Below are 72,089 nucleotides of genomic sequence, written 5' to 3'. Positions count from 1 at the left end.
AAGGATCACTGCACCTTATGGTTAAATGTAAGTCAAACATCTGGCTAGAGATGAAGAATGATTGTGTTCTCTGGAATTCTGCAATTTAAATTAATTATAAATGCTCGGATGAAGTCAAGTGTTTGCATTGAGATGGGAAGCCTTGGTTGTGTGGCACTAGAGGAGAATTGTATGAACATAATAATTAGGAGTCTGCTGCACCATCCATCACGACCATGGCTAATCTCACTCTGAGCTATTTTCCTGTACTGTCTCCATTGTCTGAAGTTTAACTTCTGGGGCGGCACAGTGGTGCAGTGGTAGAGTTGCTGCCTCGCTGCGCCAGAGACCTGTGTTCGATCCTGACTATGGGTGCTGTCTATGCAGAGTTTTTACGTTCTCCCTGTGACCATGTGGGTTTCCTCCAGGTGCTCTGGTTTCCCCCTACAATTGAAAGGCATGCAGGTTTGTAGGTTAATTATCTTCTGTAAATTGTTCCAAGAGTGTAAAATAGAATTAGTGTACGGGTGATCGATGGTTGGCGTGGACTATTTCCTGTTACCACGCTATATCTCTAAACTACATACAAATTCTGTCCATTGTCTGTTTGTCCGACTTGAAATATCACCTATCTGTTCCCTTCTGGCCCGCCGAGTTATTCCATCACTGTGTTTTACTCAAGGCTCCAGCACCTTCTGTTCTTTGCATCTCTGCATATCCTTTGATTCTCTTAATCTATGTATTTGTTTTGAATGAACTAGAAAACTGATGCTACACTGCACTGGGGGGGGCAGAGAGTTCCAAAGATTCACATATAAATTTCTCCTCAGTTGTAAATGTTCTAGCCCTGGTCCAAACTGCTCAGCCAGGGGAAACAGCGTCACCATCTCCACACCGTTGAGCCTTGGAAGAAGTCTGCAAATTGCAATGAGAGCTTCTCTCGTGCGTTTAAACTCTGGAGAGTCCTCCACTCAATCACTTCTCAATCTCTCCCCTTGCCATCACTGGAACCACTGCTTCACTAAACACCCTCCAAGGCAAGTAGATTCTTTATTAGATAACAAGACCAAAATGCTACACAATACTCCTGGTGCGGTCTCACCATGTCTGCAGGTCATTGGATTTTTATGCTTGCAACTCAAGTCTTCTTTAGAAGATTTGCCTTTCTAATCACTCGCTTTCAGTGGCTTGTGCATGGGAACACATAGGTCCCTCTGTACATCAGCTTCAACTAATCTGTCACATTTGAAAAGTACTCCTGAGATTTTTGAGAAAGTGCGCTCCTGTAGAATCAAACTGTCTGTTTCCCGTGCCATAAAATCTATGTAATAATGTCTCTTGCTCCACATCCCAACTTTTCCCAACCCAGGAACACCAATCAACACAAAGTGCTGGAGCAACGCAGTGCGTCAAGCAGCATCTTTGGATACAAATGATGGGTGCCGTTTCGTGTTGGAACCCTTCTTCAGTCTTCAGTCTACTGTCTTTGGAAACGTCACCCACACATTTTCTCCAGAGGTGCTGCCTGACCCACTGAGTTACACCAGAACTTTGTGTCTATCTGGTATATACCAGTATCTGTAGTTCTTTATATTATCAATTATCATTTGGTTAATTGAATGCAGAATGTAAACCTAAATATATGATAGATGCACATAGTTATATAGCCCTTCAGCCGAACTGACCCGGAAGCTAATCTTATTGGCCTAAATTCGGCCCATATCCCCTTAAATCTTTCCTTTCAGAGGTGCAGAGAATAGAGTTACAGCACCAGAGGCCCAGGTTCGATCCTGACTACAGGTGCTGTCTGTACGGAGTTTGTACGTTTTCCCTGTGTCCGTGTGGGTTTTCTCCAAGATCTTCAGTTTCCTCCCACACTCCAAAGATGTACAGGTTTGTATGTTAATTGGCTTGGTATAAATGTAAATTTACCCTAGTGTGTGTAAGATACGGTTATGTGCTGGGATCTCTGGTCAGTGAAGACGAGGTGGGCCGCAGGGCCTGTTTCCGTGCTGTATCTCTAAACTAAACTGAACTATCTATGTATCTCCTCAAATGTCCTTCAAAGATAGTCATTGTATCCATCTCTACTACTTCCTCTAGCTGCTCCTTTCATAAATACACCACACTGTATGGGAAAAAGACCCTGGTTCGATCCTGACTACGGGTGCTGTGTGCACAGAGTGTTTATGTTCTCCCCGTGGCTGCATGGCTTTCTTTCAGATGCTCCAGTTTCTTTCCACACTCTGAGGATATGCAGGTTAAATGGCTTCCATAAATTGTCCCTAGTCTGTAGGATGGAATTAGTGTAAGGGGATCACTGGTCAACCCGGATCCGATGGGCCGAAGGGCCTGTTTCCACGCTATGTCTCTAAAACTAGACTAAACTAAACTAAAGTTGGTCTTGTCATCATGTTTGACACTGTTGTTGTGGGCCGAAGGGCCTTTTCTTGTGCAGTGCTATTTTATGAATCTTGAGACTCTTGATGAATGATTTGCCATACTCTAATTCCAGCTCCTCCCTTATTTTCTTCATTGACAGCGGTGACAGCGGTGACTTCAGTCTGAAATATTTTGCCTATATCCCTTCGACTCACTCTTTAAGATGTGGCATTAAAACGTACCCTTTTGCCTAGATTTTGTAGTTTAGTTTAGAGATACAGTGTGGAAACAGGCCTTTCGACCCACTAAGTCCATACCGACCAGCGATCCCCGTACATTAACACTGTCCTACACAATAGTGACAGTTTACAATTTTTAACCAAAGCCAATTAACTTACTTTGGAGTGTGGGAGGAAACCCGGGAAAATCCCCACGCTTGTTACAGGGAGAACGTACAAACTCCATACAGGCAGCACCCATAGGCAGGATCGAACCTGGGTCTCTGGTGCTGTAAGGTAGCAACTCTACCACTGCACCACCGTGCCGCCCCATATTGGCCGCAAGCCACCTTATCTCAACCTGTGGCTTGCTGTCAAATCTTATTTGAGTCTGATGAAGGGTCTCGACCCATCCATGTTCTCTAGAGATGGTCTGACCCGTACTTTGTGTCCATTTTGTGTATTAACCAGCATCTGCTGTTCTTTGTTTCTACTGTCAAATCATATTTGATGCTTCTGCAAACTGCTTGGGAATGTGTTAGTCAATTTAAAGCAGCCTATAAACGTTTGGCTCTGCATAAAGCTGCCCAATTCTCTGTAATTACTGTCACTCTTGGAAGGAGCTGGCTTCAAGTAGGATAAATAGGATTCAACCAATTCTTCTCTCTAATACCCAGAGCAATCCAGGCAAGTGAGTGATCGGCATTTTGAGATCTTTCAGGGTAGCCGGCACTCCACTCCTCAAGCCCATCAACTGTTGGAAAGCTGTGCGGCTTCTTAACCCCTGCACTTTTAGATAACAGTCTCGGCGTGCAGTTATTCAGCACAACATATGCTGTTACAGGAGCTCTGAAGGACAGAATAATTGATTAGATTAAGTGCGATGTGTTGGATTTGATTTTTCTAATGCCTTGCCAGTGGAATATGTTGACTGAGTGTGATGTTGCTCAAACCGTAATTTTTTGCATTGATTAAAATGAACACCATCAAAAGCTTACGCTTATAAAGGACGTTTAACACTAAAACTTCCCAAGACACTTCACAGGCTTGTTATCAAGTGAAGATCGATACTGAGACACATGGAGAAATTAGATCTAAAAGCGTGGTCAGAGAGGGGTTATCTGAAGAGTGGCTCGCATGGGAGACAGGGGAGGACACAAAGTGCTGGAGTACTCAGCGGGTCAGTCAGCATCTCTGGCGATCATGGATAGATGGCATTTCGGGTTGAGACCCTTCTTCAACAGATTGTAGGGTGGGGGGGGTGTGTGTGAAGAAAACTGGAAGAGGGAGAGAGGCAGGGCAAAGTATGGCAGGTAATACGTGGACAAGGGGGGGGGGGGTCACAGGCAGATGGCTGGAACAGAGATAAAAGTAGAAGGTTTTTTAAGTATGATATGTGAAAACAGGCCCTTCGGCCCACCAAGTCTGTGCCAACCAGCGTTTACCCCATACACTAGCAGAGAGAGAGAGAGAGATAGAGGGAGAGAGACAGATAGAGAGGGAGAGAGGGATAGAGAAGCGTGCAGAACAGGAACAGGCCCACAATGTCTGTGCCGAACATAATGCCACGTTAAACCAATCTCCTATGCTTGCACATTATCCATATCCCCGCCATTTCCCTACATATCTATGTTCCCAAAAGAGGCTGTTTCCCATAGGGGCTGTTTCCATTCAGTATCTCTATAACTAAATCTAAACCCACCCCTGGCAGCACATTCCAGGCACACACTGCTCGCTTGGCAATATGCTTGCCCTCCCCATCTCCTTTACAACTTTGCCTATCTCACCTTAATGCTATGTCCCCTAGTCTTTTCAGATTATTTCACCATAAGGGGCGGCACAGTGGTGCAGCGATAGAGTTGTTGTCTTATAGCTCCAGGGACCCGGGTTTGATCCTGAAGACAGGTGCTGCCAGTACAGAGCAGTCCCAGTGACGGCGTGGATTTTCTCTGGGTGCTCCGGTTTCCCCCCACACTCCAATGACGTACAGGTTTGTAGGTTAATTGGTTTCAGTAAAAATTGTAAATTGTTCCTAGTATGCTAGTGTACAACGATTGTTGGTCGGTGTGGACTCGGTGGGCTGTAGGGCCTGTTTCCACATTGTATGTCTAAACTAATACTAAACTGTTAATACAAATATCTCAAGAATTGCTCAATTTAGGGGAGAAGGCGGTTCAAATTTAGTTAGTTCAAATTTATGAATTAGTTATTGCTAAGCCAGCAAATGACAGTATCTGAAAGGGGGAAGATTGTCTCTTCGATAGATGGTGCCCATGGTCAGATATTAATGACTGAATCAGGGTTGTTTAGATGAAAAATGTCTTGCGGTCAGTCGATCAGTAAATGTTCGTTAGTTATTCATGGGAGTAGGAGTAATTAAGGAAAGATCCAGTAGCAAAAATTGGGAAGGATGGTTATCCAATGCATATGGTCAGATCTGAGATCAATAACCGACCATCTATTAATAGACTGTAGACTTCCTCCAGACATCTTTGGAACAGTTAAGTGCATCAACAGAGAAGTAAGGAGAGACAGATAATGATTTGCATCGTTTAAAAATGGCTTTCACATACTCTTTTTCTTGAAACCTGTTTTAGCAAATTAAAAACGATGTTGCTTTCCAACAAGGTCAAAATCAGCATAAGAGTTACAAGGGGTTTCATCTCAATATGAACTCTAGAAGGAATATAGCATTGCTTTCTGGGGAAGTGCAGAGTTAAATCGTTTTTTAAACTGATTTCACCCAGATTCCATTCATTCATGGTCAGAGAGTTATAGTCATAGAGTTAAATAGCATGGAAACAGGCCCTTCGGCCCAACACGTCCTGCAGTTGTCTGACATAGTCATAGTGTCATACAGCACAGAAACAGGCCCTTCGGCCCACCGTATCCATGCTGACCCATACCTCATATATCTAATGCTATTTATCCACATTTGGCCCATATCCGTCTAACCTTTTTTATCCATGTCCAAATGGCTTTCAAAATGCTGTTATAGTACCTGGCTCAACTACCTCCTCTGGCAACTCATTCTATATACCCTGCACCTTCTGTGTGAATATGTTTCATAGAAACATAGAAAATAGAAAATAGTTGCAGGAGTAGGGCATTCAGCCCTTCAAGCCAGCAATTTGATTATGGCTGATCATCCAAAATCAGGATCCCATTCTTGCTTTCTCCCCATATCCCTTGATTCCATTAGCCCTAAGAGCTATATCTAACTCTCTCTTGAAAACATCCAGTGAATTGGCCTCCACTGACTTCTGTACCTGCCTCAACTACTTCCCCTGGCAGCTTGTTACATGAATGCACCGCTCTCTGAGTGAAAAGTTGCTCCTCAGGTTTGTCTTAAATCTTCCCCCCTCACCTTAAACCTATGTCCTCTATTTTCCCTACCCTGGGGAAAAAAATGTCCATTCACCCTATATATTCCCCCATATGATTTTATACATCTCTATAAGTTCACCCCTCAGCATCCTGTGCTCCAAGCAATAAAGTCCTCAATTGCCCAACCCCATAGCTTAGGCCCTCAAGTCCTGACAATATCCTAGCCAATCTTCTCTGCACACTTTCCAGCTTAATACATTACCATTTTACACCTAATACATAATACTATCCACCTTTCCACCTCTGCCCAAACCTCAAACAAATCTAAATCAGTGGGTTAACAAGACTCTTGAGCAAGAGAGGCAATCAATTCATTCACCTACAATGAGCCAAACCAAGACCTCAATGGTGGAACAGGCCGAGAATGATGGCTGACCTCACAACACAATGATGGGGCATCACAACGGCTGGGAAGGTGGATGAAGGCTGCAGCAGAAAACGGTCTCTGGTCGTCTTGGACTTCCATGCCACAGGATCCTTACCAGTGGCAAGGACCGTGTGGTGGATGTCTGTGCACCAGTCTCCCCACGTTAAACAAAGTCACGCACAGGAGTCCTCCAACCCTGGAGACACCCATGGTCAGCCATGACCTAGGGGGGCCTAAGAAATTAGCCTAAACCTCTCTCCGTTTAGGATGTAATGGGGTTTAGATAGTGGTTGTGAGGTGGGTGGCACAGTGTCGCAGTGGTAGAGCTGCTGCCTTATAGAGCCAGAGAGCCGGGTTCGAACCTGACTATGGATGCTGTCTATACAGAGTTTGTACATTCTCCCTGTGACCGCGCGGGTTTTCTCCAAGTGTTCCTGTTTGCTCACACATTCCTAAGATGTGTGGGTTTGTAGGTTAATTGGCTTATGTAATTTGTAAATTGTCCCTAGTGTGTAGGATGTGAAATGGCAGATAATTAGCATACAGGTGATCGTTGGGGGTGTGGACTCGTTGGGCCAAAGGGTCTGTTTCTGCACTGTATCTCTAAAACTCATATTAAAAATGACTGCATTTTCTAACCGCACTTCATGGGTTAACATTGCTTGTTAATATAATGTGTTGGCATCCTTGCTTTCCTACTTCAAAATAAATCAGTGTAACAGCTGCATTAAAATACCACAAAACATTTCTGTCTTAATGACTGTAGTACCAGAGGAAATTAAACCTCTTAATTTGCAAAAATAAAATACTTACCATTAATGGCAGATAAAGGGTGTGCCAACCCTAATAAAATGCTATTTAGCATTTCAAATTCATTTAATTTAAAAGTATATCTCCATTAACTTTCAGCTGTTGAAAGACTGCAAAGAACATGAATGTAGTAGAATTATAGAGTGTGGCAATTCCATGCAATGGAGAGTAAAAGTCATGGCATTTTTCCTTGTGCTAAATTTGACTTTTCCAGCTCGTACCAGTCACCAAATGGTGATTTCAGGAGGCGAGAATGTCAATGGTTCAATGGTACTTTATTGTCAGATGTATCAAGGTACGTGGAAATTCTTTTTTTGTATATAGTTCAACAAAGATCTTCATCAAATACAAGAGTGTGAGAATAGTAGATTACACTGAGGCAGAACACTGGAGCCGTACAGGCATACAGCATAAAAACAGGCCATTCGGCTCAACTTGCCCTTGCTGACCAAGATGCCCCATTGCCACGTTTACGGCACCATCTTGTTTAGTTTAGAGATACAACATGGAAATAAGTCCTTCGGTACACCGAGTCCTTGCTGACCATCCATCACCCGCTCACAATAGTTCAATGTTTTCCCACTTTCTCATCCACTTTCTACACACTGGGGGCCAATTAACCTACAAATCCACGCATCTTTGGGATGTGGGAGGAAAGCAGAGCACCTGGAGGAAATCCACGTGGACACAGGGAGAATGTGCGAACTCTGCACAGACAGTTCCTGAGGTCAGGATCGAACTGGGGTCTCTGGTGCTGTGAGGCAGCAACACTACCAGCTGCGACAAACCTGGCCCTTTCTCTGTAGCCTTGCAATTCACTTCCTGTCCACTGAATGAGCAAGGTTGGCAGGTAACGATTTGAAACTATATTACTTTTTATAAATTCTGAGACTCCATGCCTAACAGTACTCTCATCACATAGGGCGGCACAGTGGCGGAGACTAGGGTGTAGAAACAAAGAACAGCAGATGCTGGTTTACACCAAAGTTAACCACAAAGTGCTGGAGTAATCCAGCGGGTCAGGTAGCATCTCCGTACAAGAAGGATAAGTGATGTTTATCCATGCATTATTGAACCAAGGGTTGAATTCTGACCTCAGGTGTTGTTTGTGTGGAGTTTGCACGTTCTCCCTGTGACCGTGTGGGAGCTCCAGTTTCCTCCCACATCAAAAGGATGTGCAGGGTTGTAAGTTAATTGGCCCTCTGTAAATTGCCCTTAGTGTGTACGGAATGGATGAGGAAGAGTGATAACATCGAACCAGTGTGAACGGGTGGTCGATAGTCAGCATGGATTCGGTGGGCCGGTGGGCCTGTTTCCAAGCTGTACTTTCGGTCAAAAGGAGACATGGGAAACAGCACAATGCTCCTCATGTCCAGAGCAGGATTTAGGGATAAGACACAGAAACAGGCCCTTCGACCAACCGAGTCCATGCTGACCAGTGATCACCACGAGGACATTTTAGAATTTTTACTGGCCAATTTACAAACAAACCTGTCTGCCTTTGGAGTGTGGGAGGAAACCAGAGCACCCAAAGTAAAACCACGCAGTCATAAGGAGAACGTACAAACTCCGTAATGACAGCACCCATCGTCAGGATAGAACCCGGGTCTCTGGGGTTGTAAGGCAGCAACTCTACCGCTGCACCACTGTGCTGTTAGCTATTAGAACTGTAATCCCAGCTGCCCTTCACCTATATATAGCAACACCCAGAGTATTAGCTAATTGGGCCCGGGTTGCTGGGTCAATTGAAGTGCTTTCCTATGGCATAGTCCAGGCCACTTCACTGTTCATTGGACCTTTGTTTGACAAGGTCATTGCATGTTCTGCACACACTTCAATTCATGGCTTTACATGCCAATGCCGACAGACCTATCGTCACCTTGAGTGTAGATGTTATAGAAAATGGTTCAAGTTAAACAGGTTAGCTATTTGTTACAGATCAATCTGTATTTCTCTTCCCTCCAACACTGCATCTGGCACTTCACCTTCTCAACCCTGTTGAACTGAGTGTCAAATTTATTTTTCTTTCATTTTACTCCATGCTATAATTGCCTTGCAGGTATGCTTGATCTCCAGTGCTGGGGAATTGGTTCATCCTAAGTGTCAGCTCCAACTGATTGGTTTCCAGGGCCAACAGAGTTAATGATTGCCATGACTGAAGATTTAAATGTGAACTGACATGGTGAGAAAATGAGCTCTGCTCCACTCAGCAGCCCTCACTCCATCTGCTACCTTTCATTCATTGATTGATTGATCGAAAAATACAGCATGGAAACAGATCCTTTGGACCACCGAGTCCGTGCCGATCATCGATCACCCAGTCATTCTATTTCGGCCCATTTTTGTATCCACTCCATACACACTCAGGGCGATTTTACAGAGGGCCAATTAACCTACAAACCCACATGTCTTTGGGATGTGTGAGGAAACTGGAGCACCCGGAGGAAACCCACGCGGTCACGGGGAGAATGTGCAAACACTGCACAAACAGCACCCGAGGTCAGGATCGAACCAGAGTCTCTGGAGCTGTGAGGCAACAATTCTACCAGCTGTACCACCCTCATCTCAACTTTTTTCCCAGGGTGGAAATATCAAAGACCAGAAGCCAGAGCCTTAAGATGAGAGGGGTAAAGTTTAAAGGAGATGTGCAGGGCAAGTTTTTCTATCAAGGTGGTGGGTGCCTATCACATGCTACCTGGGGTAGTGATGGGGGCAGATAAGATAGTGGCATTGAAGAAGGTTTTAGAAGGGCACGTGGATTTGCAGGGAACGGAAGTAAATGGATGCACTTGGGTTCAAACTAATTATATTTATGTATGGTATATCTGGTCTGTTTAGAAAACAAGCCTTTCACTGTACCTCAGTACATGTGACAAGATTAAACCTATAGAGTCATAGTTATAGAGCATGTAAACAGGCCCTTCAGCCCAACTTGCTCATGCCGACCCACCAAAATGACCCACCTACACTCGTCTCACCTGCTTGCGTTTGCCCCATATCAATCTAAACCTATCCTATCCATGTACCTATTTAAATGTTATTTTAAAACATTGTGATAGTACCTACCTCAACTACCCTTTCCGGCAGTTCTTCCATACCTAAACCAAATCCTAAACCTAATCCTAATCCTAATCTTAAATGTGCAGTCAGATGAGATAAATTGAACTTTGCATCATGTTCAGCACAGACATTGTGGGCTGAAGGGCCTGTTTCTGGGTTGTACTGTTCTATGTTCTACGGTGTCATGTACTCTTGAAAAATTAGCAGGGTAAAGTAGGGGAGAATATCTTCAAATCTTTTCAAAAGACGAACTTGTCATCTTTACTACTTTTCTTTAGTGCGCTCTGAATTACAGTACCACAGGGTAGGTAGTATATCAGGGTTGTCCATAAATAAAGCATTATTGATTGCGTTATTCACATCGCTCAATGCCTTCGTGTTGGCACTTGATATATTTACATTTGTCTACATGACTTGGAGCTGATAGCATGCAAATCTAATCCTATTTCATTGGATTTGTTGCATACTTCACTTCCAGATGTATTTGACTCTAGCCTCTCTTACCACTTGTTTCAACTGAATAGATCAACTGGTTTAAATGCTTTGTGGCTCAGGTATCTTAAGTGGAAATACTTGGTGAATTTGTTTAAGCTGGCAATGGCTGCATTGATGCATGTGTGTCCGTGAATGATTGCAGGAGGAATCAACTTGGCTTGTTCCTTCACGAGTGTTCCTGGCAGTTATACCGAGTGAACAGTTTGGAATTGGCTAGCTGCATGAAAACTTATTATTTTCCTATTATTCCTTGTCGGTGCTCATGCATTCAAAGGGATGCTGTTTAAATGTTAATGGATCCTGAACTCACAACAACAACGAGAAATGCTTGGCTCTTCATTTGTGAGCAAGAATAAAATATATAATAGCGACATTCCCACAGACTTGTAAGAATGGCACATCATAATTTCAGTGGGCTAATGTCAGAATGAGCCCAGGTGTTGTACATTCATTGCAAGGAGGTCTTGCAGGGGATAAATCAAGAAATCCTCAGGGTGGAAATTATATTTTATGGATGCAGTAAATCTGGGGACCACATGTACAATATTAACAGGATGTATCGACTTATAAAGAATTGGACAAAGTAGCAAAAACATCTGCCTTGTATAGAGTGGTTTCAACTTCATGCAGTATAACTTAAGATGGATTTTCTGTTGGTACATTATGTGCTAAAGGTTCATAGCCCAGTGTCCATTATGTGATTTAGCCTTTCTTCTGAATTGCACAAAAGTGTTTCCATATGGGACCATGAGGTAAGTTAAAGAAATCATGATCAAGTTTCCACAGAAAGCCGGTTTCAAATGTGATTGGACTTTAGCATAACGCTAATCCATTGCAAGAAGTGGGGTCTTGCAGTAATTACTACAATATGGAGACAAAAGAAAACATCAACTAACCTGAATCCCTTGCTCCATGCCAAGGTATTTTTTTTAATATATATGGACCCATTAAAGCTGAAAGATTTCTGTCTGAGAGTCTGGGAGGATAATACTTCAAAGCTGTCAAGTGTTCAACTGCACACATGACTCTTGTTGACATACATCAACCTTGTCAGAACATACCATGTATTTGTTTAATAATGAGAAAAAGAAAATGAAAGAGTTTTTTTTATTGAAGGGAGAACATTTCTCAGGGTAAAAGAAAATGTTGGCCACTTGTCATGCTGGTGAATTATTATGTTAAGTGCTACAATATGCTGCTCTTTAGACATTGCAAACGTTGCCTGAAATGTTTAACGACAACTATTCTGGGGGAGATTCCATACATTACTTGGTCATTGAATTAACTCATGGAAAGCCAATAAAGGAAGTGTACAGAAGCTCTACAGACAGTTTTTTTTTCCCTTTAAGGGCACTGTGGCTGCAATGGGTAGATACAACAAAAAGCCATGGCATCAGGTGCAGAGGTGAAGTTGATTTTCTTTATCCAGGGATGAAGGTAGCTTGGAACAATGTTTTTATATAGGGCCCAGAGGAGGTTTATAGGGTTTATGAGAAAGATCCCAGAAATGATTGGGTTAACATACGATGAGCCTTGGGCCTGTACACATTGGAGTTTAGAAGGAAGAGGGGAGACCTCATTGAAACTTAACGAACAATGAAAGGCTTGGACAGAGTGAATGTGGAGAGGATGTTTCCCCTAATGTTTCCCCAAGGTCCAGAGGCCATAGCCTTGGAATAAAGGGATGTAACTTTAGAAAGGAAATGAGGAGGAATTTCTTTAGTCAGAGGGTGGTGAATGTGAAATTTGTTGCCAAAGACAGCTGTGGAAGCTGTCAGTGGATATTTGTAAGGTGGAGATTGATAGATTCTTGATTAGTAAGGGTGTCGGAGGTTATGGGAAGAAGGCAGGAGAATGGAGTAGAGAGGGAAAGGTACATCAGCCATGATTGAAAGGCGGAGTAGACTTGATGGGCGGAATGGCATAATTCTGATCCTAGAACATGAATTTATGAGCTGTTAGCTGTTAGTCTGAGAGGCTGTGATGAGGCTGATAGGGAGTAATTATTTCCATGGGCAGTTAAGAAACCAGTATCAAAAGACACAGATATGTTAATTGAGACAAGGATTGAAAGTGGGCTGAGGAGAATTATTTTAATGCAATAAGTTGTGATCTGGAATGCATTGGTTGAAAAGGCGCGGAATGTAGGTTCAATAGTAACCAATTGAAGTGGAACTACATAGAAAGATAAGCACCAATTCAATGGGCTGAATATTGTCTGGTGTGTTTAGTTTAGTTTATTATTGCGCCGTGTACCGAGGTACAGTGAAAAGCTTTAAGGGCCTGCCCCACTTAGGCGATTTTTAAGCGGCCTGCTGGCGACTGTCAATTCACCGGCAGTCGCCTGAAAAACCAGGAACTGGAATGGCGACTGTCAGAGTGGAACACACACACCGCAAAGGCGGGGGCCAGGGCAAGTGGGGGGAGCGCTGTCTGATATTCACACAGTGCAAAGCCAAGATGATACAGACACACACCGCGATGAACAGGAAGGTTAAGACGGTGGAGGGGAGGAGAAGGGGGGAAAAGGGGGAGAAGGGGTGAAGACACTTATAAGAAGCCAGACAACTTTTAGTAAGCCAGAGATACACAGCTGTGAAGTACGGCAGGCATTTAACACCGGTCAGTTATCCTTGGTTCTGAAAACTCGTGCTTACGTTTTTTTCCCCAATGAGCCAATGAAAATGACAGGTCAGCATAGGCAATTAACTAAAACTACCTACGACTACCTCGACTACCTACAACTACATGGCGACCCCATTACAACTGCACCTACGACTACAGGATTATCGATTTTCTCCATGACGAACAATTTTTGGTCTCAGAAAAATTTTCAACATGTTGAAAAATTTGCGGTGATCATATTGAAACCATGACTTTGTTCCAAGAATGCGGGAACTCCTCGCGACCATGAAGGAGACTCACCTATTTAATCAAAAATAAAAGACTATACATGAATACAATCAAGCCGTCCACAGCGCAAAGATAAAGGATAAAGGGTACAACATTTTGTGCAAAGATATAACTTTAAAGTCCGATAAAGTCAATTTAAAGAAATAATGTAATTTAAATGAACTGCAGATGCTGGTTTATACCAAAGATAGACACAAAATGCTGGAGTAACTCAGCAAGTCAGGCAACATCTCAGGAGAAGATGGATAGGTGATGCTTTGGGTTGGAACCTTTCTTCAGACTGATTGTAGGGGGAGGAACTGGAAGCAAGAAAAGACCTATTCTGTTTGATTAAAAAAGGTTCAAAGGTCTCCAATGAGGTAGATGATGGGTCAGGACCGCACTCTAGCTGATGAGAGGACGGTTCGGAGGACTGATAACAGCTGGGAAGAAAATGCTCAGTTGCAATGACTCCATTATTTTATGATTCTGTCATGCCTTGAGATATAGTTTTCTGCTATTTAACTCAAATGTGCTTTTCACAATCAATAACTGTACACAGTGTTATTGTGACATGCTTTAGTATGCAAACTCGCACGAGGAAAGCCAATGTCTGTTTGTGACTCACAGACTGTGACATTGCTTCCACAGCAGTGTTGTTAAAAAGAGCACCACAACGCTACTGGAGTTCATGAATTGCATCCCTTCATCCAGGGCCTCTTTTCATCTTTTCACGTATCACGTGAGGCTGAGGAATTAACCCAGCTTTATGTTCTGATGAGGTTTCACACATATCTCAGCCAGACATGGTCTGGACTAGTTTTGCATTTGGTCTTTGAAAAGGACAACAGGTTTTTGTTCATACAGTGGCTTTCATGATCTGATGACAGCCACAGACATAAATATGTCATTCTCATTCTCACCACTTTATTGCCATTGTCCAGTGTAGACTGACAATCACAATCTGAAAGCAGCAACAAAGATGGTGTGTGTGCGCGTGCATGCGTCCATGCATGTATGTTGATACAAAGAACTGCAAATGCTGGTTTACAAAAAAAAAATGGCACAAAGTGCTGGAGTAATTCAACGGCTCAGGCAGCATTTTGGGAGAAGATGGATCGGTGAAGTTTCGAGTCTGGACCCTACCTCAGTTGACCTGTGTCTTCAGTCTAGGGCCCTGAACTTCACCTATTCATGTTCTCCAGAAATGCTGCCTGACCCATTGAGTTACTCCAGCACTTTGTGTCTTTTTTTAATGCATGTATGCGTATGTTTGTATGCATCTGTGTATGTGAATATGACAGCATGTGCATGTCTGTGTGTGCGCTGGCAGGTGTGTGCAAGTATGTGTGTTTGTATGTGCCTATGGATGTGTGTGTGTGTGCCCGTGTTTTTGCCTATATGAGCAAAGGTGTGTTTGTGTATTTTTCCTCTTAATAATTTACAGATCAAAATATTTTTGCTTTTTAATTTGATGTTTTCAATCATATTTTAAGTGTCATTAAACAATCCTAGAGCAAATCAATCTGAAGTTCAGATGATTGGTTATCTGTCTGTCATGTTAAGTTTGCTTTTCTCTCCACAAATGCTGTCTGATTCACTGAGTATTTCCAAAATGTTCCATTTTAGCAGTTATATCACTGTGTATTTGTTTGGGCAGTTTGATCTAGCTCAGATTGGTGGATGTCCAATTGGCTAAGCAAATAGTTAATAGACAACTGGATTTTTAAGTCTGTGAGCAAAACCTATAATCTTTTTTTTAAATGTAGCCACGTGTGTATGTGTGTGTGTGTTTGTGTGTGTGTGTGTACGCGCGTGTAAGTGTGCATATGTGTGTGTGTAAGGGTGTGCTTGTATGCATGTTTGTATCGGTCTGTAAGGGTGCGTTTATATGCATATTTGTCTGTGTATGTAAATGTATGTTTATGTGAATATTTGACTGTATGTAAGGGTACGTTTGTAGGCATATTTGTTTGTGTGTGTGTGTGTACTTGTACACATGTGTACATAAGGGTATGTGTGTATGCGTGTGTGCGTGTGTAGGGGTGTGTTTACATGCATGTTTGTGTGTATGCGCATACATGTGCACATTTACGTGCATGTCTGTGTTTGTTTGTGTGTGTGTTTTTATATGTATGATTGTTAGTGTGCATATGTATATGCGGTTCTGTATATATATATGTGAATTAAATGGAGCTGGAGGGAACTATAATAAGGACAGATGTCTTTCAAAATTGACCCTGGTATTTCCTTTGAGAAACAAAATCATGTATCATATTTTTATTTAAATTAGCTGCCTGCAGGCAAGGAGCAGTGCATCTCTCATAGCAAGTGGAGCCGGCAAGAAACCCATTACAGCAGATAATGGTCACATTTCCATTCGAACTTGCCTGAGACTGAAGCTGAGTTCCAAGTGACAGTAATCTCAGGGAGGGAGTTCGACAGTTACAAGGAGGGGTGGGTGAATCTTCAGCACTGACAATCTATGGAGAATTTATTATTGAAATGCAGTTAGATATTTCGTGTGTTGCTTAAGGGTGCGGATCGGATGTATCATTTCCACTCGTTCCCACTCTTTTTTCTTTCATTTTACTGCTTCTCCATTTATTCTTTGTCCTTCCTTTCATCATCTCTCTCTCCCATAGCGTCAGAAACAGACTCATCGGCCGAACCTGTCCATGCCGACCAAGGTGCCTTTCTGAACACGTCACGTCAGCTTGTGTTGGCCCCACATCCCTCTAAATTTAGTTTAGTTTAGTTTAGAGATGCAGCGCCGAAACTGGCCCTTCAGTCCACCGAGTCAAATGATTCTCGTACACTAGCACTATCCTACACACTAAGGACAATTTACAATCTTTACTGAAGGCAATGAACCTCAATGGACCTGCAAACCTGAACGTTTTTGGAGTGTAGGAGGAAGACGGAGCACCCGGGGAAAACCCATGCAGTCACAGGGATAACATACAAACTCTACACAGACGAACAGGATTAAACCTGGGTCGCTGGTGCTGTAAGGCAGCAACTCTACCACCGGTAATTTTGTTCTCATCCATTATGTTATTTTGTAATCGCTGGTCGGCACAGACTCGGTGTGCAGAAGGTCCTGTTTTCACTCTGTATCTAAACCCTGGTCACGTTCTCATTTCACTCCTGCCATTGGGGAAGAAGCTATAGCATCTGAAAATGATCACCTCCAGGTTCAGGAGCAGCTTCTTCTTAACAACTGTTCGGCTCCTGAACACGACAAACACCAATTAAATTACTCTCCAGAAAATGTCTCAGTTGATCTAGTGACCGGGGTTTGGCATTGCACTAATGTTGTTTTATATTAATTTATTTAACTTATATTTGTTTAATGTGTTATCCATGTATACTGTGGTTAAACAGACCTGTTATGTTGCTGTCTTATTACAGACCTGTTATAAGAATTTCATTGTTCCGTTTTCAGCAAATATGACAATTAAACACTCTTGACTCTAAATAAAATACCCTCATGCTCTTACTTTTCCCTCTGTCACCATTCCCTCTGTTCCCTCATATTAGTCCTGTATTTTTCTGGAGACTACTGGAAGTTTATGGAGCTGAACTTTCTGGGATTGCTAAGCACAGTTTGACGCATCAATCTTGCTTTGTGGACCACCTTAGCATTGTAACATAAGCTAACACTTAAGACTGTCACAGGATTGTTCGGTGCGGTTTGTTTACTAACCCATCTATATTAATCTACCTGCACATTCATTACACCAAGCTGAATATTTTCCAGGCCACTTCTTGCATGACATATTATTATTACATATAAAATTGAACAGTGCAGCTGAAGAAAGTAAACAACTCATTTATATAAATAGAAAGGAGTATTTATTATTCAATAGGAAAATTTAGCTTGGTTACATCATCTTGTCAGCTAATTTAACTGCTCTCTCATATTACAAAACCACATAATGGATGGGAACAAAATTACCTTTCATTTTAAAATGAAACAGATGATGTTCTGTTTTTTGACCTTTAAGTTTTGATACTGACTTGAAGACTGCAACAAGAATCTGTTGAACATCCATGGTGATCGTGACGTGTGTGACAACTATACATTTTAATCAATCACTTTTAAAATAAAATTAAAGCGAAAGTCAGGAAAATCCACAAAGCTCATAACAGTCCTAGGATTTCTGCTTAAATACTTAACGTGATGGGCTGAGGCATCAGTTTCCAGCTGCAATATTGTTATCAGTGGAGTCACAAGGAACTGCAGATGCATGTTTCAAACAAAAAGACACAAATTGCTGGAGTAAGGCAGCATCTCTGGAGAACATTGATAGGTGATGTTTCAGGTCAGGACCTTTCTTCAGACTGATTATTGTGGGGACGGGGAGAAAATTCTGGAAGATATAGTCTTACTCAGAGAGTCATACAGTGTGGAAACAGGCCCTTCGGCCTAACATGCCCACACAGACAAACATGTCCCATGTACATTTGTCCCACCTGCCTGCGTTTGGCCCATATCCTCTAAACCTAGTCCTATCCATGTACCTGTCTAAATGTTTAATTAATGTTGCCATAATACCTGCCTCAACTACCTCCTCTGGCAGCTCGTTCCACACACCCACCACCCTTTGAAAAAGTTACCCCTCAGGTTCCTATTAAATCTTTTCCCCTTTAACCTAGAACCTCTGGTTCAGGATTCCCATACTCTAGCAATGTTACAAAATTTTGAGATTTGAAAAATCATGTCTGTAATTTATCACATCAGATAAAGCATAAAAATAAGTTTAATTTGACACCTAATTCACTTTCATATCTTCAGTATTAAAAAAGGTTATGGCCATTTTCATACTCGGAAATTAACATCTTGTTCCCTATTGCTTTTCCATTGACTTAACACAAAAGCTGTGATCGAGGACAGCCAAAAGCCCATAACTTTCTTAAAAATTAAGAGAATTGAAAGAAATGTTCAGTTATTATAGATTGAAGCATTCTGAAACAAATATGAAACAATCTTACTTAGATGACTTGAAATTAAAGCATATAATTAGTTAGTTACCTAATTGTAGCTAATTGCAAAATTCAATTACTAGATCTAAACATCTATCAATTTCTTATGAATAGATTAACATTTTTAAATAGCCTAAGTGTCCAAATATCATTCATACAAGAATTCACAATATAACATAATTTTTAAATCTCATTGTCATGAATTTATAGGCCAAAATGAAATTTACCTGTAAATTAATGGCCATTTAAATCATCTTGCGAGTGGGTATTTCTGGAACGCGATCATTTGGAACGTTGCGGCTGTGGTGAATTTAAACCCCATATAGGCAGGAAAAATACTGCCGGTTCGTATGGGAAAAAAAATCACCGTTTCGCAACGTGAAATATGAATTAAAGGAATCTTAAGGAGCACTTTTATAATAAAATAAATGGCTTTCCTTTACCTGTCCCGTACGTTAAATCCGACCCCGTTGTCGGTGTTGACGGCTTTAGAAGCTGATTTTAAAATTACTCCAGCGCTGAACTTGTCGGGCGATTAAAAAAAAAAATACACAGAACAGTCGTCGGAACATTTCTTCAGCAAAAGCTTGCACTCCGAGGTAGGGAAAAAACGCGTTTTAACCCCACCCACCCCCCTCCAAGGCGCCAAAATCGCGCACACGGCCAGTGGCAGAACTACAGCAATGCTGAAGGTAAGTATTGTAACATACCTACCTACTCTGGGCAAGAGACCATGTGTCTACCCAATCCATTCCTCTCATGAATTTGTACACTTCTATAAGATCACCCTTCATCCTCCTGCTCTCCAGGGAATGGCATCCTATCCTAGCCTGTTCAACCTCTCTGTATAGCTCAGGCCTTCATGTCCTGGCAATATCCTCATAAATCTTCACTGCACCCTTTCCATCTTGACATCATTTTTCCTATAACACAGTGCCCACAATTGAACACAATAATTTAAATGAGGCCTCACCAATGTATTTTATAACTGCACCATGGCCTCCCAAGGGAAGAGAGGTGGGGACAGGACAAAGTCTGAAGAGTGATAGGTGGATACCTGTCAAAATTCCCACAGAGGTGGGATGAGCGCACAGATTGGAAGCGTCCGACATGAAGTGCGGCATCAAGGATGGAGGATTCTGACAGCATTGCCAGGTCAGGCCGACCCCATCATCATCTACCCAGCGCCACCCAGGTCTTTAGGGCCCAGATAAGACTCGGCATTTTTAAGATCTTGATACTTGAAGGGTACAAGATGGCGGCAAAAACATGGCGACTCTTTGTCTACTGCCTCAGTGTACTACCGCATGCTGACTGGTTGCATCGTGGCTTGGTTCAGCAACTTGAGCATCCAGGAGTGGAAAAGAATGCAGAAAGTTGTGACCACTGCCCAGGCCATCATCGGCTCTGACCTCCCCACCATCGAAGGGATCCATTACAGTCGCTGCCTCAAAAAGACTGTCAACACCATCCTGGCCACACTCTCATCTCTCCGTTGCCATCAGGTAGAAGGTACAGGAGCCTGAACTCTGGTACATCCAGGTTCAGGAACAGCTTCTTCCCCACAGCCATCAGGCTATTGAAATCGACATCAAACAAACTCTATAACTATAACAGCCTATTGCACTTTATCTGTTTATTTATGTGTGTGTATATATATATATATATATATATATATATATATATATATATATATATATATATATAGTCAATGCTATATAGACACACTGAACTGTTCTGTATTTATTCTTACAATATTCTGTTGAACTGCAGCAAGCAAGAATTTCATTGTCTTTTTTGGGACACATGACTCTCTTGAACTTCTTGAACTCAGTGTGATCTACCATTGTTACACTACAACCATTGCACACTTGTACTTATGTATTACTGATCTTATACTTAGTATGATTCAACTGGACTGTATATGCCAAACAAAGAATTTAACTGTATCTAGTGATGTGTGATGATAAAGTGCTATGTACTGTGTAGACCTAGGAACTGCGGTATTGGTTTAAAAAAACCCCGCAAAGAGCTGGAATAGTTCAACAGGTCAGGCAGCGTCTTGGGAGAACATGGATAGGAACATTTTGGGTGGGGAAGCAAGGTCCCTACATAAAACCTCAACTGAGACGTGCAAAAACATATATTTATCTATCTCTATACTTATAAAACTCTGATCTTGGATGTGTGTGTATTTGTGTTTGTGTGTGATGTTCCTGTGCGTTTCACATCTCTTCGAAAACATGACGCGCTAATAGTGAACATTTTCCCAATTCCCATAGAGATTTACGCCATGATGTCAAAAATCACCTTATCTGAAAATTTCATGCATTATTTCTCGAATTATTTATGAAAATGTTCACAAATCTCAAATAACTTAGTAAATAAACGAGATGGTCTTGCTGATGACATCACAATGGATCTGCCTGCCTCTGCTCACGCTGTGAGTGATGTCACCCCTGTTCTGTCTTCTGTACTTCTTGGCTTCTTAACCTACTTCTTTAAATTCATCACTTAGCATTTTTAAACTGCTGCTCAGGTTGTGTTGCGCGCTCCGCTGGGCTCCTTGAAGTTCTAAAACATGGTGGCGGCGTTATTGCCGTGGGGGTGAGGGTGCAGGGCAGCGTGAAGGGAAGGTGGCTGTGGCAGCCATTACTCCCTCTTGGAGAGGCCATCTATGGAGACCTGTGATTCCTCCGTCGATCGCAGGGTCTCAGAGAATCGTGACGCCTTTTCCTCGCTGCTGATCCCAATGCCACCTGGTGATCTCTGGCCGTCACGGGGGACGACCTCCTCTCCACCTCCCCCGCACGACCATCTGTCACACGGGTGGGTGGGCTTCCCCTCGCGGAAGCCATGATCGACCAGCCCTCTGCTGCTTTTAACCATCCTCAGATCACGCCCGCCCACGGCCTCCCTCGAGTCTCTGCCACCCGCACGTCATAGGCCCTGCAGCCCGCTCGCTTGCAGCCTGCTCACCTGCCCGGCTCCCCTCCTCCTCTCCCCCCCTCCTCCGATCACACCCCCTTCTCTCCCCCTCCTCCTCATCTCCCACCTCCTCCTATACCCGCCCTCTCCCCCTCCCCTCTCCTACCCCTCTCCCCCTCTCCTCCCTCCCCCTCTCTTCCCCCTCCTCTCTACCCGCCTCCTCTCTGATCCCTCCTCTCCTCCTCCTCCTCCTCTCCCCCCTCCTCTCCCCCTCCTCTCCTCCCCCCTCATCTCTCCCCCTCTTCTCCCCCTCATCTCTCCCCTCTACTCTCTCTTCCCCCCTCTCCCCCTGCTCTCTCTCCCCCTCTTTGCCCCTCTCTCCCCTTCCCCCCACTCTCTCCTCCCTCCTCCTCTCTCTCCCCCTCTCCCTCCTCCCCCCCCCCCTCCCCCGCTCCCCCCTCTCCCCCTCCACCCGCCTCCGCTTCACTCCCCCTCCCTTTACCCCCCTCTCCCCCCCCACTAACCCCCCACTAACTCCCCTCCCTCCCCCCCACTCCCCCCTCTCCCCCACCCCTCCCTCTCTCACCATCCCTCCCCCTCTCACCACCCCTCCCCCCCCTGTGTATGTGGTGGTGGGGGGGGGGGGGGGGTGGTTAGTGTGTGTGTAACGCCACAGGCCACTCCCCCCCCCCCCCCCCCCCCCCCCGCAACTGTGCTTAGAGGGGATGGGCCCACTTGGTCTAGCATAAAACTAATCTTGGATGTGATCTTCGATGTGAATGTATTTGTGTGTGATGTTCGCGTGTGTTTCACATCTTCTCGAAAAAACGACACGCTAACGGTGACATTTTTACAAATTCCAATAGAGACTTACGCTGTGGTCAAAAATCACCTTATCTGATAATTTCATGCATTATTTCTTGAGTTATTTATGAAAATGTTCACAAATTTGCAGAAACTTGGAAAAAATAACTGCTTTTGCCCCTGTGCTTACAGCTGTGACGTCACAATGGGATTGTAGCCCTGCTCGCAACATTGTTACTATCCAAGTATACTGAGTTCTGCTCGCCCTAGCAAGTGCAAATTAATTTTTTTTATGTCACAGTACACTGAGTTCTGCTAGCTAGCAAGTGAAAATGCATTTTTTTTTTAAGTTTAAAAATGAGGGAGGGTGCATAAGGGAAAATGAGCAGCCCCTGCGCAGTGGTCGTCTATTGGTGAGTGGTGGAATATTGCGTTGGGGAACGGATGGCATTGGGGGACCAGGCCTCCCGTGTGACAGGGACCCAACAGGTCCCACTTGGTCTAGTAATAAAATTACATGTAAAAATTATGCGAGCCAGTTAAAAGAACGACTGCAAATTTAAAACAAAACACACCAGACAGTGCAAAATGCAATCAAATAAAAAATAAGTGAAAGGTAGTGGAAAAAGTAGTTCATAGTGTTGTGTTATTGAGATAGAATTTAGGTCCCAAACTGAAATGTTGCCTATCCATGTCTTCTTTAGTTTAGTTTAGTTTATTGTCACATGTACCGAGGTACAGTGAAAAGCTGTTTTGTTGCAAGCTAACCAGTCAGCGGGAATGATTACAATCAAGTCGTCCACGGTGTACAAATACAGGATACAGGGAATAATGTGGAGTGAGAAATGCTACAGTTGTGGTAGGAGATTAAAAGTGTATAACGATTGTAAATAATGATTGCAGATCCACTTCTGGGACCAGCATGCAGAGAGTCATTTGGCTTAGGGGCCAACTTCCAAAGATGCTGCCTGACTTGCCGAGTTACTCCAGCACTGTGAATTTTTTGCTATTGCAATGCAATTAGTTGTAGGAGTGACAGCATGGTGGCGCAGCAGTAGAGTTGCTGCCTTACAGCGAATGCAGCGCCGGAGATCCGGGTTCCATCCTGACTACAGGTGCTGTCTATACGAAGTTTGTACGTTCGCCCCATGACCTGCGTGGGCTTTCTCTGAGATCTTCGGTTTCCTCTCACACTCCAAAGACGTACAGGTATATAGGTTAATTGGCTTGATAAATGTAAAAATTGTCCCTAGTGGATATAGGATAGTGTTAATGATCGGTGATCGCTGGTTGGCGCGGACCCGGTGGGCCGAAAGGGCCTGTTTCCACGCTGTTTCTCTAAACCAAACTAAACTAAACAGCACACTCCAAATAATTGTAAAACCAATAACTCTTTCTTTAGCTTCAAACATAGAATGAGGCTCCTCACACAGAGGAGTTGCTTTATGTTAATTGGGAAACACTGTAAACATTGGGATAGGCCACTGGTACATGAATCTTTAGCTTAGTTTATTTTGGTTTAGTTTAATTTATAGATACAGCACGGGAACAGGTGCTTCGGCCCACCGAGTCCAGGCGAACTGGTGAACCCCGAGCACCATCCCACACACTAGGGACAATTTACAATCTTTTCTGAAGCCAGTCAACCTACAAACCTGTACGACTTTGGAGTGTGGGAGGAAACTGGAGCATCCGGCGAAAACCCACGCAGTCACGGGGAGAACATACAAACATAAATCCTGGACCCGTAGTCAGGCTCCAACCCGGGCCTCTGGCGCTGTAAGGCAACAAATCTACCGCCGCGCCACTGTGCCACCTTGGTTTATGATTTTTTAACTGCTCTGTCCATTGAATTCAAAATGTAGCAATCCTGCCTTGGCGAATGAGTTGACCTTTAATGATGCAGCTATTACAAGTCAGTTAACAGGATATTTGAGAGGCTGCTGGTTTAAAAGCTTCAGGTGAACACAGTGCCTCAAATACCTAATGAAATTGAAATTGTATACCGGAATTGCAACTCCTCTATTCTTTCAGAGGGCTCTCAGTAATGATTTATGCAGGGGCCTGATGTAAATGGGGCTGGTTCTTCTACACTCACTGCTGATGCAGAATCTTGTACGTGAACATTGCCACACAAAGACATGTTCATATGTGGCATTTGTGTTTTCATCCCATATGTTCACAGGCAAACCATTCTGCATACCAATATGGCTGTGCTTCAGTCTGAAGAAGGGTCACAACCTGAAACGTCACCAATCCATGTCATCCAGAGATGCGGCCTGCACTCAAGTGCTGTCTATGTGGAGTTTGCATGTTCTCCTTGTGACCACGTGGGTTTTCTCCGAGTGCTCCGATTTCCTCCCACATCCTAAAAACATACGGATTTGTAGGTTAATTGCCTCTGTAAATTGCCTGAGTGTGTAGGGAGTGTTTAAAACTAGTGTGTGAACGGATTTGTGATCGACGGTTGGTGTGGACACGGTGGGTCGAAGTGCCTGTTTTTCCATGCTATATCCTTAAAATCTAAAGGGTCCCAGCTCATAACATCATCACGTGTCCATTCTCTCCACAGATGCTGCCTGACCTGCGGATATTCTCCAGCATTGTGAGTTATGCATCGGAAATGTTGTTTATTTTACTTGAGTGCTTCGGTAGAGTAACTTACGAAACTGCGTTGTACAGATTGGCATCAGCTGATGGGATGGAGTTGCAGGGTAGGTTTGACTAGTTCCCCTCCTGTTCTTCTCATGCAAGCAAGTCTTCCATCACACCATGACCACTGACGTTAATTCCTGGCAGCGGGTAAACTGGTTCCATATGTCGTGGGAAGATTAGCATATCCCTCATTTTGGCAGCTAGGTGGAACGTAAGATGGAAGAGCAACATTAGACATGGCTCAGTGGTGGCACTTTTGCAAGTCAGGGAATGGTGGGCTGAAGACCCACTTCAGAGATTAGATACACAACAATTTGGCTGCCTCTCCTGTATTGTTAATTAGCCCCATGTGATTTTAGTGCATGCTGCTCACATTCTCTGAATCAGTTGACTGTGGGCCCATGCAGTGGGGAAACAGCCCCTTCGGCCCAACTTCCTCACACTGACAAACATCTCCAATCTACACTAGTCCTACCGGCCTGTGTATAGCCCATATCGACTTGCCCACGCCGACCACCATGTCCCATCTACACTAGTTCCACTTGCCTGCGTTTGGCCAATATCCCTCTGAACCTGTCCTATCCATATACCTGTCCAAATGTTTCTTAAATGTTATGATAATACCTGCCTCAACTACTTCCTCTGGCAGCTCATTCCTTGCACCCACAGAGTAAAAGAGTTACTCCCCAGGTTCCTATTTAATCGTTCCCCCCCCTCATTTTAAAACTACATCCTCTGGTTCTCGATTCCCAGACTCTGGGCAAGTGACCATGTGTGTCTAACCAATCTATTCCTCTCATGTTTTTGTGCACCTCCATAAGATCACTAAGGATTAGCGATTTGTGATTAGCTCACCATAACTTGGTCCACGCCACCCTCCCAGTTTATAATTGCTTCCAGGAACATCAATAGGACTAGCGGAGAGGGATTGGCACAGGAGTTCATTTAACACCAGTTACCAAAAACAAAGGGTGGCATGGTGGAGCAAAGTTGCTGCCTAAATAATTTACAGTGCCAGAGATCTGGGTTTGACCCTGACCAAAGGTGCTGTCTGTGTGGAGTTTGTATATTCTCCAAGTGCATTTGCTCCTGTGTCAGACGACATATAGCTCACTGTTGGCTTCTGTCGCCGTCCAACATGTTGACAGAATTGGTCGCCTGATGCGTCACAGAGTGCATCGTGTCGTTGTTTCCGGGGCTCGCCACGCGGAGGTTTCTGCCATGATCCCTGTTCTCCAAATTACTATGTGGGTTTTCCCTGGCAGCTCCAGTTTCCTCCCATAACCCAAAGATGTACAGGTTTGTAGGTTGTTTAAGAAGGAACTGCAGACGCTGGAAAATTAAAGGTACAAAAAATGCTGGAGAATCTCAGTGGGTGCAGCAGCATCTATGGAGCGAAGGAAATAGGCAACGTTTCGGGCCGAAACCCTTCTTCAGACTGTCTGAAGAAGGGTTTCGGCCCGAAACTTTGCCTATTTCCTTCGTTCCATAGATGCTGCTGCACCCACTGAGTTTATCCAGCATTTTTGTGTACCTTCAGGTTTGTAGGTTCATTGGCTTTGGTAAAATTGTAGATTGCCCCTAGTGTGTAGGATAGTGTTAGTGTACGGGGATCGCTGGCCACCGTGGACATGGTGGACCGAAAGGCCTGTTTTTGCACTGTTTCTCTAAACTAAACTAAACTCAGCTAAATTTTGTTCTCAAGAACAATATAATGGTCCCAGGGAGTACTCCGTTTCCTATCCATCCATCCATTTACAGGTGGTGGTAGAGGCAGTTATGACAATGGTGTTTGTTGTACAATGCATGGGTATGCGAGGAATGCAGGCATATGGATCAATGGACCAACATGCCCCATCTAGACTGGACCCATCTGCCTGTGTTCAGCCGTATTTCTCCAAACCTCCCCCATCCATGCACCTGTCTAAATGCATCTTAATGTACTAAGACCCTATCCCCCTTTTGAAAAGGAACTCAGCATAACTCTGATGAATTAAAATTACTATATTTTCCAGTGATTGTTATTCTAATTATTAAGGCACTTTAGTGAAATGCACACATCGGCAATAAAAATCACAGCTCAATCAGTTACATCTGAGTGTTGATCTTCATCAGATGAGAAGAAACATTTCAGATAAATGGATACTCAATATTTGACACTTCACCCGTGTTCACATAAACATCTACACATCAAATTGAGAGATCCTTGAAATAAATTAAACTCAGTGTATGAAAGACTCAATCATATAATTTCTTTAAAACATTTTTTGTGTTGTAACTGTCAACAAAAGAGGTATTGCCCCGGGCGATTGTCTGAGACTGATTCCCCCCCCATTCTCTAAGTCACTGTCTATCACTCTGCAAAGACAGGTCTATGAATCTTCTTGGCATTGTGATAACCAGTTTTAATTCAAATTAGCTCTGCCATATTGACACGCTGTGACGGAATAAATTAGGGATTCATCCAGGCAGCTTGGCTGCCTTCCAGTTTGCCTTTCCGAGATGCTTCTTAAATCTCCGACAAAAAAAATGGGAGAGATTCCTTGGAGACCAGCCGATGCGACGAGCTGATCAGCGTGGACATCTCTCCCCAGCTGGGAAAGAGACTTTCACTGCGGAATTTCATTCTAAGGAGAACAAAAAAAAACAAGGTCAAAAGAGCTGGAAACAGATGGGGTGTCTGATTGAACCTGATGCTATAATATTGTACTGATTCTGACTCCCATTCTCTCCTAGTTTCTATCATGAACACAGCGAACTCTTGTTTTCACAAATTCATTGAAGTGTTGCTGGTGAAGGCTGTCAAGAAGGAAGAGGAAACAGAGGTGAACTCTTGTTGATGCTAGACTAATAATGACTTTGATGTCATTTAATACATATGCTTGCTCTCTGAGGATGCAAGAGCTTTTATGTGTTTTTATTTGTGACCGAGCTTTCACAAGAATAACAGTTAAGGATTCCTGCAAATGAATCACAAGTAGCAGAATTCTTTATTGAGCACCAGCAAAATCAGTCTAACAATAACGCAGTCATGGTCTACCTTAATATAAATTAAATTGACCAAATATTGACTTGCTAAATACCTATAACTGTCTTTAGTTAGCTTTTTATATATACATTATGAGGGCTAGCACAGTGGTAGAGTTACTGCCCTGCAGCGCCAGAGACCCAGGTTTGATCCTGACTACGGGTGCTGTCTATATGGAGATTGTACGTTCTCCCCGTGATCTGCGTGGGTTTTCTCCGGGTGCTCCGGTTTCCTATTACATTCCAAAGACATACAGGTTTTGTGGATTCATTGGCTTAGGTAAAATTGTGGGTCTCATGTTGTTGACCTCCTCGTGGTGAGTCCTGTCAACTGATTTCAATCAGGTGAATGACAACAAACAGAGGCAGCAGCAGCGCTGCAGATTGGCGCCAACCCTTTTTAGGGCCGGCATCTACGGATGTCGAAGCGGATGGCATCACCCTGCTGCAGACTTCTGCTGCATCAAATGCAAGAAGAAGAAGGTACCATTGTAAATTGTCCCTAGTGTGTAGGATAGTGTTAAGTGTGCATGGGAATTGGTGGTCGGCGCGGATTCGGTGGGCCGAAGGACATGTTTCCGCGCTATATCTCTTAACTAAACTAAAACTAATTGTGTTTTAACTTGTTCATATAATATTACCAAATGCAATATTTGTTACATGTTCAAACTTAATATGTACTGGTCAAGCCTCCTCTTACCCAAGAGCACAGCTCCAAATAGATTCAGTGGAGTTGATCTATTCGGTAAATAATGGACTCACTTGATTGGCCTTCTCTGAAGATTTGTCCTGGGCCCAGTACGTTGATGCAGCAACAAAGCACTCATCAACCCTTGTAGTTGCTCAGAAATCTGAGTAGATAGTTTAGTTTAGAGACAGGCACTTCAGCACACTGAGTCCACACCGACCAGCGATCACCCATACACTAGTTCTAGGTATGTTACAATACTTATCTTCAGCGGCACTGCAGTTCTGCCCCTGGCCGTGTGCGCGACTTTGGCGCCTTTGAAGGGGGGGGGGGGGAGGGGGCGGGAATAAAATGCCGTTTTCTCCTGCCTGTCGGAGGCGATCTTTCTCAGGCTGTTAAGCTGCTGAAGAATAATCGATCCGACTTGCGTTCTCGGAAGTTTTAAATATTTATTCCCTGGAGTAAAATAAAAAAGCGACTTCTAACGCCGTCAATGCCGCCAATGGGACGGATCTCAAGTAGGGGACAAAACATAAGGTAAGTCGTTTATTTTACATATAAACTTGCTTCTTAGGATGACTTTAATCCAAATTTCATTTGGCGAAAATGTGACTATGGCCCCATACGAAACGGCAGTGTTCTTCCTGCCGATATGGGGTTCAAATTCACCATATCCCTAACATTCCAAACGATCGCGTTCCATAAAATATCACTCGCAAGATGATTTAAATGCCCATAAATTTACGGGAATTAAACACTAAATTCCTTCCATTTGGCCTATAAATTCATGACAATGAGATTTCAAAATCATGTTATATTGTGACTCTTGTGTGAATGTTATTTGGACACTTAGGATATTTAAAAATGTTACCCTTTTCTTAAGAAATGGATAGATGTTTAGATCTAGTAATTGAATTTTGTAATTAGCTACAATTAGATAACTAACTAATTATATGCTTTAATTTCAGGTCATCCAAGTAAGATTGTTTCATATTTGTTTCAGAATGCTTCAATCTATAATAACTGAAAATTTATTTCAGTTCTCTTAATTTTTAAGAAAGTTATGGGCTTTTGACTGTCCTCGATCACAGCTTTTGAGTTAAGTCAATGGAAAAGCAATAGGGAACAAGATGCTAATTTTAGTATGAAAATTGCCATAACTTTTTTAATATTGAAGATATGAAAGTGAATTAGATGTCAAATGAAACTTATTTTTATGCTTTATCTGATGGGACTAATTGCAGACTTGATTTTTAAAATCTCAAAATGTTGTAACATTGCTACTAGTTCTATCCTACATACCAGGGACAATTTACAGAAGCCAATTAACCAACAAACCTGTATGCTTTTAGAAGATGGGAGGAAACCATAGCAACCGGATAAAACCCAGGCGGTAACAGGGAGAATGTACAAACTCCGTACAGACAGCACCCAGAGCCAGGATCAAATTTGGATCTCTGGCACTGGTAACTCTACCGCTGTGCCACTGTGCAATCCTAATTGCATTGCATTAATTAATTTGGTTTGCACTTTCATGGTCTGATTATCTAGTATTATGATAATCCAGGGAACTATTGATCATTCTATATTTATTTGTGGGGTTGTTGCGCTACAGTGCCTGTAAGTTCATTGCCCGGTCCATCACAGGTACTAACCTTCCCACCATTGAAGCGAAGTATAGGAGATGTTATCTATGAGTATTGTATTTAACGATCTGTTACACTACCGCAAGTAAGAACGTTGTTGTTCTGTTCCCGGTGCCTATGACAATTAAATATTCTTGACTCTTTATTTTTGACTCTACCGACCTCTCTTAGCACGCATCGTGTAGGGAGTGATGCTATCCACTAATGCACCTTGTCTACTCCAACAACACCTCCTGCATCCATGACATCAACCAGTAAGAAGGACAAAGGCAAAGGGTAATTGGTAACCCCAGCACATGTAGGTTCCCCTACTATAGACACAAAATACTGGAGGTAATCAACGGAACAGGCAGCATCTCTGGAGGGTGACGGTTCGGGTTGAGATGGCTTCCTTATAGACTTAGATCAATATTGCTGTCAGAGTGTGGCCCAAATCCTGGAACTCTCTCCCCAAAAGAGCAATAGAAGCATTTTCACTAGAGATGCCATAGAGGTTCAGCGAGACGACTCACCACCACTTTCTCAATGGGGAAATCAGATCTGGATAGCATCAGATGGAGACATTGAGACATTGGTGTTGCGTTCGATTAAACAATTGATTGAACTGAATTGATTGAAAGATATGGCACGGAACAAGGCCCTTCGGCCCACCAGGTTCATGCCAACCATCGATCACACGTTCACATTCATCTGTGTTATCCCACTTTCTCATCCACTTCCTACACACTAGGGGCAATTTACAGAGGCCAATTAACTTACAAACTCGCAACTTAGTGGGATGTGGGAGGAAGCCATAGCATTCAGTGGAAAACCAAAACGAGGGCATAAAATAGGTTTAGGGGTCTTTTTTAAGTAAGAGTAATTAGGTTAGGTAATTAGGTTTCCACGCCTTGGAGTTGACACCACTGGTGGTTTGTGTGAAGCATAGACTAAAAGGCTTAAGAGTGATCACAAAGATTAAGATTATGGTAAAATACTGCATTGCAGCACCAGAGACCCGGGGTCTAACCCGACTATGGGTGCCCTCTGTGCAGATTTTGCATGTTCTCCCTGTGACTGCATGGGTTTTCTCCCGGCGGTCCGGGTTCCTCCCACTTTCCAAAGACGTTCAGGCTTGTGGGTTAATTGGCTTCTGTAAATTGTCCTAGAACTAGTGTACGGGAGATTGACGGGTGGTGTGGACTCGGTGGGCCGACGTCCCTGTTTCCACACTATATCTCTAAACTAAGCTAAACCAAATGACAAACCTTTTGGGTTGCAGAACGTAGAACATTGCACAGTACATCACAGGAACGAGCCAGTTCCCACGAGTGCCTATAAACGAAACTAAAACTAAACTAATTAAGATGTTGGATATAGATGTTAGTTGCAATGACTGGGAAGATGTGAAGACAGAACAACACAGGATAGTGTCAGACAGAGGGCTTTTGGAGACATTGTGAGGGAATATATTAGAAACAGCAGGCCCAGAGGTCACTTCTATCCAAATCTTTCCACTACGAAAGATATATGGTGAAGGGGGTAAAAACAAAATGTATTAGGCATCCTTAGGAATCCAGTAAAAATGTCTCTCCCTCAACAGTAAACAATGGGAATGCTGTCAGGCATTTGTGGGCTCCATCGGGAGATCACCAACCCTAGAGCACAGGAGTGAGCACTGGAACTGCGAATGGTTCAAGGTGATTAATGAGGAGAAAATATTTCTTCAAGACATAACTTCCTTTACTTCAATGTGAAAAGTTAACTTTTCTCAATGTTTACATTTCTCCTCCCATGAGATTTCTAAATAACAAAAACTGCTGTTTCACAGCCAACTTACACTCACACGTGCTTTATTGCCATGTGACCCAATTACATAAATGTAACCCAAAGTGGAACAATGAAACACTAACGATTTTGTGAATCCCAAAATCATGTTGCGAGCGTAATCATGTTGCGTAAATGACGCGCAAATGACGCCGAAGTGGAACAGGCCCTTAATGGGCCTGTCCACTTAGGCGACATTTTATGCGACTGCAGGAGACTATGCAGTCGCCACATGGTCGCCACATGTTCGCGGGTGGTTGCCGGGGAGTCGCCTTCATGGTCGTGAGGAGTTCCGCATTCTGGGAACTAGTCGCGGCCTCTTTATGGTCGCCACAAATTTTTCAACATGTTGAAAAAGTAGCGGCGGCTAAAATGAAGCTGCCATGGGGAGTAGTGAGAATTCTCGTGCCGTAGGTGGGTTGCCAGGAGGACCTAGTGGGCTGTCAGGAGGGCAAAGGTTCTCGTAGGTTCTCGTAGGTTGTAGCCGGTGCTGATCGGTGAATTTCATTGGCTCATTGGGGAACAAAAATGTAAACAATGTCAAGCGCCTTTTGCTGAACACCTCCACTCACTCAGCCTAAACATAACTGATCTGTCCTTTATTAATCTCTTTACTCCCCCTCCCATTTCCACACTGACCTTTGTGTCCTGGGCCTCCTCTATTGTCAGAGTGAGGCCCAGTGCAAATTGGAGAAACAGCACCTCATTTATTGCTTGGGTAGCTTACACCCCAGCGACATTGAATATTGACTTCTCTAACTCCAAGTAACCCTTGCTTTCCCTCTCCCTCCATCCATCCCTCTTCCCAATTCTCCAGCCAGTCTGCCTGTCCCCAATTACATTTTATCTCTATTTGCTTTGTCCTAGCTAACAATGATTTATTCCACGTTTTTGTTTAAATACATCTCTTTTGATGTCTCGTTTTCACACCTTACCCTTCTTATCTTTGTGTCTCCCTCTCCCCTGACTCTTAGTCTGAAGAATGGTCTTGACCCGCAACATCACCCACTCCTTCTCTCCAGAGATGCTGCCTGTCTTGCTGAGTTACTCCTGCATTTTGTGTCTATCTTCATTGACAATTAAACAGTCTTAACCCTTGATTTGGGCATACTTTTAATCACATTCTCCAAAGATAACCCGATGTTACTCAGTCAGGTCTGTTTGACTAAACTCTCATCTAGCATGTTGAAATGTTTTAGTCAACTGAAGGCACAAGGTAAATTCAGATTGTTCTTATAAGACAGTGTGAAATTTGCAGCTAACTACAACACAAATGCCTTCTGACATAAGAATGGATTTGCAAAATTGTCTTTGATTCGTGTCCAAGATAGTTCAGAAACATTTTTTAAAGAAGCTACACAAACTCTCCAAAGACGTGTTGTGGAGTTAAAAAGTTGGTCGGTATGGCATCAAGTCAAGAGAGTTTTATTGTCATGTGTCCCAGATAGGACAATGAGATTCTTGCTTGCCGCAACACAACAGAATATTCTAAGCATGATACAGAACAGTTCAGTGAGTCTATATACCATAGACCATATATATACACATAAATAAACAAATAAAGTGCAATAGGCTATTATAGTTCAGAGTTTGTTTGATGTCGTGTTTAATAGCCTGATGGCAGTGGGGAAGTTGTTCCTGAACCTGGATGTTCCAGATTTCAAGCTCCTGTACCTTCTTCCCAATGGCAATGGACAGATGAGTGTGTGGCCAGGATGGTGTGGGTCTTTGATGATGTTGGCAGTCTTTTTGAGGCAGCAATTGCGATAGATCCCTTCGATGGTGGGGAGGTCAGAGCTGATGATGGACCGGGCACTTGTCACAACTTTCTGCATTCTTTTCCGCTCCTGGATGTTCAAGTTGCCGAACCAAGCCACGATGCAACTAGTCAGTATGCTCTCTACTGTGCACCTGTAGAAGTTCGTGAGAGTCCTCCTTGACATATCGACTCTTGGTAATCTTCTCAGGAAGTAGAGGCGCTGATGTGCCTTCTTTATAATTGCATCAGTGTCCTGGGACCAGGAAAGATCTCCGGAATATAGTGGGCATGCCCAGGAATTTGAAGATCTTGACCCCTTCCACCATCGTCCCACTGATATAAACGAGACTGTGGGTCCCTATCCTACCACTTCCAAAGTCCACAATCAGTTCCTTGGTTTTGTTGGTGTTGAGAGCCAGGTTGTTGTGCTGGCACCACTTGGTCATCGGTCAATCTCACTTCTATATTCTGACTCATCCCCATCAGTGATACGTTCCACAACAGTGGTGTCATCGGCGAACTTGATGATGGAGTTTGCATTATGTCCGGCTACGCAGTCATGAGTATAGAGTGAGTACAGCAGGGGGCTGAGCACGCAGCCTTGAGGTGGTCCTGTGCTGAATGTTATCGAGGATGACACATTTCCACCAATACGGACAAACTGTGGTCTATGGATGAGGAAGTCGAGGATCCAATTGCAGAGGGATGTGAAGAGACCCAGATCTGAGAGCTTGGTAACCAGTTTGGAGGGGATGATTGTGTTAAATGCTGAGCTGTAGTCAATGATTAACAGCCTGACATATGAGTTTTTGTTGTCCAAGTGGTCCAGAGCGGAGTGGAGAGCCAGTGAGATCGCATCCACCGTTGATCTGTTGTGGCGGTAAGCGAACTGCAGTGGGTGCAGGTTCTTGTCGAGGTAGGAGTTGATTTGCGCCATAATCAACCTCTCAAAGCACTTCGTCATCACAGACGTTAGTGCCACTGGTCGATAGTCATTGAGGCACGTCACCTTACTCTTCCGGCTCTTCTTGGGCACCGGTATTATTGATTCCCTTTTAAAGCAGGTGGGAACCTCAGACCTCAGAAGTGAGAGGTTGAAAATGTCCGTAAAAACTCCAGCCAGTTGGTCCGCACAGGCTTTTAGAACATGACCGGGTATACCATAAGGTCCAGGCGCATTCCAAGGGTTCACCCCCCTGAAGGATCTTCAGACGTTGGCCTCTGTGACTGTGACTGTGACTGTGACTGTCACGGCGAATGGGAGCTCGGGAAGGCCCATCGGCCCATCTTGTCCATGCCAAGCAATTTGGCCTTCAGGGCTAGTACCATTTGCCTGCATTTGGGTCAGAGCCCACTGAACACTTCAGAGTTACAACGTGAAAACAGGTCCTTCAGCCCACCGAGTCTGCACTGACGAGTGATCTCTTCCTACACTAGTTCTATGCTGCACACTATGGCCAATTTTAACAGAGCCAATTAACCTACAGACCTGTACGTGAGTGTGGGAGGGAAAACACGTGTGCTCATCCTCTCTGTATATCTGTCCAAAATAGAAATATAATAAGAATTCTCAATTAAAACAACAGATTTTCTTGTTCAATACTTAGTGCTATATTAACAAGATATTAAAGGATTTTACCCACACCACACAAGCTGAACATTGACTCACATGTTAATGATAATTTAAAATGATTTGGTTTGTTTGCTAATTCACCGCATCATTCTGAAAGTGTAATACCATATCTTTCCATGCATCAGATTTTCAGCACGATATGTCTCTCATCGATATACACAAATAAAATTAAATAGTTCTTATTAGGCCATGTGTAATTTTAATTTGACATAGATTGTAATTATTATTATTCCTTGATGTAGTGATTATGATGAATAGGAATAAATGGTTAAACTTTAGTTAAACGGTTTCAAAATTGGAGTAAATGAAAATAACTGTGAAATTATATCAGCAATGCTATTTGTGGAGTCAAACATCATTAAAGGAGATATCTATGACCCTTGTGTGACCATTGCTGCAGGTTTGTGTCAACAAGTCTTTGCTCTTGACTCTCCCTTAATTATCACTGTACCAAGGTCCAGTTAAATTATTTTTTTGCCTGCAGATCAGTTAGATTATTGCCATCCATGTACAGTGCAGTGCGTTTAGTAAATCCCCAACTACTGTAAGTGCAGAATGCATAGAAACAACCCATTGAGTCCTGATGCAACTCTCCAGGTTTTGGTGCCATTTTTACAGTCCCAGCTGCAGCTAGCCATAAAAGCCCATTGCAGCCATCGCCTCCATTTGGATCATCCCGTGACCCGTCGTCTTTCTCCTCGCCCGGACACTTTCAGCCTTCGTCTGACCCTGAGGGTGCGGAAGGTAGGACTCCCAGTTCTCCGTATTGGCTCTTTTTTCTAGCATCCACTGCCGTCGCTGACTCCTCTCTGGTTCCTGGTCCTCGGGGATGAGCAGGAAACTAGCCTCGGATTCCAGCAGGGTTGCCGGTTCCACTGCCGGGATACTGCTGCTAAGCTACTTGATCACCCATACCATCCCATCCCTGACATGAGCTTAGTCAGGCAGAGGTCTAGTTTAGAAAACAAGGAACTGCAGATGCTGGTTTACAAAAAAAAGACACAAGGTGCTGGAGTAACTCAACTTCTGGCAGCATCTCTAGAGAACATGAAGAGGCAGCATTTCAGGCTTGCTTTGTTTGCTAATTCACGGCATTCATGGAGAATCCATGAAGAATTCAGGAGAATCCTTGAGAATCCGAATCCATGGAGAACATGGATAGGTGACAGTTTGATCTAGGTCGTAGGGAGTGGACAAGAAAGTTGGATAACATAGAACTTGTGTGAATGGGTGATCGATGGTCTGTGCGGACTCGATGGGCCAAAGGGCCTGTTTCCCTGCTATGTCTTTCAATAAACACGAACAAAACATTTGAGATGTGGCATAAAATTTGCGTGAAAAAACTTGCGTCATAATTTGTGTGAAAAAAAATCACCAATTGTTTTCAACAAGCGTTTTTTAATGCACGTGCAGATGACGTAGCTTTGCATCACAGACCATGGTCCACTTTCGAACAATGCACCATCCGTAATGCGGAGCCGCATGTACTAACTGCACTGCAATTAGTCATTGAGGTAACTTCATTAACACATCCTAAACTCTGCCACAAGTTTATAAGTTCCAGGAGTACAATGAGGCCATTCAGCCCATCGTCTACTCTGCCATTCAATCATGGCGGATCTATCTTTCTCTCTCAGCCCCATTCTCTCGCATTCCCCCCATAACTCCTGACACCCTGACATGGGGAGCAAGGTCATCAGAATGGTGAGATCCTCTCCAAGTCATCCATTATTTTGGCTTGGCTAGACATCACCATTCATTCTTCATCAGATCCTGGGAATCCATGCCCAATAACACAGTGGAGTCCTTCAACTGGATGCATTATAAGAAGGCGACCCACTACCACCTTTACAAGGACACTAATGGACAAGTTAGTTTAGTTTACTTTAGAGATATAGCGTGGAACCAGACCCTTCGACATACCGAGTCTGTGCCCATCTGCGATCACCCATACACTAGTTTTATCCCACACACTATGGATGATTTACAGAAGCCAATTCACCTACAAACCTGCACGTCTTTAGAATGTGGTCGTAAACCAGAGCACCCGTAACAAACGCAAATGGTCACAGGAAGAACATACAAACTCCGTACAGACAGCACCCAAGATTAGGATTGAACCCGGGTCTCTGGTGCTCTGGTACCGCTGCTCCACCGTGCCACCCGTAATAAAAGCTGACCCAGCTAGAAATGTCCTCATCCCATGAATGATTAAAGGAAAAGCAAATGGATAAGGCAGAATGTCCAGGTTGCTAAGGAAGCATATCTCTGGTGAAATTGGAGCTTATTACTAACATGACTCTGATTAAGACAAGCAAATACCCATGGCCAAATATTAGAAATAAAAACACTAAGAGTATTCAGCAGCTCATTCCCACAGAGAAGTAAAGTTGGCAATTCGAGACTTTTGATCATATTCAAAGCCAGCAAGGGATCATATTTTTGATGAAGGAAGTGAAAGTAATTCTAGGGGTAAAGTCACGGTAGTCTAAGGATTTAAGGTGATTTGCAAAAGAATCAGAGCTCGTAATAGGGAACATTTTTTTTGTGCAGTAGGATTTCGTGATCGGGGTCACGCTTCCTAGTAAGGATGATACAAGCTGATTCAAGGGGAAATTGGTCTGATTGCAAAGAAAGACCAGGAGAGTGGGAATATTAGCTGGCAATAACATTATGAGAGACATAGATAAGGTAGACAGTCAGAACTTTATTGCCAGAGTGGAAATGCCAAAGACTAGAGGGCATAAGCTTTAAGGTGAGAGGGGCAAAGTTTACATGAGATGTTTGGGGTGAGTTTTTTTACACAGATGGTGGTGAGTACCTGGAATGCGCTGGTGGTGGAGGCAGATACAACAGTGACTTTTATGAAGCTAGTAGATAAGCACATTGATATGCAGTGAATGGAGGGATATGGTCCATGTGCAGGAAAATGAGATGAAATTTATCTTGCATTATGTTTGGGTGAGACATTACGGGCCGAAGGGCATGTTTACGTGCTATAATTTTCATGTTATGTTCCGAGAGTAACCATTTGACAATCACAGTGGGCCAAATGGCCTCTTTCTGTGCAATAAGATGATACGAACATTCACGATTCTATACGCAGCATCTAAAATTATAATCTGTGTTTAACGTGCTCTAACACGAGACAATGGCACAAGTTCTGTTTTAGAGAATTTGAAGAGATGTTACAACAAGGAATCAGAGGCTTGATTAAAGAGGCCAATTTGTACTTTTACAAATAAATGGGGGCGACACAGTTGTGCAGCGGTAGAGTTGCTGCCTTACTGCCTGATTATGTTCGACCCTGACTACGGGTGCTGTCTGTGCAGAGTTTGTATGACTTTCCTGTGTCTGCGTGGGTTTTATCCAGGTGCTCTGGTTTCCTCACACATTCCAAAGACGTAGAGATTTGTAGGTTAATTGGCTTCTGGAAATTGCAAATTATTCCAAGTGCTAGTGTACGGGGTGATCTCGGGGGGGCGGGGAGCGAAGGACCTGTTTCCACACTGTATAATTAAAGTCTAAAGTTTAAAGGTCATTTTTATAAAGCATTTTAGAGCAGGGGAGGAAGGTTAACAGAGAGAGTTTCAGTGCTCAGCCTTAGGCAGTAGAATGCAACGCTGTCTACATTGGAGTCATTTAAAATTAGTGATGACATTTTCATTTGCATATTTATATTTAATGATTTATAATGTGTAATTATATATTTACTCCTAATAAATTTACATAGTCTATTCTTCGTTTGTACATGTTTGATTTCAGCTCATTGCTAATTCAATTTCTTTGCAAGTGAATAGACTTTTTTGACTTTTAAGCAGGCCAAATAAATCTCTGTAAATTGCTACAATTATACAATTTGTTATATTTAGCTTTATATTACACATATTACACAAAACACGTGGCATCCTAAATCTGTCTGTAATGGGAACAAATTACATGGTACATATTCTATTGATTCACTTACCCAGTAAGTAACCTGACCATTCTCATCACCTGAGTTATGATTCCTACAGACAACGATTGAGACGATTGCATGCTCAGCTGCATATTTTTTATACTTCTACTGGTTCCAGTTCCCAGTGTTAAATCTGTCTAAGCTGCCCCTCTCGTTTCAATGCTGTGCAGGTTTATAGGTCAATTGGCCATCTGTAAATTGCCTTTAGTGTGTAGGGAGTGGAAGGTAGATAAAAGTGTTGGAGAAACTCAGTGGGTGCGGCAGCATCTATGGAGCGAAGGAAATAGGCAACGTTTCGGGCCGAAACCCTTCTTCAGACTAGGGAGTGTAGGGAGTGGATACGAGAGTGGGATAACATAAAAAGCACAAACTGCTAGAGTAACTCAGCGGGTCAGACAGCATCTTTGGAGAACATGGATAGTTGATGTTTCCCTTCTTCAGTGGCTGCCTGACCCGCTGAGTTGCTCCAGCACTTTGTAAATAAGCATCTGCAGTTCCTTGTGTCTGGGATAACATCGAACTAGTGTGAATGGTGATCGATGGTCAGCATGGACTTAGTGGGCTGAAGGGTCTGTTTCCATACTGAATCTTTCAAATCAATTCAATTAATTTCAATTCAATTCAATTATTTGTGTGATATAATTATTGAATGCATGTCCCTAATTGTCCATGGAAATTGGTTGTGTGGCTTGCAGGTAAGAGTTAACTTCATTGACGTATGTCTAGAGGTACTGTACATATGGGCCAGATTGAGTCAAGAGCGATTTCCGTCTCTAAAGAACCTTCATGAACCAAATGGGGTTCACATGAATGACCAGCACTGATTGCAGATCATTCGATCAACTTAACTTAAATAAGCACCATTATAAGATTTGAAGGACTGTCACCAAATCATTAGTGCAAAACAGTACTGGAGGAACTCAATCAGGCAGCATCTGTGGGGGGGAATGGGCAGACGATGCTTCAAGTCGGGACATTTCTTCAGCCTGAAGAAGTGTTCTAACCCTCAATGTTGTTGTGGTCAGTCTGACAAAGGGTCCTGACTGGAATTGTCATCTGTCCATTCCCTCCAAAATGCTACCTGGCCCACTGAGATCTTCCAGCATGTCGCGTTATACTCAAGATTTCAGCATCTGCAGTCTCTTATTCAACAAATAATTAGTTAAGACCCCTGAACTCAGAATCCAACAGCATAACTATCATGTACTCATTCCATCTATATACAGGTGGAATCATAGAGCTGTAGACCGATGCAGCACATAAACAGGTTCTTCAGCCCATCATCTCCATGTTGCCTATCAACATGGGGTTGCCACAGTAGCGCACCGGTCAATTTGCTGTTTTATCCAGAGACCTGGGTCTAAACTTACCCGGGTGTTACCCAGAGACCTGGGTTCATTCCTGACTACAGGTTCTGTCTGTATGTATTTCATATGTTCTTCCTTTAATTGAGCGGGCTTTCTCTGGGTGCTCCAGTTTCCCCCCCACACTCCAATGACTACAGGTTAATTAGCTTTAGTAAGTTATAAACTTGTCCCTAGAGTATGTGGGTTGGTGTAGAGGGACCACTGGGCTGCACGGACTTGGTGGGCCGAAGGCCCTGTTTCTGTGCCATATCTCCAAAGTCTACAAGTAAAAGTGCATATCTATATTAATCCCATTTACCAGCATTTGGTCCAAAGTCTTCTATATCTTGGCAAGCCAATTTCATGTTTGATCCTAAAATTTTGTGAGAATTTTGGCAACAACCACTGTGTGACATGATACAGATACCAGCCACCCTTTGGATGGAAAAGTCCTTCTACAAATCCCCACCTGTTATTGAACATTAGGATCAAATGAGAGAAAAAGTAGAATCTCCTTTAGTCCCTGATCTGAGCGTCAGCCTCCATTAAGTGCCGAGCCCTCTTTAGACTTTAAACTTTAGAGATGCAGCGTGGGAACAGGCTTTTTGGACCACTGAGTCCGCGCTGACCAGCGGTCATCCCATACCCTGGGACTATCCTACACACTAGGGACAATTTCCAATTTTACCAAAACGAATAAACCTACACGTCTTTGGAGTGTGGGAGGAAACTGGAGCACTCTGAGAAAACGCACGCGGGAGAACATACAAACTCTGTACAGACAGCACCCGTAGTCAGGATTGCACCAGGGTATCTGACGCTGTAAGGCAACAACTTTACCGCTGTGCTGCCTCTTGTGTGGGGTTCCAACCCAAAGATCCATTCTGCAGAGTTGAGAGCCATTGACATAATCAAGGCTGATGCTGCCTGGAGCAGTGACAGATATTGTTTGTGAGGTTTTAAATTATGAAACTTGGTGATTGTGCCTGGAATCTATCAGTTCAGAACAGACCATTATAAATAGATGCATGTTATTCCAGTGCACAGAGGCAGCAAGGAAAAACACAGTGCATTACATTGACTACAGCAGGCTCAGTAAGATCTATAAGTACACCATAAGGAAAAAAAGATTTTAGAAGCACGTAAAATGGTCATAGAGTTATAGAGACATATAGTGTGGAAACAGGCCGATCGGGGCAACTTGCCCATGCTGACCAATGTGACAAACTCTTAAATGTTTTAAACAATGTTCTAGATTCTGAAAATAGAATTTTGAAGCCATGTAAAATATTTTACCAGCAATTCTTGTTCTTGCGTAGGAAGGAACTGCAGATGCTGGTTTATACCAAAGATAGACACAAAATGCTGGAGTAGCTCAACGGGTCAGGTAGCATCTCTGGAGAAAAGGAATAGGTGGGGTTTTGGGTCGGAATCCTTCAGTTTTTTTTCTTTATTGGAGAATACACCACCACAGACAAAGAAGTTGGAAAGGAGTAAAGGGATCCCACCAGTGTTCACATCTTCCCATCTTCACCCCTTTCCACTTTCAGAAGAGATTGTTCCTTCCTTCAGCAACCCCTTGGCTCACTCATCCCATCCCACCCAAACCACCACGTCCCCAGGTACTTTTCCCTGCTACCACAAGAGATGCAGCCACTGTCTCTTTCCCTCCTCCCTTGCCTTCATCCAGGGACCACCGTAGTTCTTCCAGGTGAGACGGAGGTTCCCGTGCACCTTCTGTAACCGCATCCACTGCATCTGGTATTCCTAATGTAGGCTGCTGAACATCGGTGAAACCAAGCGTAGACTCAACATTGTTTCGCTGAACACTTATCTTCAAGGGCTATGGGATCTCCCGTTTGCTAACCATTTTAACTCCCCTTCCCAATCCCACACTAAACTTTCTGTCCTGGGCCTCCTCCATTGCCAGAGTGAGGCCACACTCAAACTGGAAGAACAGCACCTCATATTCCGCTTGGGGAGCTTACAATCCAATGGTATGAACATTGAATTCTCCAATTTTAGATATTGAACTTTTCACAAACTACTCTCCTCCTCTCTCAACCCCTCCCTCCCCCTACCCTTCCCCTGTGCCCCACCTGCGGGTGGTAAAGCCATTCCCTCTCAGCGGCAGAGACTGGGGTTCGATCCTGACCTCGGGTGCTGTCTGTGTGGAGTTTTCCCATTCTCCCTGTGACCATGTGGGTGTCCGCTCTGTGCTTCAGTTTCCTCCCACATCCCAAAGACATGCAGGTTTGTAGCTTAATTGCCACCAGTGGTAACATCTGGAGAGAGATGATGGCAATATGAGGAGAATGAAATTGGATTTGATTCAGGTAGGACATGTATAAAATGGGTATGTATGGTCATTGTGGACATGAAGGACCTTGTTCCATGCTGTAACTCTCTATGACTTTGACTTATGGGCCTGTCCCGCTTAGGTGACTTTTTAGGCGACTGCAGGAGACTATACAGTCGCCACATGTTCGCGGGTGGTTGCCGGGGAGTCACCTTCATGGTCGTGAGGAGTTCCCGCATTCTAGGAACTAGTTGCGGCCTCATTATGGTCGCCGTGAATTTTTCAACATGTTGAAAAATTAGCAGCGACTAGAATTAAGCCGCCATGGAGAATAGCGAGAATTCTTGAGCCGTAGGTGGGTCGGCAGGAGGTCCTAATGGATTTCCAGGAGGTCGAAGGTTCTCGGAGGTTCTCGTAGGTTGTAGCCGGTGCTGACCGGTGAATTTTATTGGCTCATTGGGGAAAAAAAAGGTAAGCAGTAATTTTCAAAACCAAGGATAACCGACCTGTAATGTTAATGTCTGCCAAGCTTCACAGCCATGTATCTCTGGCTTCTTAAAAGTTATCTCCACTCCTTCTCCCCCCCTTCTCTCCCCTCTCCCCCCCTCACCCCCCTCTTTAAAAGGACTTACCGTACACTATGCTTTAGCTGTCTTTTTACAGCGCCAACCTTCCTGTTCATCGTGGAGTGTGTCTGTTTCACCTTGGCTTTGCACCGTGTGAAATTTTTAGACAGCACTCCCCCCCACTTGCCCTGTCCCCCGCCTGCATAACGGACTGGTGAAGGAAGCAATGTGTGTGTGCGTGTGTTCCACTCTGACAGTCGCAGTTCCCGCTGCCGGTTTTTAAGGCGACTGCCCGCAACTTGACAGTCGCTGCAGTCCGCTGAATAATCGCCTATGTGGGACAAGCCCATAAGTCATACCCTGTGAGTAGTATTGAAAAGCAGAGGGGTCATGTTCAACTTAAATTGAATCTTGGGAACAAGTGAAAACCAAACACATTTAGGAGTTCTACACTAGGAAAGTTTTCAAGGTACTTCAGAGGTGCAAAAGGACAAACACAAGGATGACGCCCGTACCGATGGAGTTTCAACATCAGTATTGTAGAACTACGGCTTCTTAGCACCAGAGAAACAAGTTTGATCCTGACCTCAGGTGCTGTCTGTGTGGAGTTTGCACATTCTCCCTGTGACCACGTGGGTTTCTACTAGGTGCTCAGATTTCCCCCCACACCCAAAAGATGTGCGGGTTTGTAGGTTAATTGGACATCTGCACACTGCCCCCTCCTGTGTAGGGAGTGGATGAGAAAGTGGGATAACACAGAACTGGTGTGAACGGGTGATCGATGGTTGGCATGGACACTGTGGGCCGAGGGGCCTGTTTTCCATGCTGTATCTCTAAACCAAACAAGTCTGCATGTCCTACTCCATCTCTAATAATAATAATAATAATAATAATAATAATAATAATAATAATAATAATAATAATCTTTATTGTCATTGTACAAGACAACAAAATTTTGTTGGAGCAGTCCTCCAGCTGCACAGGAATATGAGGACAAGAGAGGACAATAAGATTTAAGCTAAAAGGATATACATACATGGGAACAAAAATCTCATGTGGAGTACGCACGCCAACATGCCAACGTAGATTTTAAATTAGTTAGCAATAAATGTGGTGGGGAATTCAAGCAAGATTACTTTACACAGGGCATCATTTAAAATATTGCCACAGAATATTTTAATTCTATTTTGGAGATGGTGGGGGACACAATTTAACATTTCATTGGAATGATGTTACCCCCAACACAGCTGTGTTGCCTCAAAGTACTGCACTGGAATGTCAGTCGTGGTTTTTGTGCACGCCCCAGTAGTCCCAGGAGTGGGATTTGAACCTACGACCTGCTGGTTTGGAGACATGAATGCAATCAGCCACCTGTGAGGAGTCAAAGCACAATTATACAGAAGAAATATGATGCTTCTGAAGAAGCAATAGGCAAAGAATAGAGGGCAGTTATTAGCCTGGGAGTCGGAAGCAAGTTCCAACTTGGACGAGCTAATATCCCATCAGAGGGAAAATGGTCTGATGGTTTACTGTTTGGGAAATTCACAAGGGAGCAGCATGCAATGCTGAATAGAGAACAAAGCAAGAACATCAATGAGTTGCTTAGCTGCAAGGTGTCCACTTTCCATTCCTGAGACCAAACACAATGTACTGGAAGAATTCAATGGGTCAGATAGCATCTGTGGAAGGAATGGATAGGAGATATTTCAGTCCCGTCAAGCTGATTATTCCAATTAGTCTGAAGAAGGATCCTGACTCAAAATGTTATATGACCTTTCCATTCACGGTTACTGCCTGAGCCGCTGAGTTCCTCTTGATCTTATAGAGGTGAATGAAATCATGAGAGGAATAGAACGGGAAGACACACAGAGTCTCTTGCCCAGAGTAGGGGATTCGAGAACCAGAGGGCATAGGTTTATGGTAAGGGAGGGGAACATTTAATGGGAATCTGAGGGGTAACTTTTTCACACAAAGGGTAGTGGGTGTATGGAACGAGCTGCCGAAGGAGATAGTTGCGGCAGGTACTATCGCAACGTTTAAGAAAGATTTAGGCTGAAACATGGATAGGACAGGATTTGAGGGAAATGGGCCAAACACAAGCAGGAGGGACTAGTGTAGATGGGACATGTTGGGCGGTGTGGGCAAGTTGGGTGGAAGAACATGTTTCCATGCCTTATGTTTCCATGACTCTGTGATTTTAAGACTCCAGCACTTTGTCTTTTGCTCAATATTTCAGCACCTGCAGTTCCTTATGTCTCCAATCCTGAGAGAATCGGTTCAGGTCTGTTAGTGAACAATGCCCCATCTCTGAGACACAAGGAACTGCTGATACTGGAGTGCTGGAGTAACTCCGCGGGTCAGACAGTATCTCTGGAGAACGTGCATAAGTGATGTTTTGGGTCCGGACCTTCAGGAAGAAAGGTCATTGTAAGGAATGAAAGGTTTCAGTTCCCCCCTTCACCCCCCCCCCCTTACCAAATATAACGTGCCAATCTGTGGAACTGTAGAACATTAAGGACAGGAGCAGCTCCGACAGAGTTCAAATCTAATAAGGGGATATAATTTATTGTTGATTAAAATATAATTAGCAGCTTTGTGAGTCTCCTTAACAAGGGCACATAGAGCTTGAAGCAAAATATCATAAAAAAGAAGTGAGAATTTTACAGAGCAAGGTTTATTACAGAGATTGCAATAAGGTCATATTTCATGAAAAGGAACCATCATTTAATTTAATTTTACCTCGGTTATTTGATGTTTTAATTAATTTGATAGCGGTTCTTCACGTTTGTGAGGTAACTAAACTGGATTTTAGATGTAAATTTCAAAATAAATGAAAGGCATGAAAGAATTGGGTGTGAAGCAGGAACAAATTAAGTAGTGGACAACAGCATCAGAATTGTTCAGTTTTAGTTAGAGTTCGGCCCAGTTAGAACTTCGGCCCACCGAGTTCGCACCGACCACCGATCCGGTACATTAGCACAATCTGACACACACGAGGGACAATTGACAATTTTTACCAAAGCCAATTAACCTCCAAACCTTTGGAGTGTAGGAGGAAATTGGCGCACCCGGGGAAAACCCATGTGGACATGGGGAGAATGAACAAACTCCTTACAGACAGCACCTGATGTCAGGATCAAACCTGGGTCTCTGGTGCTGTAAGGCAACAACTCTACCGCTGTGCTGCCCAAGGTCTACAGCACCCAGTGTTCTGAGATATTCTCCCATCAAGTACAAAGGGAGAAGGAGAAAAAAAATGCAGGGGTCACATGAAATTAGAGAAATCAACCTTCATACCATTGGGTCGGAAGCTGCCCAAGTGAAATACGAAGTGCTGTTCCTCGAATTTGTGTGTTGCCTCTCTCTGACAATGGAGGAGGCCCAGGACAGAAAGGTCAAGAGAGTCAAGAGTGTTTTATTGTCATATGTCCCAGATAGAACAATGGAATTCTTAAAGGTCAGTACAGGAATGGGAAGAGGGGTTCAAATGTTTGGCAACGGGGAGATGGCATAGGCCAAGGCGGACTGAGGGCAAGTGTTCAGCGAAACGGTTGTCCACTCTTGGTCTCGCCGATAAATAAGAGCCCAAATTAGGAGCACCGGATGCAGCAGATGAGGTTGGAGGAGGTGCATGTAAACCTCTGCCTAACCTGACAATGGATGATAATCACAGAGGCACAGAAGAAAAGATGCTTTGGGGTCCCTGGATCAAGTCGAGGGAGGAGATATAAGGATCTCTTTTCTTTTGTGCCTCTGCGATTGGCATTGGCTCTCATTTGGGAGGAATGTCAGACGACCTTTCAGTTCTTCCCAGACACTCAACTGCCATTTTAACCTTTGTCGGTGCCACAAAGGCTTGACTTCATGGCCTGTTACCCCATACCAAGTGCACTAAGACACGCAGCTGCACTCTTGCAAAGCTGTCAGACACCGTGGGGAATGATCAGTAAGATCTAAGTTTGCATTCCAATGACAAAATAACAATTAATTAATCTCAAACACCCTTAGCTGAGCTATCCACAGCTGTTACTTTAATGAGAATTTGATTTGCAAAGGTACAAATTTAACTCGTTAATGAAAAGGTTTAAAGCTAAAAACCATGGGTTGCGGCTCAGGGTGGTATGTATTGATTAGATAAAGTCTGTCCAAGCTTAATGCCGACACATAGAACATATGTTCAATGATTGTCAAACAGAAAATATAGAAGTAACAACAGACTCTTGACGAACCTGTGTTTAGTTTAGTTTAGTTTAGTTTAGTTTAGTAGTTTAGTTTAGAGGTACAGCGTGGAAACAGGCCCTTTGGCCCACCAAATCCACACTGACCATCGAACTGCTGTTCACACAAGTGGTATGTTATCCCACTTTCTTATCTGCTCCCTACACGCTTTGGAGCATTTTACAGAGGTCAATTAACCTACAAACCTGCATGCTTTTAGCACTTGGGGGTAAACAGAAAGAACATGCAAACTCCACACAGACAGCACCCGTGTCCAGGATTGAACCCGGGTCTCTGGCGCTATGGGGGAAGCAACTCTACCTGCAGCTTATAATTTCTAACATCTCACAGAATCATAGTCATACAGCAGGAAAACAAGATATTTTTCCATGCTAAGCAAGAAGCTCAATTTTCCAGCAATGGCCTATATCTGGGTGTCCAAAATAGACCACAATACTCCAAGTGGAGCCTCACCAAAATCATCTCCTTATGTGCCATGCTGGAAAATTATGCCTTCATTTCTCTGGAATATTTCACTTCATTTGAAGACAAGATGCTGTAAAAACAAGGCGTTGAACATTTTCAGCAGGTCAGGCAGCATGGTGGGTGAAACTAAGCAAATGGTTCAAGCTAATCTTTTGCCAGAGCTGGAGAAAGTGACATAGAAATACATAAAATTAAGAGAGGCATCAACAGGGTGGATAGTCAAAATCTTTTCCCTGTGGAAGGGGCATCAAGGCAAGGGAGAAGGCAGGAGAATGGGATTGAGAGGGAAAGATAGATCAGCCATGTTGACGGGGTAGACTTGATGGGCCAAATGGCCTAATTCTGCTCCTGTAACATAAACTTCATGACTTATCATAATGCGTTTTAAGTTGCAGAGCATGGGAGGGGAGTGTGGAGAGATGAAAAGAGCAAATGTGATAAAGACCAAAATTCAGGTGACACATATGCCATTAGCATTGACTGGGAGTGGGTAATGAATGCTTTTTAATCATAGCTGTTCTTGTAGTAATTCAAAAATTATTTCCCTTAACAATCGAATTGTCAATAATAGTGACACATGGAACACCATCCACCTCCTGCATTCAGTAATGATCAAAGCTTCAGTAACTCTATCTATCATTTGTTTTGCAGTCTAATCAAGTGAAGGAAATGGAATGTCTTTTGATGACACACAAATTAATATAGGTCCCTTCAAACAGAGTCGATGGATCACTTGGATATTCTTGGTTGCATTTGCATTATTTGTTCTCCACTGCTGACCGCTGACAAGGCACAGATCGGCCATTGACAGTCATTCAGTGAAGCCCCCTCGATATACAACCTACCTGAAGTGTCATTGATCTTTTCAACTGTGAAATGGATGTTATGTACAGAGACTTGCACCTCTCAGCCTCATTAAACACATTCCACAGCATGTATGACACCATCGCTGTACCATTCACAAGATTAACTGGATATCTGAGCAGTAAAAAATAATGGAAACTTTGAATCAATAAACATTAGGGAGTTACAATAGTGCATCCATCCAGCTTCACTAGTATTTACTTTATGGTGACAGGACTGAAAACTCTAAGCCACAATCATTACGTCGCTGTTGCCTGTATTTTCTTTCATTAAAAACATCTCTTTACGAGGATGTTGCCAGGACTTGAGGGTCTGAGCTATAGGGTAAGGTTGGTCAGGCTAGGACTTTATTCATTAGTCTTTAGTTTAAACTTCTAGGCTTATAGATTATACAGAGATACCGCATGGAAACAGACCTTTTGGCCCACCGAGTCCATGCCGACAAGCACTATCCTACACTCTAGGTACAAATTTACAATTTTTACTGAAGCCAATTAACTTACAAACCTGTGGGAGTGTGTGAGGAAACCCATGCAGGTCACAGGGAGAACGTATTAACTTCATACAGACAGCACCCATAGTCAGGATCGAACCTGGGTATTTGGTGCTGTAAGGCAGCAACTCTATCGCTGTGCCACTGTGCCGCCCCATTCCATGGAGTGCAGGAAACTGAGGGATGATCTTAGACCATAGAACATAGAAAAGTACTGTGCAGGAACATGCCCTATGGCCCACAATGTTTGTGCCAGACATAATGACTAGTTAAATGGATCTTGTCTGCCTGTGCATCTTCCATATCCCTCTATTCCCTGCAATTCCATGTACCTATCTAAAACCCATCTTAAATGCCACTATCATATTAGCCACCATTGCCAATGAGTTCCAGGCACCCCCTTATAGGTATGCTGTCTAGTGTTGGACACTTCTACCCTGGGAAACAGTTTCTGACTTTCTACCCTATCAATGCCTCTCATCATTTTATATACTTCTATCAAATCTTCCCTTGACCTCTGACATTCCAGAGAAAACAATCCAAATCTATCCATCCTCTCCCTCTTGCTGAAACCCTCTAATCCAGGCAGCATTCTGATAAACCTCCTCTGCACCCTCTCCAAAGCCACCAGTTTTTGTGTAATGGGGTGATGAGAACTGCTTGCAATATTCTAAATGCAGCCAGACCAAAGTCCTATAGCTCTGTGTGGCGGTCCCTGGGGGTTAGGTCACTCCTTGGGTCATCCCCTTGGCTATTGAGGGACAGGGGCGTTGGTCTGCCACGGGGTTTCCCGAGGTCCCTCTTGGGGGTGTGTGTTCTCGCTGCATCATTAAAAACTACTGTTTGAACCTGTCTGACGTCTGGCCTTTTCCTGACCTCGTCCAGGCCGCTATAACTGCATCATTACTTCCTGACTCTTATATTCAATGCCCCTAGCAATGAAGGCAAGCATGCCATATACCTTCTTTATCAACTTGTGCTACCACCTTCAGTGAGCTATGAACTTGGACTCCGAGATCCCTCTGCACATCAATGCTGTTATGGGTCTTGCCGTGAACTGTACACTCTCTCATTATATTCAACCTCCCAAAGTGCAACACCTCACACTTGCTCGGGTTAAACTCTATCTGTCATTTCTTTGCCCATTTCTGAGCTGGTCTAAATCACGCCGTATCTTCTGACAGCATTCCTCACTGTATGCAACTCCTCCAGTTTTGGTGTCAGCGAACTTACTCACCAGCCTATCTACATTTACGGCCAAATCATTTATTATATATATATATATATATATAATCACAAACTGCAGAGGTCCCAGCACAGATCCATGCAGAACTCCACTGATCACAGATCTATAATATCTACCTTCCACCACAATCCTTTGTCTTCTACAGGGCCTGTCCCACTTGGCCGTCATTTACGCGACAGGCCGGTAGTGACTGACTCGTAAATGGGAGTAAATCCTATCTCAAGGGATTCTCTCCAATAGTTTCCCTACCACTGATGTGAGGTGTATAGTGTAAATGCACAGAGTCCTTGACCCAGGGTAGGGAAATCAAGAACAAGAGGGCATAGAATTATGGTGAGAGGGAAAATATTTATTAGAAACATTTTCATACAGAGGTTGGTGGGTACATGGAACAAGCTGCCAGAGGATGTAACTGGGGCAAGTACTATAACAGCATTTTAAGGACATTTGGGCAGATATAGATGGAGTCATACAGCGTGGAAACAGGCCCTTCGGACTAACTTGCCACACCAAGGGTACATAGCAACATAAGGTTTAGGTGATTATGTGCCAAATGCAGGCAAGTGGAACTAATGTAGATGGGGCATCTTGGTCGGTATGGACAAGCTGGGTCGAAGTGCCTGTACCTGTGCTGTAAGACTATATGATTCTATGCCTCTAATCACTTTAGTTTTGTTTTAAAACGTCCTCAAGATGTTAATAAATGTCAGTACACATATACTTTCAAGTTAATGAAATCTGGAATTGGACCAGACTGATTTGAGAAAGATAATATGCGAGGCTTGTAGCTTTCTTTCGGATGTCATGTAGTTTTATTAGAAGAGTATGTGGTATGGTTCCATGTCACAAACTACTTACTGTAGAATGCTTCCAAAGGCAGCGTACATAATGGTGTCTAACTAGGAAGGTTAACAAATCCAATTAATTATTGACGGCTTCAATGGAACTGTAAAAACTGCTATTTAACACACAGCTCAGAGCAACTTGTGTTTCCTGAATTACATTGTCACTCATAGTTCTTTACTGAACTGCACTTAGGAATCAAATATAATTACATGGAGGAGAATTCTGCTGAGCGATGCAGTGAGAGGGAGTTTGCATTTCCCCTCTCACTCTCAGGACCTCTCAAAATTATTTAAAGGCTGTAGTCTGGGAGTGTAGTAACTAGGTGGCACAGTGATGCAGTGGTAGAGCTGCCAGAGTGCCAGAGACCTGTGTTTGATCCCAACCAAGGCTGCTGTCTTGTACAAAGTTTGTATACTCTTTCCGTACTCTCTCTGTGCTCACAGAGCAGTTCGCTTGATTGTATGTGGGGATTATGGGGCTGACCTAAAAAGAGATTGAGAAATCTTGCTGTAGCATCTTACATTTCTTCAAGCTCCTGTAAGATTTCATCGAACCTCAGGTTTGTGTGTGGGATTGAAGTGTAAATGTCAGTAAGCTGATTCTTTAGGGTGGGTAAGATAAAACTAGCGGCATCGTCTCAGCGCAAGGGTTGGCCGTATATAGCATGAATCCAGCAAAATTCCACAGCGGTTGCAAAGGTTCCACAGAGACCCAGGTTTGATCCTGATCTCGGGTGCTGTCAGTGCGGAGATTTCATGTTCTCCCTGTGCGGTGTAGGTTTTCATCAGGTGCTCTGGTGTTCTCCCACATCCTAAAGATGTGTGAGTTTGCAGGTTAATGGGCCTCTGTAAATTGCACCGTGTATATGGGGAGTGGGAAAGTGGGATAACATAGAACTAGTGTACGGGTGATCGCTGGTCGGCACGGAGTCGGTGAGCCGAGGGGCCTGTTTCCATGCTGTACCTCTAAACTAACCTAAACTGAACTAAACTGGAAGCGATCAGACAGGCAATTGGTGCACAGCAAGCCCCCCACGAACACTAAAAAGAGAAGGTACAGGTTACCTAACATTTGTAATATTGGCAAAGTATTGAGGAGGACATTAGATATGTTACAAATGTATCTATGCTATCAATTATGTGCAGTTCTGGTTGCCCCATTACAGGAAGCATGTGTGGGCTTTGAAGAGGTTGCAGAAGAGGTTTACTAGAATGCTGACTGGAATAGAAGATATTAGCTCAAAGGAGAGTTGGGACAAACGTGGATTGTTTTCTCTGGAACATTGGAGGTTGAGCAGATACCTGATGGAAGTATAGAAAATTATGAGAGGCGGAGACAGGGTAGACAGTCAGAAACTTATTTCCTAGGGAGGAAATGTCAATGATTAGAGGGCATAATGTTAAGGTGAGAGGGACAAAGTTTGAAGGATAGTGATGGGAGGAATTGCCAGGGGTGGTGCTGGAGGTAGATACAATAGTGGTGTTTAAGAAGCATTTGGACGGGCTCATAGTGAATGGGATCAATGGTGAATTAGTGCATTTGATGGTCAATGCAGACATGTTGGCTAATGTGGCCCCTGCACTAGATTCACATATTTAGTTTAATTTAGTTTAGAGATACAGCGCGGAAACAGGCCCTTCTGCCCACCAAGTCTGCACCGACCAGCGATCCCTGTACACTAGCACTATCCTACACACTAGGGACAATTTATAGTTTTAACCAAAGTCAATTAAGCCACAAACCTGCATGACTTTGGAATGTGGGATTAAACTGGAGCATCCGGAGAAAACACATGCAGGTCACAAGGGGAACGTACAAACTCCGTATAGAGAGCACCCGTAATCAGGATCGAACCTTGGTATCTGGTGATGTAAGGTAGCAACTCTACTGCTGTACCACTGTGCTGCCCTGTGCCTCCATCCCTCTAATGATCAGATGCTTGGGTAGATGGAGATGATTCCCAGCACATGAGTACATGTAAAACATTCCTCTCAATTTCTTTGTTTTCTTTTGTTACACAATCTAGTCATAAACTCAGACATTTCAGAAGACGACACAAAAGGAGAAGAGTAACCTAATAGCAACAACACACGGCATCAACGTCAAGTGGAACCATTTCAAATATTAAGTTTCAGCCTCTTAATATCTTTTGTCCAGCATTAATCTCAAATTCCTCTGGAAATTTTGGATAATCATTTTGTATTTTCATCTCCATTTGGTTTTTGTTACACAGCACTGCCACCCTGTAATTGTTACACTCTCTCTGTCGCCTTCCACTCTGATGTGACTTTCCAGTTTTCTTTGCCCTCATCCTCTCCTTTGTCTAGATAGAACAAAGAGCACAACAGTAGAGGACAAGAACAGGCCCTTCAGCCCACAATGATCACATCAGTTTTATGTTATCCCACATTTACATCCACTCCCTGCACATTAGGGCCAATTAACCTACAAACCAGAAGGATACCCATGCGGTCACAGAGGGAACATGCAAACTCCACACAGACAGTACCCGGTGTCAGGATCGAACCCAGGTCTCTGGCTTTGAGAGACAGCAGCTCTATCAGCTGCTCCAGGGTAGTTCAAGATCTGTGCCGCCCTTAATAGCAAGAAATTCCAAGGCCTCTGGGTCTAGATGACTGATGGTATTGGACCTCAGTGAAGAAACAATACAAAATAGGATATCCAGGAAGACAGAATCAACAATCTTATAGACCTGTGTGAGATTACAGGGAGAGAAAATGTGAGAGTAGAGGGTGATAGGATGCTGATCTTTATTCCAGTCCTGTAAACTGGGAAAAGCTTCAGACCGTCTACCATGTCTCTCATAACGTTTTATACTTCTTTTTCGTCTCCCCTCAACCTTCGGTGTTCTTAAGAAAACAATCCAAGTTTGTTCAACCTCTCCTTGAAACCAATACCCCCTAATTAATCAGCTCTCTGGTAAACCTCATCAGCACCCACTCCAACATGTCCACACCCCTCCTGTAATTGGATGACCACATGAGGGTGTAATGTAATTGGGTGTTCTATGTATAGAAACAGCCCACTGAGTTCATGTGCAAGAGTCGCCAGGTTTTTGTGCCATTGTCAGAGTCCCAGTTGCAGCTGGCCATAAAGGCCCGTTGCAGCCGTCGTCACTGCCTGGATCGTCCTGTCAACCACGACCCATCGGGAGTTTCTACCACGCAAAACCCTTCAGGAGCACTTAACCCAATTGGTCATGTTAATTAAAGGCATTGGGGAAGTGGGTAGGGATGCAAGGGTTAATTTTTCCAAACGTTCATTTATTCTGGTTATTGGAGACTTTCCAATAAAAGTCTAACTTTCAACTTTGCTCCAGTTTATAAGGTGATGGATTACTCCCCAGCGACATGTGCAAGAACATCTCAGTTTACCCTCCCAGTACTAGTCTGTGGAGATATCACTATGTCAGGGCCCTTCTTCTGTTGCACAGAAATGTCGCAGAGATTCAAAAGCTGAAGAGGGTGGATAGACGGGGACTGTTCCGCTCCTGGAGTGTTGGAGGCCGAGGAATGATCTTTACAGAGGTGTATAAAATCCCAAGGGTGTAGATCATGTAAGTCTTTTTTGAAGGGTAAAGGGGTTCTAAAACTAGAGGGGACAGGTTTAGAGTGAGAGGGGATTAATAGGACATTTTTCCCACACGTGTAAAAGGGCGGCACAGTGACGCAGCGGTAAAGTTGCGGCTTTACAGCGCCAGAGACAGGGGTTCAATCCTGACCACGGCTGCTCTCTATACGGAGTGTGTATGATCTCTCCGTGACCACGTGGGTTTTCTCTGGGTTCTCCAGTTTCCTCCCACACTCCAAAGGCATACAGGTTTGTAGGTTAATTGGCTTCAGTAAAGATTGTACAGTGTCCCTTGTGTGTGTAGGATAATGTTAGTGTGCAGTGATTGCTGGTCGGTGTGGACTCGGTGGGCCGAAGGGCCTGTTTCTGTGCTGTACCTCTAAAGTCTAAAGTAAATTAAACTATGCGAGATCCTTCAATTGGAAACCGATTGCCTCTTGATTAGACCTGTAAGATCCCATATCAGTTTTTAAAATATGATCTGGGATATTCCCCATTGTCCTGAGTTTCATTTGTCTTTCAAACAGACAGGTTTAAAACAGATGGTCTTGCCATTTCTCTCTTTACAATTTGTGGGATTCTGCTGTGCGCATGATAGTTTATGTGGTTCTTGCTTTGCAGGAGTGACACCACTTCAAAAGAATTGTATTGGCTTTACAATGTTTCAAGATTTTGAATGGACCCTCATCAATCACTGTAACGTCGTATGACCAGTCTGGGCATTGAGTATAAGAGTCAAGACGTTAAGTTGCAGCATTATCTATATACTTATAAACTCTGATTTGGATGTGGATGTATTTGTGTATTTGTGTGTTTTTCTGTGATTCACATCTCCTCGAAAACATTCCGATAGAGATTTGCCTCATGATCTCAAAAATCGCCTCATCTGATAATTTGATTCATTATTTCTTGAGTGAGTTATTTGTTAAAATTGTTCACAAATCTGAGATATTTTTTAAAGCTAACGAGCTGATGATGTCACAATGGCTCTGCTCCCCGCAGCCAGCTGCGCACAGTTTTCACCAGCTGGTCCCCTTTTGCCTAGTAAGACATAAAGTGCTGGAGTAACTATGGGTCAAGCAGCATCCCTGGAGGATATGATTAGGTGACATTTTGGGCTGGGACCCTTCTTCATCTCTCTTTTCCTCCAGAGACACTGCATGATCTATTGAGTTACTCCAGCATTTTGAGTTCTATGCAAGATCGCAGCATCTGCAGGATCTTCTGTCTGCAGCTAGGACAATTATAGGATAACAGTTGGACTGCATTTGGAGTATTGTATACAGTTCTGATCGCCCCATAATAGGAAGGCTGTGACGTTTCGGGTCGAAACACTTCTACTGTCTGACGGGCGGTGTATATGCGGGACACCCTACAAGGGGCGGGCGATGCCTTGCCGGTCTCCGGGGCACTGTGACCGTTGACGGCACCGCGGAGCCTGGGATCCGAGATCGCCAGTGTCGGGGGTCCGGCCGGCGCGGCCTGTGAACTTTGGTCGTTGCAGTCTTCGGGGGGAAAAAGGGTCTCGACCCAAAACGTCACCCGTTCCTTCTCTCCAGAGATGCTGCCTGCCCAGTAAGTTACTCCAGCTTTTTTTTTTTGTCTATCTTTGGTTTAAACCAGCATCTGCAGTTCCTTCTACACTCTGTATTAATATAGGTTAGTGATCCATCTCAGTCATTTTGTTTGTAAATCTTGCGTCTAAAAAGCTTATGGATCTTGACATTGCTCATGAAGTGATGCATGTCTGCAAGGGTTAAGATGATTGACTGGACAAGGGCAAAGGGCAGGAAATGGCTCCTCAATCAGTAGCTACTGTCCGATTGTAACACTTGTACAAGTCTTTCAACCAGGGTATGTTGGTGACAAAAGGATACAAAATGCTAGTGCACCTCAATGGGTCAGGCAGCATCTCTGGAGAACATGGAAAGGTAATGTTCAGGTTGGGACCATCAGGCAACTGAACCATCTTATCACCAACTAGAGAGTGGTCTTGACCTACCATCTACCTCATTGGAAACCCTTGGGCTAACTTGTATTGCACATTTACTGGACTTTGTCTTGCACTAAACATTTTTTTTCTCTTATCCTGTATTTGTGTACTGTGAACAGCTTGATTGTAATCATGTATAGTCTTTCTGCTGACTAGATACCACGCAACAACAAAAAACTTTCACTGTAACTCAGTACACGTAACATTAAGGGCCTGTCCCACGAGCATGCGACTCCATGCGGCAAGCGCAAACGAAAGGGCCGGTCCCACCAGCATGTGCCTGCATGCGGCAAGCGCGACCTAACGTGGTCGCTTGAGCCGTACGGCCTCGCGGGGCCGGTCCCACTTCGATCGCCGGAGCCGTATGGAGTTGTGCGGAGCTGGTCCTGACATCGCGCGGGGCTGCGAAAAACTGACCCTGTTTAAAAATTCCGCGCGGCAATGGCCTGTCGGCCCGCAGCCGCCTAGACACCGTGTCACTCACTCGATCTCCGTGCGGCTCCCGCTTCTGGTTTGGTCGCGCTTGCCGCATGCAGGCACATGCTGGTGGGACCGGCCCTTTAGGTCACGCTTGCCGCATGCAGGTCGCATGCTCGTGGGACAGGCCCTTTATAAACGAAACATTCCAAGTTCTGCAGAGGTGCTGCCTGACTCGCTGACTTACTCAGCACTTTTGAGTCCTTTTGTGTAAGCCGGCATCTACAGCTCCTTGTTTCCATACTATGTCTTTGTGTGACAATTATGGTTCATCTTCCCATTATAGGATAATGGATCTCGATTAAATGAAACATCCACAAATTCAGAGAGAGAGAGAGCAGAGAGAGAGAGAGAGAGAGTGTGTGTTTTGATCTTTAAAGTTCAGACTCACCTATTACAATCAGTTGTGTGATTTTTATTAGTGGCTGGATAGTTGTTACTGAAACCATACAGATAAATGGAATCAATTAAGGCTGTGTAATTTGACCATATTTATGTTTGGAAGCGACTGCCTCATGCAAAGTCTAATTAAGTCTGCTCTCATAAACCCCCATATGACTGGAGACTTTTTCATGTGGCCTCAAGCATTCCAGGAGAGAGTCTGTCAAAGTGTGTCCTGGAGGCAGAAATGGATTCGGTTACTTGGGCCCCTTGCTTCATCAGACTGAGGAAAGACTTTCTTTTTTGCTCAAGCTATATGTTGACATGAAACGTCAACATTTGTGCAAGCTGCGCTTTGCTTCACGGATTAACATTTCAACCCGATTTTCACTAAAATGCACAACGTCAAGTGTGCATATTGTTGCAAGTGTGAGTGAGACCTTTTGTTGTTTATGTTTCAATCGCTTTTGTTACAGAATCAGGCTTGCTGGTCATTCCATCTTTTTCCCACTCCCAGTTTGGAAGAAGATGCAGAAGCTTGAAAGCACAAACCACCAGACTCAGGAACAGCTTCTTCCCCTCTGTAATCAGGCTTCTGAACAGTCCTTCCATAAACTAGAGTACTGTCTAATTCACCCTTCACCCCATTGTGGACATTGAACCTTGTCTTTGGAACTGATGCGTGACATTGCTGAAAACTAAATTCTCCATTCTCTGTATCTTCCCCCTTTGCTTTATTTGGCCTTTAAGACCATGATAGGACTGTACACTTTGAAAGTTTGAAACTTTGAAACTTTGTTGATGCCAGAAAAGTGGTGACTCCTTGTGTTCTGTCTTGAATACGATTAAATTACAACTCTTGCACTTTTGTACATATCTATGACTCTGTTTATCTACAGAATGATTTTACTGTTTTGCATACAAAACAAAGAATTTCACTGTACCCATGCCAATAAAGTATAATTGAGAATTGAGTTTGACTTGATTGTGTCAATGCATGGTATATCTGATCTATTTGGATAGCATGCAAAACAACGTTTTTTGTTGTGCCTCGGTACATGTGGCAATAATAAACCTCAACCTAAACCTAAACCTACAGGCCCTACCATAAGTCAACTATTCTCAGTCAGGTCCAGTCACTTGCTGTCAATGATGATTTGGGGAGGCAGAGAGTTGCTGCCTTACAGCGCCAGAGACCCAAGTTCAATCCTGACAACAGGTGATGTCTGTACAGAGTTTGCACATTCGCCCTGTGTGCACGTGGGTTTTCCCTCAGGTTCACACCAGTTCTATGTTATCCCACTTTTGCATTCCTACACACTTAATATACCAGGGCTTGTGGTAATTGTAATATGACTTTATTAGTCATATTCAAATCCTTAAAAGCCACCATATTATTCACCTTCTCACTTGGTGCACGCTGCTGTATATTACATCTACATGATCCATATGAAACCACTCAAATCCTCTAAACACAAAAAGCCTTTCAATTTTGCACCATTAAGAAAATATTTTCTTTAAGTACGGGGGTTAATAATAAATCAAATAGGGAATGTAGGAAGGGGTGGTTAGGATGTGAAACTTGCTCCTTGTTCGGCAAATGTTTTATTTGGATTCAAGGAGAAAAAAGCAAAAGTTATTCAGGTAAATTAGATGAAAACACATGGTTCCGGTCTTGAGGGTTTGAAGGATCTCCTCTTTGTCCACCCACATGAAACAGCTTTAGATTTAGGTTATTATTGTCATGTGTTCTGAGTTACCGTGAAAACCTTTTGTGTGCATGCTGCCAGTCAAATCAGATAATACGTGTCGGAAGGAACTGCAGATGCTGGTTTACACCAAAGATAGACACAAAGTGCTGGAGCAACTCAGCGGGTCAGGCAGCATCTCTGGAGAACATGGATATGTAACGTTTCGAGTCGGACCCTTCTTCAGACAAAGTGGAGGTGGAGTAATGGGGGGGGTGGGGGGGAACTATTTCTTTTCCCCCGAGATACTACCTGATCTGTTGATTTACTCCGGGATTTTATGTTTTTTCGGATAATACTATAGATACATGAAAGAAGCCAAGCACAAGTACAATCGGTAGACCAAAGGGAAAGATACAGAGTGCAGAATATAGTTCTCAGCAGTGTAGCACATCAGTTTTAGAGACAGTCCAATGTCCGCAAATAAGGTGGAGAAGTATTGGACAGTATCCTGGTTTATGGAAGGACCTTTCAGTAGCCTGATGGCAGAGGGGAAGATAAAGGAAGAACAGTGATGGTGCAGTAGTTCTGCTGCCGCATGGCGCCAGAGATATGGTTTCAATCCCGACTACGGGTGCTGTCTGTATGGAGTTTGCACGTTCTCCCTGTGATCGAGTAGGTTTTCTCCGGGTGTTCCAGTTTCCTGCATCCAAAGACGTGCAGGTTTGTAGGTTTAGTTTAGAGAAACAATGCGTAAGCAGGCTCTTTGACCCACCGATCCCGACCAACGATCCCCATACACTAGCACTAACCTGCACACACAAGGGACAGTTTATAATTTTTACCACAGCCTATTAACATATAAAACTGCACATCTTTGAAGTGTGGGAGGAAACCAGAGCACCAGGCGAACACCCACCCGGTTACAGGGAGCACGTACAAACTCCATACAAACAGCATCCATAGTCAGGATCGAACCTGCGCACTGTGCTGGTTAATTGGCGTCTGTAAATTGCTGCTAGTGTGCGGAGAGTGGATGCAAAACTGGGATAACAAAGAATTAATGTGAACGGTGACCGATGGTCAGGGCGGACTCGGTCAGCTGAATGCCCTGTTTCCACATTATATCTCTAAACTAAACTCATCAGAACCAAATATGTCCAGTTATTATTTATAAGTTCACAAGTGATATGAGCATAATTAAGCCATTCGGCCCATCAAGTCCCTCCTAACCCCATTCTCCTGCCTTCTCCCCATAACCTCATGATTGAGTGTTGCGGCTAGTACAATAACAACACTAATAAGACATTTGGAGAGATACATGATTTGGAAAGGTTTGGAGGGATATGGGTCAAAGGTGGGCAGACAAGACTAACTTAGATAGGTATCAAGGTTGGCATGGATGGGTTGGGCCAAAGGGCCTCTTTCATAGCCCGTGACACTCTCATTCGATTGATATTTAGATACTGACTTGCTACATGAAGATAACATGATGTATTTTAGTCGGCACTTGAGTTATTTTCAGGAAGTCATTGGATTTTTTTTTATAGATCCCTATTTTCTGTTCCATCTGCTCACATATAATTACTTACACAGTTAGTTTTCCCCTTTGTATTTTTATCTGACAAAATGACTCAGACTGAAAAAGAAAATAGAATCAATGCATACCTTACAGTGACCTTGAGAAACCAACTACAGATCATTTCTAGTTTTAAGATCAAACACAAAAGAAGTATCCAAGTGTTTTCATTGTAATGGAATCGCCAATATCAAGGAAGTTATATCATTGTTTTTCTTTTACATGCTCTTTGACTGTTTTTAAAATATATATATTTCAGTCCACTCACAACCATGTTGAGAGTTGTGTTTTCAATTGCCAATGGAAAAAAGATGATTTCCCTTGACCAAGATAACATTTTAATTGGTCTCAGGATTTACAGTGAGTACTACCACTTCATGAATTGTTAGATATCAGTCAGAATGTCAATTGATCAGAAAAGTAGCTTATTCCACAATCAGTGCTGTTTATCTAGGTAGATTGGGATGGGATGTTGAAACAAGGAATTCTGGTTTTCCAAAAAAGAGAAAAAATGTATCTATGTTTTCATACTGCATGAGTCTATGACTATGATTCTATAGAAACATAGAAACGTAGAAAATAGGTGCAGGAGTAGGCCATTCGGCCCTTCGAGCCTGCACCACCATTCAATACGATCATGGCTGATCATCCAACTCAGTATCCTGTACCTGCCTTCTCTCCATACCCCCTGATCCCTTTAGCCACAAGGGCCAAATCTAACTCCCTCTTAAATATAGCCAATGAACTGACCTCAACTACCTTCTGTGGTAGAGAGTTCCAGAGATTCACCACTCTCTATGACCCCTATGACCCCGTGAGCCTATGACCTTGGCCACTCCGTCTTATTGTCAAATATCACCAAAGGGTGTATGGAACGAGCTGCCTGAGGAGGCAATTGAGGCAGGTACTATCGCAACGTTTAAGAAATATTTAGACAGGTACATGGATAGGACAGGTATAGAGTAATAAGGGCCAAACGTAGGCAGGTGGGACTAGTGTAGATGAGACATGTTGGTCGGTGTGGGTAAGTTGGGCTAAGGGCCAAGTTACCCACATGGTATGACTCTATCAACAATGAGCAGCCCATAAAGACATAGAATTGGGCAGATGTGGTAACTAGGCAGCTAATTTTCTGTGGGCCTTACTGTGTATGTGTGCACCAGTGTATTTAATTATTGATCTGGCGTCATGACTGATGCCACAGTATATGGAACATCATTCTGAGGCAGAGATATTGTAGTCAGGAATAGATTCCCGGCCTGTTACCATTTCCAATGTTAGGATGTATGTAGCGCCGTAGAATTTGTGCACCTATTCCCCCCATCTCCCTTCTGTTTTGTTTTTCTGTTTCTTGTTTTTTGTGTAAAATTGTATGTATGCACTGAGTACGGCCAGCTTTCAGTTTCACTGTTAACAAATATCCAACCACAATATCCAACCAGCGGGAATTCTTATCAGATATGTGAGTACATGGAACAGTAAAGAGACAATGTCTGCATGGTTATATATGACATTAAATGAAAATTAGCACCCAAAACCCCAGTTTCCCCAATGTATATTTGTTTCACATTGAGAGGCAAAAACACAATCAGTGGAGGTTCTTCTTCACAGATGGGCTGGCACAGTGGAGCAGCGATAGAGTTGCTGCCTCACAGTGCCAGAAACCCCTGCATTGAACCTGACTATGTTGGGTGTCTGTACGGAGTTTGATCATTCTCCCTGTGATCACATAGGTTTTCTCCAGTGTGCTCCGGTTTCCTCCCGTGCTCCCAAGCCATGCAGGTTTGAGGGTTAATTGGCTATGGTAAAAATTGTAAATTGCTCCTAGTGTGTAGGATAGTGCTAGTGTACGGGATGATCGCTCGTCAGTTCGGACTAGATGGGCCAAAGGACCTGTTTCTGCGTGTATCTGGACTAAATGGTGAGGCTGCAACTAAACCTGCTCCATCAGTCTGAAGAAAGATCTCGATGTCACCCTCCAAAACATCACCCATTCCTTCTCTCCAGAGATGCTGCCTGTCCAGCATTTTGTACCGACCATCAGGCAGGAAATCTAACTCACAACTCACAACAACTCCCTTCTATCCCATGACAGCTGCATCCTGTTTGGAACTGAGCACCAATTGTTTAATTATCTTTTATTATATTATCTTTTATTATATTTAACTATATATTTCACCTCTGGTCCGCTGACTCCACGCTGACTATCGATCACCTGTACACACTAGTCTGTGCTATCCCACTTTCACATCCATTCCCTGCACACAAGGGACAATTTACACAGGCTAATTAACCTACAGGCCTGCACGACTTCGGCATGTGGGAGGAAACCAGAGCGCCCAGCGAAAACCCCCATCGTCACCGGAAGAACGTACAAACACCATACAGACAGCGCCCGTAGTCATGATCTAAACCAGGATTCTAACGCTATAATGCAGCATGTCTACTGCTGTGCTGCTGTGCCGTCCGAATATCTTAGGTATTGCATAAGGCATTCATTGTTGCTTGCGTACAGTGACACAGCTAACATGTATGACGTGATTGCAGCATATATGCAGCTGTTACAAATCAGAAGACATGTAACCCTATTAGAAGCACAAGTCCACCACAGATCCCGTTACACTCATCCCCTCCCTGATTCAATTCCCAGACCTTTGTCTCAAATGTTATAAGATACTTTCTGAATCATTCCTTTCTCGGTTTACAGACATAAACTTTCCACTGTTCTCTTTTAAATCGTGAATAATTTGTTCCCATTTTTTAGTATATTTTTAATGTTTGCAAACCAGTTTCATTGGTGTTTGTGTAAAATGTGTTCTGCCATTACGCTTTGCACGCTAGATATTCCGTGCACCCTTCGGAAAAGACATTAAGCCAATAACTCAAATGCCCGCTCAGGATGGATGTGAAGCAAAGCATGGCTACATGTTGAGGAGGAGAAGAGGAACACGGAGTAAAGGAATGGCAGCACGATGGCGCAGTTGGTAGAACCGCTGCCTCACAGCACGAGAGACCTAGGTTCGATCCTGACCTTAAGTGCTGTCTCCCTGTGAATTCTTTCAATTGTAAAATTGTGCTACAGTTGGCACCAAGCCAGAATAACAGGGAAGGTTTCCTAATACACGGAAGGACAGTGGCAAAGGAACAGGCCCTTCAGCCCACAGTGTCTGTGCCGAACATGAACTCTTATCTGCCTGGAAAAAAATCCACATCCCTCCATTCCCTGCACATCCATTTGCCTATCTAATAGTTTCACAAATGCTTCTATCGTATCTGCCTCCACAACTACCCTTTGCAGCACATTTCAGGCATTCATCACCCACTGTGTTAATAATAATAATAATAATAATAATAATAATAATAATAATAATAATAATAATAATAATAATAATAATAGTCATCATCATCATCATCATCATCATCATCATCATCATCATCATCATCATCATCAGCATCATCATCACCATCATAATAATATAGATAAATAAAAATAGATAAGAGATAAATAAATCACGGATAGACACAAAAAGCTGGAGTAACTCAGCAGGTCAGACAGCATTTCTGGAGAAAAGGAATAGGTGACGTCTGAAGAAGGGTCTTGACCCGAAACATCACCTGTTCCATTTCTCTAGAGATACTGTCTGACTTGCTGAGTTACTCCAGCTGTTTGTGTCTATCTTCAGTTTAAACCAGCATCTGCAGTTCTTGGTCCAACACACTAATTAAATCACGGCCAACACATCTCCTTTAAACTTTGCTCCTCTCACCTTAAAGCTATTTGGCACTTTAGTATTTTCTCCATCTGTAGCCTGGCTTTCAGTTTGGTTTGACAATACTTGCGTGAAACATCTTCTGAGATCTGACTTTCAAATGACACGAAGTGCTGGAGGAATTCACTGCATCAGGCAGCATCTGTGGAGGGAAAAGACAGGTGACATTTTGAGTGGGACCCTTCTTCAAATTGCAATATTAATGCAAGCTTTTGTTGGCAAGATGAAAATCATCTATGTGAATTTTAATGGACCCTATTTTAGATTATAGAGATACAGTGTGGTAACAGACCTTTCAGCCCACCAAGTCCACACCAACCAGTGATCACCCCATGCATTAACACTATCCTACTTACTAGGGACAATTTACAATTTTTTCCCCAAGTCAATTAACGTAGAAATTTATATCTCTTCGGGGAGGAAACTGGAGCACCTGGAGAAAACACATGCCGTCACAGGGAGAAATTCCTTAAAACAGCGCCCGTAGTCAGGATCAAACCACGGTCTCTGGCACTGTAATGCCCCTGTCCCACTTAGGAAACCTGAACGGAAACTTCTGGAGACTTTGCGCCCCACCCAAGGTTTCCGTGCGGTTCCCGGAGGTTGCAGGTGGTTGCCGGAGGTTGTAGGTAGTGGAAGCAGATAGGGAGACTGACAAAAACCTCCGGGGACCGCTCCAAAATCTTGGGTGGGGCACAAAGCCTCCAGACATTTCCGTTCAGGTTTCCTAAGTAGGACAGGGGCATAAGGCAGCAATTCTACCGCTGTACCGTCCTGAGACAGAGGTAATTTTACCAACTATTCTTGAGCCTTGGACTTCCTAGTGCCCAGTATTGTGATGTTTCCAAATGCGTGGGCTGTGTGCAGGGTGGGATGAAGAAAAAGTGCCCTGCCAGCATACTTTCCTTTCGATAATTCCTGAGGCATTATTGGATTTCAGTGCTCCAGTGCATTCACAACTATTGCCTTGTTGCAAATTGTTTTAATGGTTAGTCAATTACCACTGGCTCAAAAATTGTGAAGTCATCGAGTCCAACAGCACAGAAAAAGACCCTTCTGCCCAACTTCCCCATGTCGACCAAGATGCTCCATTTGAGTGCATTTGGGCCTACATCCTCCTGAACCATTTCCTGACCATGCAGTGAGTTTCTCCAGCATATTGTGGTTTTTTGTATGATTGATGGTTGTAAATGATTTTCTTCCCAACCAGGTCAGGTTAGGAAGAAAATCATTTACAATAATTGATTATCATTGTCTTACGCTATGGAAAATGTTGTTGCTTCAAACTGCAATGATTGAGGTGCCACAAATCATCAGCTTTCCACTGGAAACATTCAAATATATCTCTAATTTATATAAGATTCTCCATCTGCAAACACTTTGTATTAATGTTTTCAGAATAAATTCCCCATGTCCACATAAATAATACCTTGCCTTTTTAAGCTTCTGACATTTTCCTTGCATTTTAGTTTAGAGATTTAGTGGGGAAACAGGCCCTTTGACCAACCGAGTCCACACCAAGCAGCGATCCCCATACACTATCCTGTAGACTAGAGGCAATTTACAATTATCACTGAAGCCAAATTAACATAGAAACCTCTACATGATTGGAGTGTGAGACGAAACCGGAGCAACCGGAGAAAACCCATGTGTCCATGGGGAGAACGTACAAACTCTGTACAGACACCACCCATAGTCAGGATCTGTGGAAATAGAGAAACGAGGGCAGAATGTTTAGCTTTAGAATTCTTTGAAAGGTGTTTAGATCATTAAGTTTGTCCACCAATCGATTTCAGAACAGCCGATCTGTATCTTGATTCCAACTTGAAACCAACACTTGTAGAAACAAGGAACTGCAAATGCAAGGTAGACAAAAAGTGCTGGAGTAACTCAGCGGGTCAGGCACCACCTCTGAAGAAATAGGATAGGTGGCGTTTCAGAGTCGGGACCCTTCAATCCCGACCTAACCCGACATGTCACCTATCCTTTTGCTCCAGAGATGCTGCCCTGTCTGATAAATCGTTCTAGGGGTGGCACAGTCGTGAAGGGGTAGAGCTGCTACCTTACAGCACCCGAGACCCGGGTTCATTCCTGACTATAGGTGCTGTCTGTAAGGAGATTGTACATTCTCCAGTGACCGCGTCGGTTTTCTCCGGCTGCTCCGGTTTCCTCCCACACTCTGAAGACGTAAAGATTTGTAGGTTAATTGGCTTAGATAAGAATTGGAAATTGTCCCTTTTGCATATTGTATCGGATCGAATGTCGGCGTGGATTATGTGAGCCGAAGGGGCTGTTTTCGCGCTGCGTCTCTAAACTAAACTAAACTTAGAAGTGAAGTAAGCACTATGTTATAAAAACAAAATATTATACCTTGTGAAATAAAGTGTAGCAAGTTCCCTCCAAGGCAGGATGGTGTAACTGTTGTACATTCTTGAGATGAACGGTGGGCTCATTTAAGGATCATGTTCCAGATGAAAAGTCTGGCTTTGTTTGACTGACAGGCCAATGAAGAATTTGTAGACACTGTGGAAATGGCAAATTACCAGAGAAAAGGACCTGAATTTCAGAACTTTTAAAATTGTTTTGCAAATGCAAGAATGATTTTAGTGCGGGATGAATAAAGGGCTGACTGTCCCATTTCTAAGGGTCATTGTTTGAAAACTTGAAACCTCCTACATTTATAGCGAGCTTGTTTAAATGTATGAATGCTGTGAACAATGGCTTAATTGTTTGACTCTTTGCCTCTAATTTGCTTCATTGCAACCCGCTCCATGCTTTTGAAAAGTGCAAGCGAGGCCTCTGGGAGCGGGGGTAGGGCATTATTCCTTGGGGAGAATTACACAATCGACCCCTACAGGATAAAGCTGTAATGAATAAAAATAACACAGCACAGTGGCGTGGAGCTGCTGCCTTACCGTGCCAGGGACCCAGTTGCGATCATGACCAGGGGTGCTGTCTGTTGAGAGTTTGTATGTTCTCCCATGACCGCGTGGGTTTTCTCTGGGTGCTCTGGCTTCCTCCCATATTTAATGGGTTTGTAGGTTAATTGGCTTCTGTAAATTGTCCCTGGCATGTAGGATAGAACTAGTGTATTGGTGATCGCTGGTCGGTGCGGTGTGAAGGATAATGCTGTTGTGTGGGGTAATTACCAGTTGGCGCGGACTTGGTGGGCTGAAGGGCCTGTTTCCGAGCTGTATCTTTCTAAAGTCTTAAAAAACAGGAACTGTCGTAGAAAAATGGTGCAAGGATGATGTTCAGTGCAATCATCATGCAGATAGACTTGCAACTGGGAACGGGGAAACTGAGTGGTGAAGTGGGGGAAAGAACAACACAAATCATTGTTCTTGGTGATATGGTGAGTTGCAGATTCAAGTCACTGGTTTATTAGCTCAAGGTCAGAGGGCATAGGCTTAAGGTGAGGGGGGGAAGATTTAATAGGAACCTGAGGAGCAACTTTTTTACTCAAAGGATAGTGGATGTATGGGACGAGCTGCCAGAGGAGGTAGCTGAGGCAGGTGGTATCGCAACATTTAAGAAACATTTAGACAGGTACATGGATAGGATAGGGTTAGAGGGATAAGATGGATAGGATAGGTTTAGAGGGGTATGAACCAAACGCAGCCAGGTGGGATTAGTGTAAATGGGAAATGTTGGTCGGTGTGGGCAAGTTGGGCCACTGAGCAGGTTTCTATGCTTTAAGTAGCAATGTTACAAAATTTTGAGATTTAAAAAATCAAGTCTGCAATTTATCCCATCAGATAAAGCATAAAAAGAAGTTTAATTTGACACCTAATTTACTTTCATATCTTTAATATTAAAAAGGTTATGGCCATTTTCATACTCGGAAATTAGCATCTTGTTCCCTATTGCTTTTCCATTGACTTAACACAAAAGCTGTGATCAAGGACAGTCAAAAGCCCATAACTTTCTTAAAAATGTTCAGTTATTATAGATTGAAGCATTCTGAAACAAATATGAAACAATCTTACTTGGATGACCTGAAATTAAAGCATTTAATTAGTTAGTTACCCAATTGTGGCGAATTACAAAATTCAATCACTAGATCTAAACATCTATCTATTTCTTAAGAAAAGATTACAATTTTTAAATAGCCTAAGTGTCCAAATAACATTCACACAAGAATTCACAATATAACATGATTTTTAAATCTCATTGTCATGAATTTATAGGCCAAATGGAAGGAATGTAGTGTTTAATTCCTGTAAATTAATGGCCATTTAAATCATCTTGCGAGTGGGTATTTCTGGAACGCGATCATTTGGAACGTTGCGGTTTGCGGTGAATTTAAACCCCATATCGGCAGGAAAAACACTACCAGTTCGTATGGGGCCTAAATCACCTTTTCGCAACGTGAAATGTGGATTAAGGTCATCCTAAGAAACACGTTTATATGTAAAATAAACAGCTTTCCTATAGCTGTCCCGTACCTGAAATCCGTCCCCGTTGTCGGCATTCACGGCATTAGAAGCGGCTTTTAGTTTACTCTAGCGCTGAAATGGTCCAGCGATTTAAAAAAAAGAATTGCACTGTTGGAACAAATCTTCAGCGTTACCCATCTTCCTGACAAAATATATCCAGGACAGGCGGTAGAGAACCGCATTTTAACCCCCCCCCCCCCCCCCCCCCCCCCCATATGAGAAAAAAGCACCAAGACACTCAACTACATAGAAGTTAACATAAACATCCACCACAGCGGATTCCCACATTCCTCACTGTGATGGAAGGCAAAACAATGCAATCTTATGTTTGGATCTCCAAGGACGATCCCTGGCAAAGGAAGCGCAGGCTCCAAAGACTGCCAACTCCTCGATGTTAGGCCGCAGTGCAGACGTAGATACGATACGGAAAAAAAAATCGCATCTCTATCGTGGTAAGAGATTAGAAGAGGTTTTCCGCATCCCCCCCACATATAATAAGCTAAAGAACACTAAAAACATACATTTAACACATACTATTAAAACACAACGAAGGAAGGGACAGACAGACTGTTGTCGAGACAGCCATTGATGGCGCCACCAGGTGGTTCACTGCCACCCGGTGATTAGCGCATGTTACCTTGGCGATACTGGGGAGTGGTGTAGAGTAGTGCTGGCAATGTGTATTAGAGCTGGTTATAGAGCCATGGAGTCATACAGAATGGAAGCTGGCCCCTTTGGCCCATCCTTTTTGTGTCGTCCAAGATGCCACATCTAAGATTCCCATTTGCACATGTTTGGCTCATATTCATCCAAACCTTTCCTTTCCATCTACCTGGCTTAGTGCTGTTAAAGTACCTGCCTCAACTACCTTCTCTGGCAGCTTGTTCCATTTCCCCACCACTTTCTGAGTGAAATAGGAGCCCTCTGGTTCTGATTAAATCTTGTTCATCTTACCTTAAAGTTATGTCTGGTTCTTGGTTTCTCCAGCCCCAACAAAATACTCTGTTCATCCATCCTATCTATTTCTCTGTACCTCTGTAAGATCACCCCTCTGCCGCCTCCACTCCAGGAATAAAGTCCTAGCCTGTCCAGTCTTTCCCTACAGCTCTGGCCCTCAGGTCTTGGCAACATCCCCTTAAACCTTCTTTGGATTTTACGAGGGTCGAGTCAGCGGCCTGTTCAGCTGACTCGACTCACTCCGACGCCGCCTCTACATTGGCTCGTGAACGCACAGTCACTCACCTCTGACGGATATCGCTCGGCCTCTGTGTCCTGAGGGCCACGCACAGCTGAGCCCGAGTGCTCGGTGTGACCCCCAACCCACACACCGGCTCCGATCTTTGTTATAGACAATAGACAATAGACAATAGATGCAGGATTAGGCCATTCGGCCCTTCGAGCCAGTATCGCCATTCAATGTGATCATGGCTGATCATCCCCAATCAGTACCCTGTTCCTGCCTTCTCCCCATATCCACTGACTCTGCTATTTTTAAGAGCCTTATCTAGCTCTCAGTTGAAAGCAACCAGAGAACCTGCCTCCACCGCCCTCTGAGGCAGAAAATTCCACAGACTCACCAATCTCTGTGAGAAAAAGTGTTTCCTTGTCTGCGTTCTAAATGGCTTACTCCTTATTCTTAAACTGTGGCCCCTGGTTCTGGACACCCCCAACATCAGGAACATGTTTCCTGCCTGTGTCCAAACCCTTAACAATCTTATATGTTTCAATGTACTGTCGACCACTGCTGTTATTTTAAACTGGATGTGGGGAGGATGCTTCCAGTTAGAGTCATGGAATCATAGAGTGATACAGTGTTGAAACAGAGCCCTTCGGCACTATGTGTCCACTCCAGCCAACATGTCCCAGCTACACTAGTCCCACCTGCCCGCGTTTGGTCCATAAGTTTCCAAACCTGTCCTATCCATGTACCTGTTTAATTGTTGGAATAGTCCCTGCCTCAACTACCTCCTTTGGCAGCTTGTTCTATACACTCACCACCCTTAGTGTGAAAGTTGTCAGAAAGTCTAGGACAAGAGGGCACAGCCTCAGAATAAAAGGATGTACCTTTAGAAAGGCGATGAGGAGGACATTTGTTTAGTCAGACACTGGTAAATCTGTGGAATTCATTGCCAGAGACGGCTGTGGAGATCAAGTAATTGGATATCTTTTAAGCATGGATTGGTAGGTTCTTGATTATTAAAGATGTCAAAGTTATTGGGAGAAGGCAAGAGAAAGGGGTTGAAAATGAAAAATAGATCAGCCATGATCGAATGTCGGAGACTTGATGGGCTGAATGGCCTCATTTTGCTCCTATGTCTTATGAT

General features: G+C 43.5%; 1 long non-coding RNA gene across 1 annotated transcript; it reads right to left on the bottom strand.

Moving 5' to 3' along the window:
- Positions 1-44,599: 44,599 nt before the first annotated feature.
- Positions 44,600-69,886, bottom strand: LOC129702285 (uncharacterized). Its single transcript, XR_008724362.1, has 3 exons — positions 67,697-69,886; positions 65,324-65,468; positions 44,600-45,373 (listed from the first exon to the last, which is right to left on the bottom strand). It is a non-coding gene; the product is annotated as an uncharacterized LOC129702285 (long non-coding RNA).
- Positions 69,887-72,089: the final 2,203 nt, after the last annotated feature.

This window comes from Leucoraja erinacea, chromosome 12 (genome assembly GCF_028641065.1).
Source record: "Leucoraja erinacea ecotype New England chromosome 12, Leri_hhj_1, whole genome shotgun sequence".
Classification (NCBI taxonomy): domain Eukaryota; kingdom Metazoa; phylum Chordata; class Chondrichthyes; order Rajiformes; family Rajidae; genus Leucoraja; species Leucoraja erinaceus.
Note: the sequence above shows the minus strand (reverse complement) of the source record. Positions and strands in the feature narration are given on the sequence as shown.